This window comes from Grus americana, chromosome 1, assembly GCF_028858705.1.
Source record: "Grus americana isolate bGruAme1 chromosome 1, bGruAme1.mat, whole genome shotgun sequence".
Classification (NCBI taxonomy): domain Eukaryota; kingdom Metazoa; phylum Chordata; class Aves; order Gruiformes; family Gruidae; genus Grus; species Grus americana.
Genome location: NC_072852.1, coordinates 30,019,309 through 30,091,397, shown reverse-complemented (window position 1 = coordinate 30,091,397; position 72,089 = coordinate 30,019,309). Strand labels below are relative to the sequence as shown.

At 39.6% G+C, this 72,089-nt stretch overlaps 2 protein-coding genes across 3 annotated transcripts; one reads left to right on the top strand and one right to left on the bottom strand.

Annotated features, from left to right (window-relative positions):
* Positions 1–28,289: 28,289 nt before the first annotated feature.
* On the bottom strand, positions 28,290–58,827 carry PPP1R3A (protein phosphatase 1 regulatory subunit 3A). Its single transcript, XM_054813604.1, has 4 exons — positions 58,034–58,827; positions 36,225–36,283; positions 35,976–36,112; positions 28,290–33,731 (listed from the first exon to the last, which is right to left on the bottom strand). The coding sequence occupies exons 1-4, from the start codon at positions 58,825–58,827 to the stop codon at positions 31,194–31,196; spliced, it is 3,528 nt and encodes a 1,175-aa protein (XP_054669579.1). The 3' UTR covers positions 28,290–31,193.
* Positions 58,828–66,205: 7,378 nt separating this feature from the next.
* Positions 66,206–70,022, top strand: LOC129201823 (forkhead box protein D3-like). Of its 2 annotated transcripts, XM_054813606.1 has the most exons (3): positions 66,206–66,447; positions 66,594–67,150; positions 69,911–70,022. In XM_054813606.1, the coding sequence occupies exons 1-3, from the start codon at positions 66,437–66,439 to the stop codon at positions 69,994–69,996; spliced, it is 654 nt and encodes a 217-aa protein (XP_054669581.1). In that variant the 5' UTR covers positions 66,206–66,436; the 3' UTR covers positions 69,997–70,022. The 2 variants fall into 2 exon arrangements, with proteins under 2 accessions (XP_054669581.1, XP_054669580.1); XM_054813605.1 differs by having other exon boundaries at positions 66,206–67,150.
* The last annotated feature ends 2,067 nt before the right edge of the window (positions 70,023–72,089 follow it).

The following is a 72,089-nucleotide window of genomic DNA, read 5'->3' as shown; positions in this document are numbered from 1 at the left end:
TCCAACAGAACAGGAGAATAAGCTTCCAGCCAAATAGTCTGCACATAATTGTCTTATATGATAGTCTGTGCCTGTGCCTCTTAGACACATTAAAAGGAGGCAAAGTATCAGTACCTTTAATTTACAGCTGGGGAACTGAGGTTTACAAGGGCAATGCAACTTGCCCTTGTTCACAGCACAGAGACTCCGAGTCTCCTGAATTTGGATTTCCTAGTTCAAGCACCATTTTTCGGCCTGCAGGTCTGGGGCGGAGCCTGGGGCAGGTCCACAACAACGACTTCAGCCTCTGTAATTCTGCTGGCTAACCGACATGAGTGTGCCTGTAAAGACTCCAAGTACTACAACACAGGAAAAATACCATGGGAAAAAAGTTCTTTTTCTTGCTACATCCTGTGTAGGGTTTTCAACGGGAAAGCTCCTTCTGCTGATGCAAGTGTATCTTCCCTAGGGCGCTGGTGTTGGTATGTGGGAAGGGCTGGCCCGCAGATCCCCTGGCCATGTGGATACTTGGATCCAGCAATCCAGCTTTGTGGGATTCTGCCCCACGCACTGAAGTGAAGAGCTGTATCTGCTACATTTGTGTCTTCCCCAAACCACCTGCCTGCTCTTTTGCCAAAAGTTACCACCCCATACTAGTGAAGAAACAGATGTGCACTCTTAACCCCACCTGCTGCAATTCACAGTCCAGAATAATAGCATAGGCTTACCCTCATTTATGGTTTAAACTAATACACTGGACCACGTGCAGGACTGTCCGAAGTGCAAGCAAACATTCCCTTTTGACATCCCTTTTATGAGGACAGTAAATGCCCTAAGTTGGACAGAGCTGCAAGCTAGGGCAGTACTGCGTTTACTCCCACAATAGGTGAAGTTAGTGAATATGTGGATAAATTCAATATTTTCCAACCAGCTGAGCCAAATAAAATTCAGGCACTTGACAGAACCAGATGAAGCAAGAGCAGATCTGTTATTTCCAGAAACTTCTGGAGCCCAGGGGAAGTCCTGGAAGGCTACAAGAATACAGCTGTAGTCACCATCTCTACAAAGTGGGAGGCGGGGCGGGGGGGAGGGAAGAAGTTAGAAAATTAGTTGCAAACAGGCAATTTTCCTTCAGGGACCAAAATAACTGTTGGCACAAATAAGCAAGCAAATTATGAGCAAATAGCAAAAATTAATTAAGATCGGTAACAGCCAGTATGGATTTATCAAAAGCAAATCAAGTCAAACCATCCTAATCACTCTATACAACAGCATAAAATAACAGACTATAGCAGAGGACAGAGGATGTCATATACCTTGACTTTAGTACGGCTTTTTGAAACTTACTTCACATAATCTTAAAAGCGAGATAGGAAAACATAGCTTTCATGAAACTGCTATGTGATGAGTGAAAAACTATACTCAACGAGTACTTATTAGTGGTGCACTGTCAGGACGGGAAGGATGCATGGAGTGGGCTTGCACGGGGGTCTGCCTTGTTTTGTTGCTTGTCAGTATTTTGATTAATGACCTAGATGATGGAAAAGAGAGGTTGCTTATTGAACCTGCAGACCACACCACGCTGGAAGTGCTGTAAGGATGCTGGAGAATAGGAGCAGGAATTCAAGAGTATTTTGACAAATTGGAAAAATTATGGTAATGCCATGGTTTTTATGGAGTTCAGTGTCCACTTTCCCATCTGTTAAAGCTCATTTTTGTTATTAAAATCACAATTTTATTCTCATCCAGATCATTTATTGGAGTTGTGTGTGCTTCCAGCACACTTTCTGAGTGCATGCACTGTTCCTGCATCCTGAAATGACTGTGGAGTTGTAGACAAAAGTCATGAGTATTTTATGAATCGAGACTTCAGATAATTTCCTTAATCTTTGATAATTTCACATTCCAAGTCAAAATAAGACTCTGTAGACTATATCTGTAGGAGTACGTGAAGCTAAATGGCATAAATTCAGCCTCACGCCTCAGTGCCTCAGTGCATACCTTAGGTATAAATACTCTTTGATAAAGGCCTACTGTACAGCATCACTAAATTACATAAATTCGATTAATGTGGAATCAATGTGGGTTCAATTTAGCAACTTGACAAACCTTGGCACCATGCTACATACATTATTTGTACCACGCCGTTCTAAGAAATATGCTTTTTAAAAAATAATTTACCTAAGTAGCGTGAATCACTAGCCTGAAAATAAATACAGAGATCCTCAGTGGGTCCTTGATGCCTCCATTTTCATTAGGAACTTTAACATTTATCTCTTTGTTTTATGCCTGTTACATAGAATTATAGTCACCCTGGAGACATTAGATTAGGGATTATAAAATCAATGTGGTGTAAAACCATTGTTCCAGCACTTTCAAGCCATCCCCACAGAATGAGAAAAGGGCAGCTGGACCCTGACCCACCATGTGGGACAACATTGCCCAGCTGAATGATCTCTTCAGGAACTGCTAACTTGACAGCCTGTGTAAAGTTAGATAAGGGGTGATATTACTGTTCACTGAGATATAAATAATTATTCAGCTCACCAAGCAAGGTAGCACTGCACCCTGCAGGACCTAAATCAGACGACTCAGTATGAGATAAAACGCACTGGATTCACTGCCAGTTTATTCAGCTTAATTGAGACTCCAGACTTGGTTGAGTATGGTTGACTTTCCTTAAAACAAATAATTAGAACTGGCAGCATCTGGAATGATTACATTCTTACAAGGTCTCATATTCCTGTGTACACAAATACATTATTTTTCTGGGATATAAACATTCATTTTAAATCCAGTGACTATTTCTGATGTATTATGTTTAAGAGGTGACTGAAAAGACTGACTTAAAATAACTGCTTGCCCATGAGACAAGTGTAGGCTGAAATCTTGATTAGGGTAAATAACAGTGTTGCTTTTTAACCCACCAGATCACACAGCATGGTGTGTGATTCTACTCAGCTCTGAAAAGGGGCAAAAGTGGTAAAATACCCCGTGGAAAACCATACTTTTATAGTCTCTGTCCTAATATGCATAACAAAGAGGTTTGGATAATTCGGATGGTTTATATAAACATATGCTTATCCAAACCAGTAAAAAACCTCCAGTTGCTCTGAGAGCCATTCAATACTTCTGTGAATCTTCATTGACCTATATTTAAATATAATAAGCTGACTCAACTAACATGATTTATTTCTGTTACCAATAGCTAAAAACATCATGAGCAAAGTTAAGAGTCGTTTGATAGAATCATAGAATCATTTAGGTTGGAAAAGACCCTCAAGATCATCGAATCCAACCGTAAATCTACCACTGCCAACTCCACCACTAAACCATGTCCCTAAGCGACACGTCTACATGCCTTTTAAATACCTCCAGGGATGGTGATTTTCCAAAATCTCAACAGTTTCCAGATGTCATCAACCTCTGCCATACACACGGCATGGGAAGAAAACTAGTGTAATGCATGCCCTAACGTTGCCACCACGGCATGTTGTTGTAGTAAGAGTGAGAGACAAAAAATACTGCACGTACTGTTTCAATATCAGAATAATTATCTTGTAAAGATGGTTTGATATTGTTTACATAGTGAATTTGGTTTAATTACTGCAAATCAAAATGTTTTAAAACTTAATTTAAAACAGCCATCTGCATATTTAATTACATAGATGTCATTGTACTAACCAATACAGTGCTTAGGAAAACAGACATCAAAGTTATTGTTTAGGGTAACATTACATTTGAGAGGTGTTGCAGTGAAAGTCTAAACATTGCATGCATTTCTTGGTAACAATCTCTTCTTCAGTAGGAGCAACAAGAGAGTGGCGTCAGCGTGATACCTCTCCTACAACTAACTGCTCATTTTTCATACTCTCTAGTCTAGTTTAAAGTGAAAGGAAACTACTCCAAAGGTAACATGTTTTTCCTATTATTTTATGTTGGCAATTTTTTCTTCAAAAAGCTGTAGTTTCAGAACAGATGTAAAAAAGCACATTCTTTCTTAAAGCTTTGACTGCGCCAGGGAAGCTGAGCAGGACAGCAGACTGCCAACGCTCCTGTTAGTGACCAGCCAAAGCCTGGCCACTGCTTGTGATGGCTATCTCACACAGGCATTTTCACCTGAAAAATGTTTGTAATAAAAATAAAGAAGTTAGGCAGCTGGGATGAGAAGTGACTCACCTCGTGCTGGCTCTCCCATCCTCTGCCTAAACTCCAGGCATGTGGTCCCACCATGCTCATTAAAAGGGAGGGAGACCCAGTCCCTTGGCTGTTCTGCAGGCAACTGTTCGTCACGAGGGAAGGACTTTAAAGCCACAAGTAACAGCTAAATATCAAGCTTCTGACCATACCTTTGAAAATCCTCTGAACATCTTTATTTCACAAAATGGTAACTCATGAATTTTCTTGCTTCCCACAGCCCATTCTTCTTTACAGTGACTTTCAAGTCCAATGAAGTATATTCCTTTTGCTCAATATATTTTAAAATTTATGAATCAGAAATATGTTTTGTTTATGCAAAGAAATAATAAAATTTTTCTCTATTAACCAAATATACAGCTAAGTTTCCCTAAGACCTGAGTGTAATATATTAGAGTTATTTCAGCTTGTTATTACCATAAAAGAATATAGGTGTCCATTGTGGTGAATTCAAATTTTATACCCTAAGTTCAAACTTACATCCTCAAAACTCCAACTTCGTTATCCCTTAATTTTGTAGGCATGTAAGGGCCCTGGAGTAGATCCCTTGTACATTAGGGACCAGTCCAGGAAGGATGAAAGTCATAGATGAGGTATCATGTTTACAGATTGCAGGAAAACAGGATAGTTGCATATAAAAGTCATCATAAGATTTAGACCCGAAACCACGCAATTCTGTTAAAACAAACTCATGCCTAAGAAATACAAATAGTTGGGATGCAGGGGCTTGGATTATGTTTCAGAGGTATCATGGATATTCTTCACTTTCACCAGTGAGGTTCCTCAGGCCCCAAACATGCAGAGTTTCCCCAGTCAAGGAAGAAACTTGAACTCACATGTCCTACTTTCCAGGAGGATGCCTTAAGCACCAGGATCTAGGGTATTTTACAGTGAAATTTCAGTTTTTTGCCTGGAATGAGCCAACTCCAGAACATAAAACAGAACAAAAAAAGTATGCATGCCAGTTGTCCTGGTTTCAGCTGGCATAGAGTTAATTTTCTTCCTAGCAGCTGGTATAGTGCTGTGTTTTGGATTTAGGATGAGAATAAAGTTGATAACACACAGATATTTTAGTTGTTGCTGAGCAGTGCTTACACCAAGTCAAGGACTTTTCAGTTTCTCATACCGCCAACGAGAAGGCTGGGGGTGCACAAGAAGCTGGGAGGGGACACAGCCAGGACAGCTGACCCAGACTGGCTAAAGCGATATTCCATACCATGTGACATCATGCTGAACAATAAAACTTAGGAGAGTTGACAGAGGGAATGGCGTCCACTGTTGGGGGACTGGCTGGGCATTGGTCAGCAGGTGGTGAGCAATTGCACTGTGCATCACTTGTTTTGTATTTATTTATTATTATTATTACTATTATTTTCCCTTCCTTATCTGTCCTATTAAACTGTCTTTATCTCAACCCATGAGTTTTAACTTTTTCCCCGCCCCCCCCCCCTCCAAGTCTCTCCCCCATCCCACTGGGGGTGGGAGGAGTGGTGTTTAACTGCCTGCCAGGTTAAACCACAACACCAACATAACCTCTCTTTCAGCATATTAGCATGGAGACAGTGTCACCTCTGCCTGGCTGTACAGCTTCCAGCCCAAATCTGGCCCCATTCCAGCAGCTTGGAGCAGGGACAGGAGCTCAGTCCGGTCTCACCTTCCACACGGATGTGCCCTGTGTTCCACAAAGACCACTCTTTTTCTGAATTTCTTAGACTTTTAGTTTGAAAAATAACACTTCTACCTCATACCTATTTTACAACGTGAGCTGAAGGCGAGGTGGATAAGAACCAGAGTGAAGCTGTTGGTCCTCCTAAGCTGCTATCTATGGTTCAAGTTTCGCCTGTGAACCTGGTGGATGCTGAAATCCTTTGTTAAGTCCTTAATATTTTAGAGAAAGGAAAAAATTGTTAAAGGAGTTTTAGTTAAAAAAAAATCAATGGGTTTTGCATGGAGATTTTGTCTAATAAATTGACTTGCCATATGGACAGAGTCTTATAGAGCACCCAGTTTCCACATGCTCATATATGGCACTTAATTTGAATTTTCCCCCATTTTCATTTTCTTTTAATTTTTTATTCTCTTGTTTTGTTGTTCTGTGGTTTTTTCTGTTTTAACAGAAAACTAATAATTTTAAAAGGGAAAAGGTAAAGAAACATTAGAGATGAGGCATTAAGCACAAAGAAAAAAAACATTAAAATCTAAATGTCCCAGAAGTTAAGCTTGCTCTGAGTTAGATTATTTTTCTCCTACAATCCCCATTTCATTATAGTCTACACTGTTGAAGTTACTAATGCACAAGAAAAAAAGCATGTGCATCCTCTAATAATGGACTCACGTAAAGTCCATATAATGTGCCAACATATCCCCTTGCTGACACTGTAAATTAATTTTTATGTGCAATGGATAATGCGGATTTCCCATTTGTTCCATTTGTTACTGTATTTTTAAATAAGGGAACAAATAATACAGGGAATTCCTACTCACACAATATTTTATAGCTTTATTAATATTATCTACACAATGTGTTGAAAAATAATCTGAACAGTGGGTTCACAGTGAAAAATTCTTATCCAAAACACTCAGTTCTGAGGTTCCAAGAAAAACAAATATTTGGTAACACATTGAGTCTGTGATACAGTCTACCCTCTAAAAGGGAAGACAAACAGCTGCCGAGAAAGATAAAACAAAATGGTAATTAACAAACAGAGGGACATCAACATAAAATGCAGCTAGCAAAAATTATTCTTGGTTACTGAAAGTCACACACAGGCTGCATAATTGTCAAGATGTACATAATTTTGTTAAGACGTTCACCAGACAGTCATCATATTTGGTGCATAGCTAAGTTTTATAGAAAACGCCACATGAAAGTCAGAACTTCAGACTTCGAAATAGAAAATTTGTCGATGAAGGATGTATGGGGCTTCAGTCCCTGAAACTTCTTATCACTGCCAGGTAGAAATGAATGACAAGAATTTATCTCACATCCAACAAGTCAAATTTTAAAGAGGAAAAAGAGGAGCATAAACAAATTCATGAAACCTAGCAGAGCTGCACCAAGAGAACTATTTTAAACTGAATAGCCAGATGCACCCAAAAAACCACTGTTTCTTCGAAGCAAACAGAAACCTGTGACTCCCACCAGTGTCAGCTTTGTATTAGTGACACCAATCCTGCTCTTCACCAAAGGACTGCATTGGTATACAGTTGCTGAGAGCGTGGACACTGAAATAACCTTGGAGACCATTGGCCAGGAAGCTCCAGTGACCTGGAGATGGGTGAGAGCAGGGATGGGCACAGAGTCATGGTCTGGCCAGAAGCCCTGTCATATTTCTCAGACCCCAGCCCATGGCCGCCAGGCTGCCTTCTTGCCCCAGACCTTTGTTTTCCACTGATTCTGCTGCTGTGCATTGTAGTGGGGAGGGAAGTTTTTGACCTCTGGGAAGAAGAAGAGGGGAATGTAAATGTTCATCTCTCATTTCTGCAATAGACCAGGGAATTGTCGCAGAGAGTACTCCTTTCCATTTCACATCTTCTGGAAAAATAAAATGGTTCTGAAGCTCAGTGACAGTTGTGTGGGGCAACCAGCAGGCATTCACTAACATCATGAGAAGATTTTCCCTAGGGCAATCAATCTGGACATCAGACATGCTGATGGGCACGCGGCAGCCCATCCCATGGAAAGGTCAAACTATGCCATTCCCCTCCTGTGGGAGCCTCTGCAGTGCCTTCAACTGCATCCTGCGTACAGAAATCCCATCTGATGGGGTGAAAACCTCAACAAATGGAAATGCTTCCATTCTTGGTGTCTTGGTGATCAAGGAATGGGTCAGGGAGGCCATACCTTTGTCTGAGAGGGAAGGGCAAAGGAGGCCTTACCAGTCTACCTTTTTGAATGGTAGGTGGAAGGATGAACACATACCTACACTTAAAGATTATTTTTACCAGTAATATGATTATTCCCAGCAGGGGACAGTATGTGCTAAAATACAGCAGTATGTGCCTAATTATACAATTACACCCACACATCCTCGTCACCCTCTCTTTGCAATTTCCATCTGAGAAGACAAGCAGAGCTTGAATACAGCATGTTTTGGTGCTGGGTGCAAAAACTCTCGCACAGTCCATCTCCTCACAATCTGAGTTTTTCCTTGTGCAAATGCAGCCTAAAACCTCAGCTGAACCCTAATATACACTACAATTTTAAATGCATACATTTTTAAAAAGTGTATCTTTTACTGCATCAATAGGACATGCAGTGATTGTGTGAATCTTTGACACTGAACAAAGATTCAAGAGCTGAACTATCAAAGGCAAAACTGTATCAAGTTTTGTTAGTGGAGGATACACCATTCATAAGTGGATCAAGGGAAGAGGTGAGCTGTAGAAGTAGCCTGAAAGAAGTAAGTGCTAGAATGTAATTGTAATACATCAGAAAAAGGAAATACAAAGGAAAAAAAGAATGTACAACTAATACAAGATGTAAATATGTATAAGTGGCAAGATAAAATTAGAATTGTTTTATATTCACTATTCCACTATGGAAATATTTATTATTAATTTGAGTAGAACTAAATATTTTATTAAAATGGGAAGATTATTTATATATACTTGCATCGCTTCAGTTATATCAATATACTAACTTCTTAGCTTGTATCTGTGTACTAGGATATATTTTTGATTTTAATATAATCTGCATATTCTGGAGAGTCAGATGTCATGCTCTCCAGGGCCTATTTGGATCATGCATGTTCCTGAATTAATGTGAACCACAGCTCCGCTGAACTTGTTGAAAATATTTAGTTATGCAAAGCTACACAGTGAAGTTACATACTGGTAAACTTATCAGGTTTAGACCCAAGACTGGATCCAAGACCATCTCAACTGTAAAAATATGAAAATATAATTTATTGACTATGTAAAACTAGCATTCTAAGCGTCGTGGAAGATGTAGTTAGTGAAGCAATCATGGGATAGATGGTGCTTTTCCTTATGGGGCAGACGTAGGGGTTGCTGGTGCTGCCTCTACACAAGTAAAGCTTCTCTACTTCTTCCTTTTTGGGCCCAAGACTGCCAGATTGTGAAAGGGCAGTCAGGCTATTCCATTTTTCTCCCGCGGGTAGTTTTAATAGCGAATACTTGTAACTCTCACTTCATGGGTGAGAAAGTGTGCTAGTGAATGTTAACAATATTTGGTTTATCTGTGCTTCTGAACCCAGATTGCTCTGCATGGAAAAAGATCAGTCTACCAAAGTGACTATTTCAAGGACATTCAATATAGATTGTCTACTTCACAGGTAAAGCAGCAAAAGCATTTTGACATTAGGCTCAAATGCCAACAACAGCACGCTTCAGATTTCAAATTTGTGTTATGATTTATACGGAGCGACAGATAGGATGAAACAGAATCCTCTCCAATGAAAACTAAAAATGAAGAGACTTCCATATCCCAGTCCACAAGCTGAATCCCTCGCTCTCTCTCTGATCCAATGTATGCTACTTATTTCTTCACAGTTGAACAGAATAACAGTAATTGGGTCCTTGCACCCACCAGAATGTAAGATCCAAGATCAGGATCCTGCAATACATAAAAAGAAAGATAAAAATAGTCCCGTATACTTCCATAGTTGCTAAGTGTGATACTCTCCTTTGAAATGCAGTGGCTTGTTTGAAATGTGGTAGCTGACTCCATATGTGGGTTCCTAGAGGTCTGCAAAGTAAAATGAATTTCCTTAAAACTTATTTACTTAAACCTGTATGAAAGGGTTACTCTGAAGAATAAATGCTTTTGTCACCAGGGAAATTCAGCAGGCCTGTTCCTAGGGCCTCGGCTGCCAGTATATTTGGGGTTTATTTTGAAGATGATGTACCTTGTAGACACTCTAGGCTTAGATATAAGCCAGAGGCCAAGGAAAAGGACAATCCTGTAATGCTGCCCTGAGCAAATGGACCTAAAAAGTGTTGAAATGAATACATGGATTCAAACTTGGAAGTCCAATAAATGCTTAATGGGGGAACTAAACAAAGTTTAAAAGATTCAAGTTGAATACAGAAAAATCATGGATTTTCTAGTATTTCTAGATGCAAATATAGCTTGGAATTCTAGAAAAGTCACAGGCTGTAGACACCATAATCTAACCACACTTTTCCCAAACACCATAAATTTGTCATAAGTATCCTGATTCTGTACAGTTAAAATCAGTGAGAACTTTCGCACAAACTCAGACAAGTGGTGGATCATCCTACTGCCAACATGACTTAGAACCACCTTTGCATTTTATATCTGAAAGGTGATAACCAAAATAAGGATTTCAGGAATATTAATTTGACATTCTACATCAGAGTTAGCCGCAAATCTTTTTGAGGCTGAAGTAATGTAAAAGAGCCCAGTAAATACAAGCCTCCTTTCTTCCTACGCCCCCGCCACATGCACGCAGTTGCTTGGGGATGAAACTCCAGCAAATAATCTGACAACACAAACATGAACCATTTAAATGTTTAAAATATCCCGATTACAACAGTATTAAATGTGCCCCTTTACTTGGGAACTCTGGTCTTGACAGGGACTAAAATGACTCTAAACCTCATCTCTTTTTCCAGACAGAATTTCCTAGCTCCTGCTGTGTGGCATCCACCACTAATCTGACATGCCTGAACAGTGGCAGAACAAAGAGGAAACCATTGTAAATGTATTTATTTTCTAAATCTGCATAAAATGAGTATTTCAGGGATACACTATTCAACTTCTGACTGCTAAGTTTTGTCACTCTTAACCAGTCTTCAGTGTAGAATTTTATCAGTAAATGCAGGAAGAAATGGTAGCCTTTCATAACTCCATCTGGAGGTAATAAAGTACGGGTCTGTCTGTGTGGGGAAGTTACCACAAAATATGTCAGGGCATGAATTTCAAGCACAATAACTGCTGTGCTCTAAGTCTCTATGTAGATGCTCTTCAACACTAAGACTTTGGGGTTTTTTTCCAGTTTAACTTAATCCATTTTCACAGTGGACTCCTACAGAGGAATTAGTGTCCATATAGAGAACTATTTCTTAAAGGTATTCTGAGATATTTTCCAACTAGACAAGCACTAACTGTTAATATATTTTAAAATATATATTTCCCCATAGTAATAAAATAACAAACCTGAGTACTTTTTCAGAGGAAATTAGAGTTCCTCAGAGACTAAATCACCCCCATCTGCTGTTTTGCAACCCATGTTGTATGGCAGCCTCTCCTACTTAGACATGCTAAAACAGTGCATGAACAAAGAGCAACTCTGGCACATGCATACATTTCCCAAATTTACATAAAATTAGAATTTCCAGAATGCATAATGTGCCAGCCATCTCAAAGTATTGTTAGTCTGACTTGTCTTTGAACCGAGTTGGTACAGTATCGATTATATATGAAAAAGGCTGTTACTTTCCCTGTAGTACATGCTGTATTGCAGAAAATGTCACTAAAATTTAAAAAATGTGCCAGACTGTTCATATAAAGTGGCATGCAGAAAGCAGGCATGTTCTTTTTCTTTCTTTCTTTTTTTTTTTTTTTTTCCACTTAGGAATTAATTTCTTCATCAAGTTTTTGGCTTTCCATGCCTGGAAAATGTGAAATGTAAGCAGCCAGCCACATTCTCTGAAGCAAGTAGCTGAGTTCCCTGTTTCACTGACCAGAAAGGCTTATGTGTTGTCCATCAGGATGGGGATCAACCGGTGAATCACATCACTTCTTCTAGTTGGGTCATTTCAGATACAAATATTATGATGCTACTGTGGGTGTTACTTAGCGTCAGAATTTTAGATTAATTTTCAATATCTAGACATTTAATCCACAGTATGAATTCCTCCAGGTCTGGCCTAATGAGTATTACTGGCACATCACATCTTTACTGCTGTTATTTTTAAGACAGATATGTGAGAAGAGGGACTACACAGAAAAAGCATTTCCCTCCATTAGGAGTAGAGCAAGCTAGCCCAAACTGTATCCTGTCTGCTGAGGGTATAATTTGAAATTTATTATGTGAAGTTTCTCTGTTTTTCATGTTTAAACAACATTATCAAAACACCGTACCTTTTGTTAGAACTCACACTGAGGGAAAACAAAATAATAATGCAGTGAAAATTGTTTGAAAATATTCATTTAACTTATATTATTAGTAAAAGGAAAACTACACACGAAGAAAAATTGCCCCAGCATATATATTATAAAGGTACACTGACATTTTTTAGAAATCCTTAGAACAACGAAACATGGAACATCAGCAATGTTCAAACCTATGTGTTTCCAAAAAGAATCTCACTGTTTCTTGCATAGTCTCTTGCTCTAAATTTTACCAAAAATGCTAATTCAGCTCTTGATATTCCATTTTTAGTCTATTAAAAGAGTGCAAGTTTCCACATTTGACTAGTTTCATTTAACACTTTTCATGGCACAAAAATGCCATGGAATGGAAATATAAAGGAAAAAAAAAATCAAGATTCCCCTTTTTGTTGTAAATTTTCCCACTAAACCTAAGGGTCAGAAAATCAACTTCAGATGCTAGGTGTTAATCTGATGAGAGGAGGTTAATGCAATATCACAGCATCTTGTGATTTGTAAACTCAACGTTTGTGGTGTTGATACTCAGCAGCCCTTACTCAGCAGAGTTTGAGGACAGCTGGGAGACGTTTTCCAACTCTTCCTAGGAATTTTGGTACCTTTGTCTTGTTCTTCAGTTTCAAAGTAATAATAGATCTAATTATTATTTAATTTTACTGATTGGAAAATATTTCTTAGTATATATAAAATAGAGGGGTTTTTTCAGTTTTGCCTATGTAATGATACTGTAGATTCATACCCTGGTCTTACTGCCATAGATGTCTATCTTTGAAGTTGAAACCTTGATGCTGAAAAAGCTTGCAGAGACATTATGCAGACATGTTGCTTTTGTCCTTACCAAATAACTTCTAAAATCAGCATGCTTTTGGTCTATTTATCTGTTAAACATGACAAGAGTTTGGTGTTCAGGGATTTTTGTTGTTTTCTTACTTTTGCATTGACAAACTTTAATTTTAGTGAAAAGAACTCATATAATCAAAGAAACTGAAGTTCTGGGGAATCTTCTGTTTGTCTTTTTTTATTATTATTATTTAATAGTCCCAACCTAATTGGGAACAAAACTTTTTTTAAAGATGCCCTATGAATAAATAGGGTTTGTAACGAGCAACCACTGTACATGATTTCCTCACTCGTGGAAACCCTCATGACTCACTAATGAAATCACCACTTGTGAGTCTTTCCTTGGAACTGGATTAATCATATTTTATGGCGAATTTTATGTCCTCTCTATTCATATATGTTACTGTTTCATCTGTACATACTGTATTTATATTTTATGGTCCAGTTTCTTATTTTGTTACACTATGACTTTAAATATTCGGAAGGCCTTTTGAATACAGAAAATATGTCATGATAAAGCTTCTACTAGCCTAATTAAGACAAAGATCCTTAAAGATTACTGACAAATAAAAATAATTTTGGGGCTTTTTCACCTTTATTTCCAAGTGCTTCAATCAGCTAAGGTGAAGAAGCCTATCAAGTAGAAAAAAAAACCAAGCACACCCATATATCTACTTTTATTTGCCTTTTCTAAACTCCCTTAGAGACATAATGCAAACTCCAGCTTGGTTTATGTTTTTTTTTAAAATGTGTCACTCTGACATGGCAACTATGCAAACTCTCCTGGAATAATACACTTTATAGTAGCAAACTGGTTTCAGACAAGCAATTTTTTGTAGCATACAATTCTATTTTATTTTTTGGTACTCCATTCTTCAGCAGATGCTAGTTACAGTGAGCAAGAAATTCAATAAGGGATATTTTCAGAATTTTTGTTCAGTATAACGCAGCACAATTTTAATGCGAAACTACTACAGTAATGTAACATTATACCATGAACTTTAGGTGGTGTTTCTGCACAGAAGATAACAATCACAAGGGAACTGTGACTTATCCACTTCTAGTGATTTTATCTGTCTTTTGACCCACTGCAGAAAATAAGTCTGAGTACAAATATTGCACGTGAAACTGTACTTCTCCTTATCTTGGGAACACTGATATACTTTTCCACCATATCTGAATTTGTTTTACACAGTGCTGTATTAGGTTTCCCTTACAGAGTGCAATACAGTGCTAAACTAAACATCTGACTTGATAAAAACTGGAATTACCTTCAAAGCCACACCCCATGAGTTGTATTTCCAATTTAAAGCAGACATCTGAAGTACGTGGATGCCTGGGTGAAATGTTCCTGAATACGTGTGAAACCTGTGTTACAGAATCCAAGACTACTTAAACACACACTACGAGTACAGCATTATAAACGTACCTTTAGAGCCTCGCAAATTCTAACACTGCTGTCTGAGTGGCCACAACCAGGAGCACTTACTGCAGTATCTAAAGGAAGCAGGAGGTAAATAAAGGCAAATCTCCAGCAGCCAAAGATGGACGATAGCGGGCGTTTTTAAAGGTCACAGAAACTCACCTTCCTGAAGAGGAAGCACCTACATTTACCAAGGTGAAGGCCCAAGCAGACATTCAGTTACATTCTGCCCCACAGATACGCTGCATGAAAACTAGCAAACACTGGACTGAAACAGGCCATCCCGTCACACTTTCAACATATCAGAACATGAAAGATAAAAGACAACTTAGCAAATTGTGTTTCTGTATAAATGGTTTTGAGAGAATTGTATCCATGATGATACAATTTTGTCTGTGGGTTGTCCATGCCCTAGATGCAGATGACAGTTTAGGTCAGGCAGGTGTGTGAGAGCATCCCTTCCCAGCCCTGGCTTGCAGGGAAGGGTTTGACTCCTTTCCATATGGCTCGGAGATGGAGTGAACAAACCCAGCTGGCTCCATAGAGAATGAGCTCATTGCAAACCTGCAAGGCACTTTCAGAGCTGGAAGCACTTAGAAACGTCACAGCAACACCCAGCCAATCCCTCTGGAATCAAGCTGGCTCCTACCACGCTTATTTGCTCTGGCCAGGTAGGACCTGAACTGATTCCATGTTGCTCCACTAACTTCTCTCATGCTCCACAGTACTTTCTACTTACCCTGCAAGGACACTTTTAATTTGGGTCCAGTACTATTAGGACACAGGAACCATCTCAGGACCAGCAGTTTGCCCAACCTGGAGAGTTTTGCTGAATGCACAATGACAGCACAGAGCTCCTTCCTAGCTCTGTGGGAACCAGAGAAGGTCCAGAAACATGAAGAAAACCAGTAAGCTCAGCTGGACCCAACTGCCTTCTTGAATAGACAGCAGGGTCCCTGTAGTCTCTTCAGCTATTTTATCTGAGTTTTAATACAACCTCGAGCACTGGCTGCCCATGAATTCAGATATGGAAAGCTGTTACTTCTCTGATATGCCTTTGTGTTGAATTAATGCTACTGTGCTTTTAAAAGGCTGGCAGGTGACTGAACTGCCCTGTAATGGCTTCAAGGAGAGAAGGATTCGAGTGCAGAAATACATTCTGGCTTGCCGAGGTGACTGCAGTGAATTGCTGCCAGAAGTATTGGCCTGGAAGAGAAGAATTTATGGGGTTCCACAAAATCAAAAGGCCAGTTGAAGCCTGAGGTGCAAATAAACGAGGCACTGTGGTCGTGACTGAACCTGCATGCGTGTGTGGTTTCCAAAGAAAATGCTGGACTCTCTGAGTAGGGGGAGAACTGTGGAATCAGACATCAGACACGTTCTCAGCCAGCAGCCACCATCTGCCTGGAGCAGCAGTGCTGGATCATAGTTACCCTGTGATATTTTGTGACTGCAAAATTCATGGGTTTGCAAAGAGCTGAAGGTATAAGTAGAATCCATGTCAAAGAAAAGAACTCCCAGAATAACTCTCAGGATGTCAAAACCATCAAAGTACCTGAGACCTGCCCCTCTCAACCACCACAAATGACCCTTCCTTGCTATTTTAGTCCCCATAGGACTTCAGCTTTAAAAGACCAATGTTTTCTGGTTAAAACCATAATGCTGGCTTGTGTAGCGCTCCCTAGCTCTCCAGTCTGGGTGAAAATCCCTTCTTTTGTCTCAGCTGGGATAAGAGCTGGGTGCATGGCATCTGTCTTGGTCTCCTGTGTGTGTAGGGAAGCTGGGCACCTCCTAGGGTACAGGCGGGTCACATCCCAGATGGGGGCAGTTGGGGCAGAGAGGCCCCAGGCATGGCATTTAAGGTTGATTTTTAGACATGAATGGAGTCATTCTTTCAAAACACACTGGATTAAACCAGCTCATTGCTATTACTGTGTGTAAACATTCTTTACTCTTACTCTACAATATATGTTGGAAGGATGGTTGTAACATTGACTTGAAATAAGGAATCATCATCCTGAAAAGACTGAGGAACACTGGCCTAGAACACAAAGAGGTTATTAATGCTTTTGAAAAATATGCCACCTGAGCTTGAGTCAATAGCCAGTAAAGCAATTAATAAAGAGCAAGACTAACAATATATTTGTATTCTCTTTGTGTACAAAATGTAACTGAATAGACATAAAATCCATGCTGCCATTGTCTTTCTCTTCCTGTGGTTGTGATGGAGAGGAGATGGATGGATTTAAGAGTGGTTTCCTATACAGTGGTAGTCTTGTACAGTATCCCATTAACATTACAGAATAGGATTGGTACTGCAATGAATTATCTAGACAAAAAGCTCTATACATACCTCTCTATCACTCATGCAGGGTATGTGACTAGACTTCCATACAAATTCACCAACTTTTCACAGAAATAAAACGTGGCTACTCCTGTAAATTCTTTCTCTAGGAAAGCTAGAATCCTGAACATTTTAACAATACCCATTTTCAAAAAAGTAAAATAATTTCTCATTAAGACTTTTATGCATTTATTTTGAAATGTTTGATTTATAATATTACATTGCACTAAACCTCTCACTTTTTATTAGCTTGTTGGGATGCATGCTGACAGCTTACTTTAGAGCAAACTGCTGCTGGAAAAGCTGGTTGCCTTCTCCCCGCAGCCCCAGCTGCATGCTTCCTTCCTCACTTCACACTGGAGCATGTTTTTACGCAGTGAGGCAGGTTCAGTTAGCAACTTATTTATGTTTCTGCCATTCCAGGTGGACCCCGATCTGAGTAACAATCTATGTCACATCTAAGTAGATGGGTGCAAACCATATCAAGTTTGCTTTATTCATATTCCAAGGTAGGTGATTAGCTCAGGCATATGTTGTTACCCTGTTTCCAAGCCAGAATTATATTCCAGCACAGACATATATGTTTGTACATACCTTGAATGGTTCACTCCCAAGCAAGTTTTAAAGTTGTTTTAGAGTAACAAACATTAACTCTAGGGGTTTTGCCAAAATAAACACAAAATCAAACAGAAGTAAACCTTCCTGATAGCCACTCTGTACAGTACTGTTCAAACAGCTGGAGCACCTGCTCTGCACTGAAGGTCCGGGTGGGAAAGCATAAATGGATTGCAATACACATCGCAAGGTAAAGCATTTTGGTTACAGGTGACAAAAGAGTTGCAACAATCCTTCTGTGCCCTGGCATTTCAAGGACCTTAGAGCCTAATGTGAGTGGCAGGGATGCCCTCTTTACTGAAAAGACAGCTGAAAGAAGATAAAAATTATAGACTGAAAAAATATTAGCATGAAAAAGATAAGCAAAGTCATTCTGAGCTGTCCCACAGTTCTGAGTGGCTTTTAATTGAATTTGATCTGATGCATTGACAATTCCTTTGTTTATATTCCAAGTTTATTATTTAAAAAATGTTGTCAAATGCTGTTTATATTCAAAACCACACTTCTTTCTCTGTTAAGCAACACAAATCTTTTTGGGGGAAAAAAATCCAAAACCCTAAGCACAGAGAGAAATCAGGTCCTGGGCAAAAAAACTGCAAAGAAAAAATGTGCTGCAAGTGGCCCAACCACAGATTACAAGAGAACTTGTTCAATGAACACTGAGTTTTCCCCATACAAATACTTGCTTAATCTTCCATCAAGTTCTTTTCTATATTATTCCCACTTTCCATAAACTGCCTTTTGCATGCTTTAAAGGTGATGAGAAAGAAAAGAAAATCATATTTTAGAATCTCTGGGAGGCAGGATTAATGAGTGGCTTAACCTCAGTTCCTCTGAATGGGCATTTATTGATCCTCACAATAACATAAAGAAGTGAATGATGGAGAATTCACTTAGTCACTTTGTCTAGCTCACTTCTCTGGTGTGCTGGACTAAAAAGGATTGAGGCTAATGGTAGTGAGATTGTGAAAGTAATATATGAGACCAAAGAAACTTGTGTCATTTAACATACCAGGCATTTTTAGCGTGCCCTTGCATACTTATTTTTACACTTTGCAACTATAGATGCACATGTGCTATTTTAAAATGCAGAATTTGAATAAATTCACATAAGAAAATTATGTCCTCACTTTACCAGGTCAAAAGCTTATTTTTTTCACTGACAACTCAGCTTGACCGTGTTGGACATTTAAAATTCAATTTGTGTTCTTTCTGCCAAATCTAGTACATAAGCATCAGCAATAATGATTTGGAAGCCACATATCTGTACAATTTTAGCTGTTATTCCTAATGTGACCATAACTATAGCATCTAGGTGAAGTACTGATAGCCTTGTTAAAGATTCATGCAGTACCTGGGCCACAGTTCTGCTCTACAGCTACCTCAGTGCTGCCGGGCTGACTAATATAGCATTGTTTTTCTCACTGCAGTGTGACTCACAAGCACATCTCACAGTAACAAGATAATACTTTTATAAAAAAAGTTTCTGAGCACTGCAGGATGCAATGAAAATTTGTGAAATAAAAATAACAATAAATGAAGAAGAAATTAAAAATATTAACTATCTGTAAATCTCGTTCTCATTTAGCTTGGCTTACTGTGGAATTGGCGGCAATTACAATATCTAGGATCAAACTGTTTCGAAAACAGTGATGCGAACTTCAATTTATGCTCGCTATGTCTTAGTGTAAACTGTAATAATTCAAGAATTTTAGAATTGCTATTCAGTACATGATCTTATTTGTCCTAATTTTATACAAGTCAACATCCCAACTCTTGAAAAGGATCTTGACTTACACAGGTGTGAGAACAGCAGCAGGCCCTTCTGTGTGAACACTACAGGTGCAAATTCTGTGCTATGTCATGACCCACAGTGTCCTGTTGACTACGGCGTGACTACATCATGTGTGAGACATAACAGCTAATATTTCCAAAAGCAGCTCCTGTGCCCATCGAAGATGCCTGGCCCATATTCTATTTCAGCCAAGCACCCAAAATCACAAGGCACCTTCACAAACGTGCCAAATGCTATGCCTCTTTCCTGACATTTCACTTGCAAGTTCCCCTACCGTTTTTGTCCCGCTGGCCAGCTTAAAGTTGCATCTTGACCTGGCAGCTTACTGGAACACGCTGCACCGTGTCTAAGCGGCCATGCAAACTTAAGAAACTAAAGAAATACATCCATCCAAGTAGATTTTTACTTCCCATTCTGCTGGTTGTTTCTCTGCTACCTCTTGAGCAACTGCAAGGAAAGAGGTGAGCAGTACAAACTATATTTGGACCAAACTATGTGTCCTATATGCCCAGAACTGGTTTTAATCCAGAGGGTAAGATCATGCTACATTCACAGAGTTCTGCTCTGCTCTGAGGTGGTGGAAGCTCTCATTGCTAATAATGCGTGTGGAGAGCAAAGGAAATACACAGACCTTTCAGACAAGATATGCTAGCACATTACTTGAGGTCATAAGGCTGGGCTTTGGTGAGAGAAGCCATAATAATCAACAGACACCAAACAGCACATCAAACCAACATCTCCTCAGCCACAACCTGCAGAAGGCAGAGGCCGATGCTGTGCCATGTGTTTCCCATCACGTGGGCTCACGTTACTCCAGCTTTGTGCAGGCTCTAGTTTGAACCACCACCATCACCACTCTGCATAGCTGATTTCCACACCTTCTTCTGACCCTTAAGTAGTGTCCCTAAGAACTGCTGTGTTTCCTAGGGCAGGATGCAGCCGCACGTGGTGCCATGGGCTGCGTGTGCCATGCGCTGGCAGGCAGCAGTGTCACTGCCAAGAGCTCACAGAGCACACTCTCAGATGGCCAGAGATGTGCTGTAGGATCATGGATGTGGGGAAAGGGTATCGTGGGCTATAAAGAGGTGGGTCGGGCATGTACTATGACTCTGTACTTGGTGCAGCAACAGCACATGGGTCTTAACCTGTTGTAACTTCATTTTTTCCCCATTTGATTCTTTGAGAAGTGAGGCTCTGAGACTAGCTTTATTCTGGGGCTGACTCAGAATGATTTATCTCACACTTAGTGCAGTCCCATTTTGAATGGCAAAAGCTGTGGCTTACAATTAAGCTGGTAATAAACTACTAACTTAAAGTGTTTTTCCCAATTAAAATAAAATCTACATTTGTTTTATAGAAATAAAAATGTCTTACATCTTTACTTCCTAATTATAGCTTTAAAGTGCCAAATTCTTTCAAAAATCCTTACAAGCCAGCTAAAGGGAGAGGTAAAAAACAGTTTTATCATAATTATATAATTGTGAAGTTTTATAATAAAGAAGTATTTCAGAATTTCCATTTGTCTAAAGTGCCTTGTAGATTTCTCCAGTTTTTTAATTGCACAATCAAAACCAAAAACCTGTTTGAAATTAGCATACATCCAAACAAGAAAAAAAGACATGTATTTTTGACAGTGAGAATAATTAATCACTGGAACAGACTATCAAAGGATACAATACATTCTCATTCACCCTCTTTAAATCAAGAGTAGGTCCGTTTTTAAAAGACACTGTCTCTTATCCTGCGATTGTTATTTGAAGTTCCATGATCTGTGCTATGCAGGAGATCATAATAATGATGGTCATTTTTCACCAGAGATGTCAAAGAACATTTTGGCTCCTGGGACACTCACATACCACATCCCTGAGCTCTGGCTCCTGTCAGCTGCCATCAGCCTGCAATCCCTCTTTCCCTCAGATGAAACAGCCAGCAAGTTTTAGAGATATTTGTCTCCACTTGGTCTGCACCTCTCACGTTGCCCTTATTACACCTCTCCACCTGGCCTTGAAATCTCTTTACTGGTTAGAATAAAAATAATATAGTAATTGCTCTGAAAATGTTTTACAAAAGAAAAAGTTATCCCACACCTTTTATTAAGATGTGAGAGCCCAATTAAGAGGTGTTTTAGTCATCTTTCATTGATTTCACTACCCTAATACCCTTAAAAACACAGCTGTTACTTCTTAGACTTAAATATTTGGACCTTGTTGCGCCAAGAGGTGTTCGAACACTGAATTAAATGCTGTCCCAGGCGTGAATGGCTTACATACCTGCTGCAAAGCAGTCAGCCAAATTCCACTCCAACACAGACTTTTTCCCATTTCTACTCTCAGTATTTCCCACCCCAGCTGCTCTAATACTGCTTTCCACTAATACTTTGAGTGAATTAATTCTAAGTATCAACGTGAAATTTCCATCAGTTTCTTGAAATTGCAATTGTGTCATTGCAAAATGACACAATGAAGCTTATAATTTATACTTTTTATTTATTTATATGATATCAGCAAGATTTTATGAGCAAAACTAGGTGAAGAATTTGTCTAAAGTTCATATATTTCAGATCCCCAGTAGAATAGTTTCCTTGGGATGACTTTAAGCTTTTCCAGCCATATTCATTTCCTCAGCAACTTTGACATTGCTCAGTCGATATGTGAGCTATTTCTTCCTTTCCTCCAAGCAGATGTGGGCTCATTGTGCCACACTTAGCACCAAACAAAGACCATTTCCCTATCTCAGGAGTTCAGAGTAGTTCATCCCAGGGAGAGCTCACCAGTCACACTTGGCAGTGTGCTTAACCATTTTTGCCCAGGAGAAGAGCAGCCCCATGCTGACCCAGAGTATGAGCTGACCGAGCCTCTGCCTGCCCGCAACGCACCATTTAGAGATATCTACAGTCACAGCACAGCATCTGCAGGAGCCTTCAAGCCAGGAGGGGGAATTATAAGATAATTAACAAACAGCTTTGCCATCGATGCCAAAAAGGAGGGAAAATATTGTGAAGATGGTAAGGTGGGTATTTGAAGGGGGATTGCAGCTTTTAACAATGCAGTTAGAGAGGTTCTCCCTGAAATTTTCAGCATCTGTAGTACTAGAAGAGCTCCTGTCCTTTTAGAAGAGAAGCCATTCAATAGACATTGCAGGATCAGGAGTTTTATTTCTTTGCTTTTGCAGTCACTTCTCTCTAGACTTGCCACAGCAGAGCTCTGTCTGCTTAACTGTCAGCCTATCTGGCATCAGTCTCTTTTGGGCCGTGATTTGCTATCACTCATGTAATGGTAATAAATTAAATAGTCCTATGGTTTTTATTTGCATATGAGTAAAATACCTGCTATATCTTTGCATAAATATGCCTTTGTGCTAAGCACAAGTATGAAAAGCCAACTGCAGTCTCTGTAATGTTGAATTGAATGGAAGTACTTGAAGAATATGAACATTTTAAAGGACATAAGTATTAAAGAACTGGGCACCTGAAAAGGAAGTTCTCTTAATTATAGCTATGATGCCAGACAGGAGGCAAAATATTTTCAAGAAAGAAACAAGGTAGGTATTGAAGGGTAACTGCAAGTTTTTATTACTAGTTTAATTAAGAGTAACATTAAATTCTATTCCAAAATACTGTCTCTTCTCATGCAGCGAAGAGGCTGGATAACATTAGCCTATATTCAATAAAGGTCTCAGGTGCTTAAAACAAGAATTAGGTGGAGATTAATTATATAAAGCCAAAACCGTAATCCAGCGACTTTTCATTGTACGGCAGGATCCACAGCGTGGCTCAACTTATGGTCTCCAGGTCATCCTCATCAGGATACCTGACATATACCTGATGTCCTTCCTCTCAGTGACCCCAGAGAAGGAAACGCAGATGTGCAGAGGAGCGGTGGGACAGCCCAGTCTTCCCCAACCTGGAGTTTGGAGCAGGAGCTCTCTGACAGTAAGACTCTCCAGACTATTGGCACCTCTTCCTCACTGCGTACACTCAGCTGTGACTTCTAACTAATTCTGGATTTGTTTAGCCTCACCAGGTGCCTTTCTGTTCAAAAGAGAGATGAGACCATATTCAGTGGGTTTCTGAGATATCATTCCGAAATAGCTAATTTTCCATTGCATTGGATAGCGAGCACAGGGACCTTACTCAGGGCTCTGGGTTGCACTCCCAGCTGGTGGGCACCTGAGCCCTCCACTGGGACAAGCCCTGTGGACTGTGAAGAAAACTCACCCACAACAGTACAACGGGCTTAAATATCCCACAAATCAAATAAACATGAAAATTGTGATGCCTAGTGCACAGTGAAAAATGTAGCTTTGTATCCACACAGTAGACATGGTTTAGCACTAGTTTATTAAAAATACAATTAATGAGATCACAGTTGTCATTAATCTAATTTATAATCAAGGTTTATTGAGTTTGTAAGTTCTTGAATTTTGTAGAATTAAACGGAAAGTACATGGCAAGTCATGCTATTGCCTTATGCAGTATCAGACAACACACTTTTGAAAACTCATGTTTGCTTCTCACTTGGTATGTCTACACTAAAAGATGATGTACAGCTACAGGTGTAAGTCTGTCCAGATCAGCTAGTCTAAAAGGTCGCAGCCGCAGTTGCTAGTGTTGAGTTTCTTGCGCTTTATGTCTTGCAATGTTTGATAATTTTAAGATAATGAACAGCATGTTTAAATATTTCTTTATACCAAATTATATATCATGTAATGAATAAAACAGTGGATTACTGTATGTGCAGTTTACCATACATGTTAGCATAAGACTGAAGGCAAGTGTCCATGCTCCAGGACAAAGGTGGCTTAAATGATTGATAATGGTCACATGAGTGGGTGTACGTGAGTGAAACATGGAAGCAGAGTCCCAGCAAAGTGGGCTGCTAGCACGTCCCAGCCACATCAGCCAACAGTCTGCATTTACAGCAGCCTGCCCACCTTGCCTGCAAGGCTACCAGAGGCATTGCTTTTGCCCCCAGGAACACAACCTTCATCAATCAGCTTGCTATCACTGATGCTGTTGTCATTACTAACATACAACGGGGCCGGGGCCGGGGGTGGGGGGGGCATTGAAAAGGCTTGTCTGGGTTTGCACCCTTTTCTGGAGAGCAGCATGTCTTAGAGAACAGTGATGTGTTGACCACAAGCTCAACCTGAACGTAGAAGAATAAAATTATCCTATTTCTGAATCTCTTGCCTGCTATGGAACAATGCAGACACATGCTTGCTTGCTTTTTCTCTCTCTTTTCCAGCTCTCTCTCTCTTCCCTCTGGCTTTTAAAGGTTTATTAATAATTCTGCCACAATTCTACAAAAATACTGCATTATATAAAAGGATTATACAGTAAAATGACATCACAAAATTGTGTAAAAGAACTCTAGTTAGTACTTAAAAGGTCCTTTTATCAGGCAAATACTTTGCTATATATAAACCAGTAGTTTATCAACCAGTATTTCTCTTTCACACATAATCTCTTATAAAAGCCTGACTTCTGTCCCCCATAACATGAAATTACGATGGGTACAAGCCAAATGCCCCCGTGACTGATGGCTCATTTCCCATAGGTTTCACTGGTTCCGAGGATGGTCAAAGTATTGTTCAGTGTTTCTAACTGTCTCAAGGCATTCAACAGCCTAGACCATTCAAGAAGGTAAGAAACCTACACAAGAGAGGCCTCCTACCCTTGCCATCTGTCAGTCATGGATCTCAGCTCATCCATAACACAGAGGAACAGACAGGCATGCAGCTTGTATGAAGAAATAAGGAGTTTCTGAGGAGCTTTGTCAGGACTTTCCCCCAAACAGGTCACTGTTGTTGTATTTAAAGAGTTCAGGCTGTTCCTAATTGTCCCTGGTTGCCCTGGGAGTAGAAGGCATTCCTCCCTAGTAAAGGGGCCTTAACTAGTAAGCTGGCTCTTTCACTGTCTATCCCTTGGCAGTTCTCATTCCCCCTTCAGAGACACCAGGGAAGTATGGCAGTATGGAGCTGTCTTCTGTCTTCCCCTGGAGAAGGCAGTGCCAGGAGCACAAGCAGATGGCACACTCAGCCCCAGAAAGATCCCCTGGTGGAGAGGAGAAGAAATTTCCATATAAATACAACCAGTATTGTGGCTCATATGAGTCTATGTTTCCTATGATCTCCCTGCCATCACACGTATATGAAGCATGCTCAAGCCCTGTAGTCCCTGGGAATCTGAATGTCCTCCTGTAGCCATGTATACCGAAAAAAAAAAACAAACCAAGAAGCTTCTAGGTGGCTCTGAACTGTACTAGACAACACAGAGACTGCAGGAGCTTTTATATTTTTTTTACAGATAGTTTTATAATTCCTGCACTAATAACCACAGGCTGACATGTACTCTTGTTTTCTCCTGATGCACATAGCTCCATGTCATTGGGGACTGACCTGAGTAAATGGCCATAAGCCGGGTTCGTGGCTCCAGCTGGAGGCTGTCCCTCCCTGGAGGGCTATAGCATCCTGAGAAGGAGCTTGTGTTTCTGGTCCTCAGAGCTATGCTCTAATATTGAGTCATTAACTATTAAGGTCAAGTGCAAGATATTCTCCACTATAATTCCACCAAGTGGTAATTGATAAGTTACAAAAAGAAGTTAGCATATACTTTAATTTTTACTACTTTATATAGCTAATAGCATATTTGTGTTATCTGTCCAACCTACTCAGAACTTATTAAACTTTCATGTCTCTAGAGAAACTTTCCAGTTAGCCATTCTGTTTATTATTTCTTCTCCATTCATCCATGAAATCTAGTTCTCACCTTTCCACCTACTTGTCCTAGTGCCACCCACACACATATGCACACACACCTCTCATATGTACCAAGTCATACATACCTCACACGTTAAATGAATCAGCTCACCTAGTTCATGCCTGCTCAGAACGCAGAAATTATCAATCATCTCCATCAACCTACCCACCCTGTTTCACAAATATTGTCCTCACTCAGGCATATGTGGGTTTGGTCAAAAAATCTCCCCTGACACCCAGAGAATACCAGAGCTCTGGATTACCACCTCAACTCTGAATCTTCAGTAGCATTAAGACCTCCTAGATCAGCAAAGCATCCTGAGTCTCATCATTCTCCATATACCTCTATGGTCTCCTTTGCAGACTATGCTCTCGGAAGAGCTGCAAGTCTCGGAAAGCTCAGCTGAGACTCACAAAAGGACATAGTTGCCTGAAGTGGGACTGTGTTGGGATTTAAGCACAACTGTAGTTCTAAGAGAGAAATCCAGAAATTCCAGCTATCTTTAGACATTTACACATTTTACCAGTTCAGTTCTTTGGTTCAGTCTATGTAACTGAGCGGAGCAATCCTGACTGTGCTTGATCAGGAGGAGCTTGATCTTAAGGTACAGTTATAAGATCAAGCTCTTCAAAAAGCACAGAGGGCTCGGCCATTGGAAATCTTACCCCTTTTCCTATGATACCTTCATGACTACAACAATTCTCCAGTCCTGGTTAGTAAGGCACTGGTGTAGGCCTGGAAGAGTGACTTTGTAGGCTAAGGAAGAAGTTGACCTCACTGAGGAGGCATGAAGGTCTTGGTGTCAGTTTTGTATTTCATGTAACTACAATTTCACATAAAGTGCACAAATTGTTCTTGGAACAGGGATTAGATCCAAATATGCCCTCTTAGATGAATGTCCCAATTCATGCTTTAAGGGGTTAAATTTTTCCTTTTGCCAGTCCCAAAACTCTGGGATTGTTTTCTGCAAAGTGTTCTGTTTCTGAAAGCAGCAGCTTAGGTACCTCAGTGTACAAGAGGGCTGCAGGATATGATCTGATCTGATGATATGATCTGATCTGGTAGAAATGTGTCCCTGCAACCCAGCATTAAGTATCTAATCCCTCTGACAGCATAAGAGTATAAGACCCAACTCTGCCATCAGTTTCCTATTAGATAACTTTGGCACCTCCCTATTCAACACATACTGTCTATTTTGATTCTCATTCATACGTTTGATGACTAGAGAGCTTAGGTGTTTTATTCAGGGGTGCAGATACCACTAGGCACCTACATTTTAGTGTATTCCAAACGACTAGAAATGTAAGTATTAGCTAGAAATATGTTACTGAGGCCTAGTAGGCAAGCTAAATATGAATCATTGCAAAAATGCAACACATCACTTATTCCCTGAAATAAGTAAAAGCCGAATATTTTGTTAATGTTATAAAGGTGTTGTTTTCTTACTACAAACAAAAATAAGAGGATTTGGAAAAGATAGCTTATCAAATGATAAATAAAAAAGATAAAATTACTTGCTTTGTTGTTTTAAGTACATAAGTACTTAAAAGTTTGGGCACCTGTGTTCACAGATCAGTCTAGAGTCCTGTTTTGCAATCATAAGGTACAATACGCTGACTAAATATCTTAAATATAGAACATAAACCCCCATTCCAAATCTGAGAAATGCTAACAGTATTCCACTTGCATGTAGATGAAATATGCTTATTTTAACATTCAAATATTTACTCTAAATTTCAACTCTGAATGATTGTACATGTTAAAATGGCAGACCCAGATGTTTAACCTGTTAGACACAGGAATACAGCTGTTTGAAGCTAGCTTTCTGTAGAGATTGAAGTAATTTAGCTAAATTTTAGCTGATATTTAGCAACTGGTTTAAATATATTATGACATATACTAAAAGCCCACTAACTTTTAATGAATGTCTGTATTAATAGATCCTCTCTATTTATCCCCTGCATTCTTTTTGGAGGTCACATTGACTTTCCTGGACTCTCCGTAACACTTTTCTGCCGTTCTACAGAGACTGAGTCCAACGACTTTCTTCCACCCATAGTCCTGGGCCCATCAATTATCCCTGACCCCTTTTCTTGCTGTCCAATCAGCTGAGCTGGATCTTTGACAACTGACTAAGTATTTTAGGTTGAAATAAATGAGAGAAACCACTTTCAACTTGCACATTACAGACAAGACCACCACACAGAGGTTCCCATGGCTCCAGGAGGTCATGTCCCCCAGGTAAAAGACCAAATGATTTCCCAAAGTGCACTCTCCTTGCAGTCCCAAAGATTCAATCAAAAAACACAGCCAGGCTTTCCCACTTGCATAGTGGCTGAACTGCTCAACTTTGATTGCAATAAGGTCCCTCTCCAAGATATATAAAGTTATTTAGCTATCATCTCAGATGCTTAAGCGTTTGGACTACATCTGATTTAGGTTTCTCTAGGAAATAGACATTATATGTCTCTTCTAGGACCAAATCTCTGGGAGAAGAAAACTCCCCTGGGATGTGAGCTGCAAATGAAAGTCTCCGCCTTCAAATGGAAAAGAAAAGTAGCTATTATTTTGAGCAGAGAATCACTTTCAGCTTCACCCAGTTGACAAAGTAGGAACCCATCTATGCACAGAGGTACTTCCAAACCCTGGGGACCAGAATCCCCCTGACAATAGTAATCCAGTGGTTAAAGTACATCCTGCTGGATGGAAGGCCCAGGTTTGGTAAAGCTGGAGATATGCAAACATGGGTTTGAATCCTGTGGTTTAGTAAATAGAACATTTACCTAACAGGACAGGAACCTGGGTTTTGGTCTTTTATGAATTTTGCTTTAAAGTGTTAGAGGGTAAATTAGATTGAAGATGACTTTGAATTGGGAACTGAATCTAAAGATTCTTCTTTCTGGCATGGTGGTTTTAACAATTAGACTAAAATGTGTCTTATGTGCTTGTTCTCTCTGGCCCCAGGGCTCTGGTACTTGACTGCACAGCGACAGTTTCAGCAGGACAGATGCAGGGTGCTTCCTCCACCTTTTTAGCCCTCTAACTGAGGACCTTGATCCTGTCAGAATATATCACGCTACTCAATAGCTCCCACTGTATTGGGAAGGGAAGCCATACTTGACGTGTCTATCCCAGTGAGGCTGAAATTCTGAACCATTTAGACCAGGGACTTTTCATACTGCAGAGAGCGAACCACCAAAAGTAAGGGAGTGTCATTTTTTAAAAAGTGCCTATAAACATCACAAAAAGGCTATGTTCTTTCAGCATTTGTAGTCTGCGGGGTAAAGAAGGGTTTGTGATCATTATTTTGGACTTACACAGATTCAACCCCAATCCTACTTTAAGTCTAAGCCTAAGCTTTTTATTGGATCGAGCTCCTAATGCCTGTCGAATTAATTTCTTTATCTCAATGAGCATTAACTCCTATATATCTTTGAACATCTGGACCAGTATCACAGACTTACGTGTTGCTCCTCAATGTGTCTAGCCCATCACTATAACTCATTCATGAATTGCTGTCAAAAGTTGTCAAGGTATCCAGCCGTCAACACGCACATCAGCAATAGATCACCCACACATTTGCTCACCCCACTGAATGCACCGCTCCCACAATGCTCGAAAGTTTTGTCCCCTGTAGAACAGGAATGCCAAGGTGCCTCCTGTAGCAGAGTCTCCTAATATCCTGAAACATGTGAATAAGTTTTAAATGGACTTTAAAAGACTTATTTCAGAGCTAAGCTAACAACTACATAACTTCACTGTTATGTAGCTTCAGCCATATATTGCATCCAAGCCTTTCACAGTTGATGCAGTATTTCACAGTGGCAGTGAGAAGAGGGAAACAAACACAGCTTAAAACCAACTCTTTTTCCTCCTTAAATTCTAGGGTTCCAGTAACATTACATAGTGTTAGTGCTTCTTTTAACCTATGATGGCATTTGTGACCATCATCTGGAAAATGGCTGAAGCGCAACATAATCTATCCATCCTTTTCTTTCCAGGCAAACTTTGGGCATGACCCTACGTGGGAGACCCACGATGCTGGAGCAGCAGAGCCACCAGTGTGCCTGCCCTGTGGGGCTCCTGCTGCGTGGGATCAATCTGGGCTCTTCTCAGGGCAGATACCAGGTTTTTCTGCCTCACCCAAACCACTCAAAGCAGCCTCACTGAATGCCAGGGCTATGCCCTGTGTTTTTTCTTGATGTTTGATAAGTTTTAGGTAGCAAGCCATAGAAAAAAGCAGTAAACCTAATTCAGACATGCTCCACACAGTCATAGCACTCCTTTGTAAAATTTATTTAATGCTTTGTAGATATGCTCAAGCAACGCTGATGAAAAATGTTATTCAAAGGCTTTGTCTGGAATAATACTTAATTCAGTGAAATTCTCAATCATGTTACACAGTCCTCATTTACAAAAACCAAAAACATTCGTGCATGTGAGTGAATGGTAAGAGGCCTGTGGCTGTGGCCTGCAATCTCTTCAGGGTGGAAACAGCACATCTATTCTGCTACGCAGTTACATCCTGAAAGTTACGTGATGTTACTGAAGTCAAAGCCTTACATTTTTCAAACAGGGGTAGCACTGGAGCTCTAAGTCAAAACAATTAAATAAAAATTTGGAAAAAAAATATTAACCTACCAATGGATGTCATATTTCTTAGAGCATTGGCTAATTAGACTAGCAGATTATCAACTGCAATGTCAGTACCAAAATACTGAGTTAGTTTTTATACCGTTCCTTGTGTTAAGAACTACACAAAAACTTAGAAAAAACTCCCAGAAAAATATCAAGCTTTACTGCAAAAGAAATTAATGCAAGAAAATGGTGGGTTTAAGTACTAAAGTGATATGAAGCATTGCTTCTTCATATCCTGCTAAGGAGCAACAGCTGTACTTCATTTCAACTTGACGTGCTTCAGAACTCATATTCATATAGGTATTTAATGATCCAAACATAATGGTCCTATATAGTATAATTACTTATATGAAGGCTCAACTTCATATGTAATCTTTTAAAAAAGATGCTTCAGTGGAAAACTTGCTTTGGTTCTAACAATGAATAAGCTCTTTAACAGTGAAAATGCTGTGGAGGGGTTGGAGACTATTGACCATGGATCTTGAGCACAGTGGACAATCAATGTTATTCTTTCTTGACAGACTCCTTGTTTCTTCCTCCTTCACAGTATAGCCAGTACAAGGAGAACAGGTAGAGTGCAAGACAAACCATCAAATCATAGTGGTAGAGTGTTGCAGCAAATAAAAGAAAGAAGAAGAAATAAAAGATTTTGCAGGCAATATGTTTTAAAGCTGGAGACTCACTAGGTAACTTAAGTGCTTCACTCTTCTCGTTAGAAATATCTGCAAAATCAGAAATGTGCTGGCTTTCCTTCTGTGCGTCATCAAGCCAGTTTAGCGTTTTCCCCTCAGTTACTAAACGGTCAGATTGAGAGCGTGTCCCTCCAACTTCTTCAGTAGGCTTACTAATTAAAACCTCTGGCCTTGATGGCTTCTCTTGTTTGAACTCTGCCTGATGGAAACATTGACCTACATTCCTTCCTCTTCCTTCTCTAGAAATCACTGTGTCTGAAGTGGAAGGTACTTCTTTTTTTTCAGCTTCAGGAGAGAGGCTTTTATTAATACATGTCATTTCATCTGGTAGACTTAAATCGCACCCTGACTCAGCAGCAACCTTGTCAATGGCTTTGAATTCAAAGTGTCCATACAGATGTTCCATATCTCCTGCCACAGAAGATGCCACTAAAGAGCTTTTAGAATGGTAACTGGACATAGCATTTGTACCAGAAGGTGGCATTTTTGTTTCAGCTTCAGCACGTAAATAGGAGAGTGTACCGACATGGCTTTCTTCCCTACAGAGTGCTTCTGCTTCCTCACTGGATAGGTGCTTCTGGGCGCTCGGGGGACATTTAGATACTTCTGAATATAAACCCTGCTGCAAATCTTCTTTCTTTCCTGCAGCAGAAGCGTTTACTGCTTCTCCTACAGGTAGAATATCACCGATGTCTGGTTGTGCTTTGGCACGTTTTTCCCTGCTATTGCACACAGACATCGTTTCTCCTTGCAGTGTTTCATGTATGCGTGCATTATAAATATCTAAAACTGATTCCTTTTCAAATTCAGTGTCATATAATACACCCACTGTGTTGAGTTGACAAAGAGCATAATGTGAACCATCATTTCTCCCTTCATGTGTATCAAACGCTGTTTCCTTTTCCTCTGTGGGCCTGTCACTTAGTGCAGTCTCTTGAGGTAGCTTAGCAATTACTGCTTTTTCACTGGCAGACATTTTTTCTGGAGCAGTTTCTGATGTTGTTTTAATTATATAAGCTGTACCTGCCTCTGCTTCCTCTGTTATACTCTGCTCGGAGATAGAAGACTTTTCACAACTCTCTGCCTCCTGGCAGGTAAACAACTCCTCAGTGGAAGCCGTACTCCCAGGCCCCGTGTTCCCCCTCGCTCCCCACCGCACCTCGCTACCCAATTCCTGCCACCCCAGCTCCACGGGGCTTGCTCTGCTTTCCTTTCCTATCAGTCTTCCTTTATTTGTGTTGCCTGACTTTCCTCTGTCTTTTAACCTTGTGAATCCTCTGTGTTCCCGAGTGTCTTCGTCTCTCCTTTCATCCCCCGGAGAGGATGCTGGAGGATCTGCCTGTGCAGGCCTGGGCACCTGTTTGTGGTCGTCGGCTGACAGAGGCGTTGTGTTCAACGTTTTGGTGGTGTGTTTTCGATGGGACTCGAAAGGCTTGGGTGCTTCCTCCTCGCCGATTAGCGCTAAGTCTGCTACCTCGATGACTTTCTTCTCCTTCCCTGCATCAGGGTTATGGTCCTTTCCTGACATTTCACCAACTCCTTTTTTTTGCGTATATTGGCTCTTTGTGGAATCTATTGAGACATCAGAATGTGCAAAAGTGTCGGCGTATAAATCTCCTCTTAAATGTACCTGAACTTTGCTTTCAATCATCTTGATTTTTCCTTCATTTTTGTCAGCATCTGACAACAATGAATCCAGAGTTTGGTGAGATATTTGCGGCACCTGGTGCTCCGGAGCTGGATTAGCATTGCCATCCAGCGTTCCTGCTATGTGTGCATTTAATTGCATGGATTCATCATGCTCTGGAGGAATGGTTTCTGGTCTCGTTTCACAGGCCCCTTTCGAGGTATCAGCAGCATCCTCACTGATGAATAACCTCTCCATCATCCTACTTCCCGAGGCACTATCTGTTTCTCCTTTTGAAATATCTGTGTGGCTCTCTCTTTGTTGGCTTGAGACAGTAGCCGTAATATCGATAGCCTCATTCTGCTTTGTCCCAGGAAAATATTTTGCCGATAAAAGACTTTCACTGGCACCAGTATGTTCCAAAGACCGCTCACAGCTGTTTACTGAGCTGGCAGCACCTTCCTTCCCTGATGGCTGACTATTATAATCTCTTAGAGAATACTTAACTTTATCTTTTAATTCTCCTCCTATCTCTTGTGAAGTGTTTTCAGATGAGGAACTGATAGGCACAGGGTGCCTTAGCAAGTCACTGCTGCGTTCTATACAGGTTAGCTTTTTCTCCAATCTTTCAGTTTCACTTGGAAAATTAACTGGTTCTGTTGTGTATAAATTCCTTTCATCTCTGGAAGAGGTACCTCTAGCTCCTGTGAAGTGCTGATTTAGCTGAAACAATAGAATAGAAAAGAATGATCAAAAAGCACTTTGCAAAAAATATGCCAAATAAAGGAGGCAGGATTTCGTTATGGAAAGTTTTGTTTTCAGTAACAAAGCTTTTATGGAAACGTGTTCCAAACCATTTGCAAAATTTGCATTGTATGTATTTTTTAACATAGGTAATGAGCTTTATGGTGGTGCTGAAAGGAGCAGGAAATAAAATAGCATTCAGAACCCTCTCTCTTTATTCATGAGTTCAGTAAGCCGCTAGTGCATTTTATACAAATTAAATCTGAAGAGAATATTCCCTTAAAGGAAGGCTAATTCATTCTCTATACATTTGGTTCTAGGTTTGGAGAGAAGCAGGCGTGGGGCGAGGGGGGAGGATTGGCGCTTAAACGAGGGCGTTGATACAGTACATCAAAGCCTGGTAATGTACAGTATTGTCCAGTAAAACAAAGACACTTTTCACACTGACAAATACTGTAAGGATTATCTGTGCTTCATTTCTCTCAGGGACCATTTTACAGGCTTCAGACCAGACTGTTTTTAGACAATCTGGTAAGACATGAGTTGGAAATGAGATTAGTGAAGTAAAAGGCCAGAAACTAATCACTCTCCCTCCTAGCTCCCAAATATCATATTGTATTATTCAGCTATGCCTGCTTGTCATTGCACTCTCTTCTCGCTTTAGCATAGTCACAGTGATAGCACCAGCTAATCAATTAGAGGCTAGCTTCTTGGGCACCCCTTTATGCATTTGCACTTGCTGTAGATACCCCCATTACAGTTTCTCTTATTAATATGTTTTCTGCAAAGCCTCTGCAAACTATTAATAGTAAAACGTCACTCAAAGAAAAGTGAGGGAGCTAATGTCTCTGCAAATTCTGTTTTAATGACCCTCTGCCAACCAGTGCTCAAGTGTATTTGAGTTCTTCGGTGATGCCAACTGTCAGGATTTAACAGTGAGATGCCTGTGTTTTTTTCCCCTCCTCATAACTGACATTTGCATGATCTCAATAATTATATGCAAATCTTACGATTTCCCCTTCTTCTCACATAAGGCTCATGTTACTTGTCAACTGCACAGCTGTCTTGTGAGCCAATGCCTGTGCGTTTCAAAGATTTGGTTGTATTTCCATCTATTATAAGCCTTCATTGTTTAATTCATTAAAGAGCGCATAGTGCAAATTAACATCTAAATTATAGCTCCCCTTTCATTTATTGTACGGACAATCCTGGCAATTGATAAACAAACGGTTATATTTGATCCTGCTTTTTGTAACAGGGTGGACTGAGAAACGACAAGGGATTTGAGAGGTCCTCCTTTTTTATGTTTCACAATTAAAAAAAAAAAGAAAAAGAAAAAGGAGATGACTTTCAGGCAGTGAAAGGTCCCACAATAGGCAACAATTTTCAACTTTTTTTAAGTAGAAGACAAGAAAAATTTATATTCAAATAAGAGGAATTTATTCTCTCTCTATCAATAAGGGAAAAAAAAAAGAATGGTTCTCATCTTCCTCTCCTGTCTGATTCAGCATTCACATTTTCACAGGTAATAGCTATTATAATCTATGATTATGAATCTATGCACCCAAATGATATGAGCTGAGAACAGACACTGAGAATAATAGATTGTTGTACGTGTCTCATTTATTGCCATTTTTTCCTTCATATTGAAAAATGCAAGCCAAACCACACACACACATGCACACACACAAATCCAAATAGATTGAATGTTCACTGAGTGTGAAATTTATTATAACAAATCTAATGTCAAATACTGATATAGAAAAATCTGCTAATATAAATATATATATATTTATTTTGTTCATAGAGCATGTTACATAGCTATCCTTTGAAAAAGTCTGAAAGCAAACAGTACCATAAATATAAGAATTTTACCAAATATAAAGCATTTATTTAAGAATATTGCCATCCTAGAGACTAGGAGGAGAGATTTTTGAAATGCCACTCTTCTAATTCCTTCAAACTATCATTTAGAGCCTCTGGTAAAGAAGTAAAAGGGAGAAGTCATTAATTTAAGACCAGAAAAAGTTGATGCACTATACTGAAATCAAAGCACCTTCTATTGTTGAATCAGTTAGAGATTCAATGAAAGTACAGACCAGGGCTTTACATTTGTAAATTAGTACATCAGTCAGCTCTGTTAAAAGGGGGCATTTCACCAGCTTTGAAGCGTAAATGGATTCATATCATTTAATACTGTAGATATAATTGTATAACACTTACCAGCAATTCTAATTCTTTTTCATCATCTTCGTGATCACCCTGGTTGTATTCTGCATTTTTATCTTTTATATTTTCATTAGCTGGTTTGGTGTCTTTGTCTTCTGCTTGTGAATAAACAATCTCTGGGATGTTTGTGTCTGAAGAGTTAACAAAAACATACTTGAATAATTTCCATGAGGTTGTTTGTTACACTATCTTTTTTAATTAACATGTGCAGTAAGGAAGAACTAATTAAACCGGGTGTTGTACCTGAAGTCCTTGAATTATTCCACGTATCATCGTCAGACGTTGCCAATATTTCTTCTTTGCTGTTAAACAAAAAGAAACTTCCTGTTTTATTCTGCAAAAATTATTGTTCTAATTCCTCTTAGACTCAGCTCTAAAGACTGCTAATTAATTACACAAAATTTTGAATGCTGTTTGAAATTCTGAAAATAACAGCTTTATAAAATGTAGCTTTTTTTGAGTGACCTGATATTAAGTCTTGATCAAAGAAAGAATTGGCCAAGAAAATGAAAATGTGTTGACCTTCAGATTACATTGCAAAGCTGATGGGTTTTCCCAGGCCTTTTCTGAGAAAGCAGCACAAAGGTGATTAGATGGGTCAGTGACAGGAGAGCGTAACTTTGGGGTCAGGCAAGGGTCTGGAAGGATATATGTGTTCAGGAGACTGGGCCTCTCTGTTGCTAATATTTTTCAAATTTTTGTATGTATACAGAGATTGTTGGAAAAACACATCTTTGTTACCTGAAATAAATCAAAAGATTCTCCCTGCATGTATACAGTATAAATCCTGTTGCTAAGCTATGCCTGGTCGGCAGGAATGAATTCTGCTTCCCTGCAGCCGGTGCAATTTTTTCTGTTGCTTTGCTGGCTGTGAAAACAAAGGCCAGGTCCAACACGACAAACACCTACAGAGAGATGCTGAGTGCCTGCCATCCTCATCAATATCAATGCAAAGTGATAGCAGTTTGAATTGTGTGCTTATAGGGATGTAACCTTTAGTGGAAAAGGGAAAAAAAAAATTCTAAAAAGAATGTCACTTATGTAAAATGTAAATTATTATATCACTCCTAATGACTTCTCTATGAGGAGCAATTTTTTTTCTGTAGGTCTTAATTTATGCGTTTTTCAACCAGCCGTCCACCTCTGTTACTGAAAATTACTTTCTAATTTTTAAATATTAATCTTTTCCCCTTCTATTTTCTCCTAGCGTCCTTCATTTGAATTGATATAACATTAACTCTGCCACCTAAATGCTTAATTCAGAAGGAGGATGCTAAATTTATACTCTGTTAAAAGAACCTAGACGTCGACTGTCACCAACTTCTTAAAATCCAGCCTTTATAGGGATTGCCAGACTAAAGCAGACAGAAGATCCTGCCAGTCTAGCATCTGATCTCTGACACTGGCCACCATCAGATACTTCAGGGGAAGATGTAAAGTTCTTCTAGGAAAATACTTGGAGTAATTTGCACTGCCCTAATAAATTTCCTTTTGGCCTTTTGTTGTTAGAAGCTGTCCTTGAAGCACAAGATTTAACTGTCTCTCAACAGTTCTTTTTCACCGTTAATTGCAGTAATGCTGAATATTCTTGCTATCTATATGAATGTCATGTCACTCTTGAATTCTGGTACATGCATAGCCTCCATATGTTTCTCACTCTCCTACTCACAACGAGGTGTACTTTCCCCTGCCAGCACTTGCTATAATCTGCATTTCATCCTGAAAAGGCCGGCAGAGCCAGGCCTTGATTTTTCAGTAGATCTGTAGGGTTTTTAAGGTAAATCATTACTGCTTATTATTTATATATCATTATTCTTTTTCACTTTACTGTTCAAATGCTGGTCTTAGTGTTACATCTAGTTCCCAGTATTCTTCTGTCCTTTTGTATCTTTTTCACCCACCTGCTTCCACTGTGTACACTGGGGCTTAACCATGAGGCATTAAAGCATTTAGGTGCTAAAAGGGCGTCTGCAAAAACCCCGAATTAGGAGCCAAGACATATATTACGCATGAACTGAGTCAGTCACCCCAAAATAATGATCCCAAAACCACATGGGCACAGCAGGGAACCTTCTACTGCTATCCAGGGCGGGGAGGAAAGAGTGCCTCAAAGCATTTCTTTGAACGTAGCTGGCTACCTGCAGCGTTCAGCCATGCGGATGCAACTCTAGGGAAGCAAGGGTGGCATCCTTTGCTGCTAGAGGCAGCCCTCATCTACTTGTTAAAGGAATGGAGCCTGACACATTTTTTTCTTTCAAGAAGCATTCCCAGAAGAAGGAGAGATGTTCATACCCGCGTCTAACATAATACTCTACTGGCAGCCAGAGCTCGCATCCAAGATGCAGTGGTACTTTCAGCTTCTGTCACACCCTGATGAGATTAAAATTCCCACTGCACACACATCCAAAAATACCCAAATTATCAGGATGCAGAACATTTAGGGAGAAACTGGAGGGCAGATTTGCCTACTGCTCTTCAAGTTGGATATACAAGCAGGATCCTTACTCTTTAGCTTACTCTTCATTCCTTGGAGAAAAGAGAAACTGGATTCTGCCTCCTGTTCCCAGTGTTCTCTATCCAGTGACTACTTTTGGCTTTAACAACTTTTCAGTATAAAATACAGACACAGTCTGAATAAGGATGCTAAGGAGGAGTACCTATTTTCTGTATCTTTAAATGAACAAGTATAAATCTGCTTCAAGGTGGATGCTTATGGGCATGTGGCAGGATGGGGTTTACCTTACCTAGCCTTAGTTTTCTAAGCACCTACGCTCAGGCAGTCGTGTACATCATCCCTATCATCAGCAGTGAGAGATTAACCCTTCCAAAGGGGGATTCGTTCCCTCTGTCACGGACATCACAAGTGAGGAGTGACATATCCTTTGAAGTAGCTTCTCTGCCTCTGGAAGAGACCGACCATAAAGGGAACCATAAGTTTTAGGTAAGTGAAATTAGGTGAGGGAATCTCACCTTGCAACTCCAAATTTGAACTGGAACGTAGCTATTGAGTTTTAGTGTCTGGTGCTGTAACACACAGTGTGTGACCTGAGCCCCTCAGTTTTACTTTTGTTGTGATTAGAGCTGAATTTGTCCTTAACTCTTGTTCTAGTAGCATCTGCAGCCCTGGTTCACAAGTTTCTTTTCACAACCACAACATAGAAAATAAATAGCAATAATAAAACAGCCTCACAGCCTGGATCCACATTGCAGAGCTTGTAACATAACTTCTTGCATGTTGCACTGAACGTTATAAAGATTACTGGTTTATAGCCTGTTATTTGTGTACACTTGTCCTGCAAATACCTGAGTACTGGGAAAGTCAGTGTAACAGTTATTTTCCATATGTTACTTCTGCATCAGAAATATCTGTCCTCATATAATTATTCTAGTGGGAAATCTAAATTTAACCTAAATTGAGGATATTGATACTGCAGTCTTTGAGGATTACAAGGAGCATAAAACAATAGTCATTTAACAGCACTCCTTCAATCTAAGAAGTGATATGAAGATGCTGAGACTACGGGTGCATACAACCACAGAACAATCTCAAACGTATATGTACACCCTAAAGACTGAAATACTTCCCAAAAGCCAATAAAAATTAGGCCCTTCATCAAACGATGGCAATTAGAAGGTGTTTGTCTAGTTAGTATGGGTTTTGACCGATTGTTTTTTCTCCATATTTCTCTGAAATTTCCTAGCTCACTATCAGAATTCCATGAGCAGATTTTTAATTATAATATTAATTAAGCTTTTGTTTTATAAATTAATTATCTCACTGTGTCATGGAGGGTAGTCTAAATGTGCCTACACTGTGTAGTGAGAGATAGAAAATTTGTGTTCTGTTTAAAAATGTTTACTTTTATTTTTAAGTGATCCAGGCATTCTGACAACAATGAGAGCTAGAAAAAATCCATGATATCAGCTGATGCAGTTCCCCTCCAGCATAAGTACCTGTATACCTGCAGAAGCTCAGTTGCTTTTTCTCCTTCAGCTGAATGGGGCACATCTTCATAAAGTACATCAGGAACTTAAGAATTTCTACCAGCTTCAAAAAAAATACTTATGTTCATATGATTCATTCTTGATGGAATTATCATTCACTTGGACTGAGTGATAAAAAGAAAGCAGGAATGAAAACAGGTTATCACTATAATTTTTCATTTAGAAGGAACAAATGGGAAGTTCAGGGACTAGTTAGTAGGACTGAGAGGACTGAAAATTTGATGGACATTATGCGAAGGAGTTCAGAAGTCTCTAAGTTATGTGGAATTGGCACCCCAAGCAGAGAAAAAATGTTAAACTTGAACCCTAAAGATGTGAGGAGTAGATAGACAACGTATAAGTGATGAGAAAAAAGAATTAATTAGCCAATAAACAATATTTCTTCGACTTCAGAAGGGACTGGGATAAAGTAAGACATGTCAAGGCTTTGGAATTAGTCTTTTTAAGTTAAATAGGAATTTGGTTTAGAAGTGAGATTTGATCAAGATTTCAGATAATCTGTGTATAATCCCACAATCAAAGGACTTCTAAACTTTTCTACCACAGTGCTAGTAATGGGGCAGAATCTTATAGGAACAGAGATCTTACAGGGTATAACTGATAGGAACAGAGATTTAGAAAATGATATTATTTCATCCAGTCTGGGAACAGAACTTGGTATTTAAACATGTTCCAATTAAGAGCAGCAGATAATCTCCAACCCAAAATACTGAGAGACCTGACGAAGGAAATCACAAAATTGTTTAAAATCTGTGCTATTCACATCTATCAAATTGGTCATGATACTACTGTAACATTATCAGAAGAGTAGGAAAAGTAATAGCTATATTTAGGAAACAGAAGAGAAGTAGTGTCAGGGCAACTACAGACCCAGGTGTCTTCAAAAATTTCTCACAACAGATTTAGAACAAAACTTAAATGAAAGAAGAAATACAGATAAATGGAAAATGGCATAGAAATGCCAGAGTCACCTGATAATATCTGTCTTTGATAAGATTACTGTATTTCCCTTGTCTAAAAATCAGTTATCATCTAATCTATCTGGACTTCATTAAAGCATTTGTTGTGCAGCCACATGGGAAATTTATTAATTAAACTGGAGAGGAGGGAGATGAGTACAAGAGCTGGGCGGTGGGAGAGGGGCTCGGTGCCAAGCGGGGCCCCGCGAGCTGGGCTGCACGGAGCTGGCAGACGTCGCCGGGGAATTAGAGAGGACCGGTCGTGTGATCAGACTTAGTCATGTTATTACAGACCAAGGCACAAAAAGTCAAAGTTAAATTAAATCCGTGGCAGATAGGAAGTTGGGAGACATCACCAACACAGAGGAGGATTGAAAGAAATGGGTGGCCTGGAGGATCGGAATAATAGATAAGGGATGAGATTCAAAATGATAAAGTGCCAGGTTATACATTTAGGGACTAGAAAGAGTTTCTGCTACAAAATGAGGGCTCAGAAATTGGAAGAAATAGGCAAACAAGAAAAATCTGAGTTTGTTTTTGGCAGAAAAACATTTCCAAGCCACCAGTGTGAAATGGCTGTGACAAGAAGGCAAACAGAGTTCTGCAGTAATGTGTCGGAGAAGGTATTCCCAGTAATGAAAGATTTCCAAGAAATATTCATGTCACATCATAAGGCACTAGTAAGAACTCCTCTGGAACATTTGTATACAATGTTCAAGAAAGATTAATTCAAACTGGAACAGGTGCAGAAGAGAACTACAAGAAGACTGGCAGGATGAAAAATCTATATTAACCAAGGAGATAAACTGAGTATTTCTATTTTCAGCCTAGCAAAATAAAGTCTGAGAGGAGAAATAAATATCCTCTTTTAAAATAGCAGAGAGGTAAATACTGAGAAGACAGAAAAGATATTAAGGTGCAAGACTCTGTTAATGTATTAATAGAAAGAGTTCACAAAAACATTTGGTTTTTTTAAAGTTGTGGAAACTTAAAAGAAGATCTGTAAGCACTAGAAAAATATATCCTGCAATATTTCAGTGCAAGTACCAGGGGCAAGAAACTGAGAAGGTCTCAGTATGGAAACATGGATATATTTTTGTGAACAGGATTATGCAACACATTTCCCAAGGGATAAGACTTCATGGTCCCATAGTCCCAGTTCAGCCCTATTTCAAATGCTCCTAAGCAGATATATGCCCTGAGAGTTATGCTTTCAGGAGCACACATTTCACTGTGGAACAGCAGGTGCTTTGGTCTGGTCTGAAATAGGTTTGGGACTATAGCCAGGAGTCACTAATCTCTTCATAATGGTTCTTATAGCTTGTCGTGGTTTTAATTCACACACCAATATTTGGCAGAAGTTGTGTCTCTATGTTTGTATAACCCAAAGCACCGTTCACATTGTTCTGTGTTATATCCACTTATGGTAGATCTTAACACCTAAATCACAAGATATTTATTTTACAGAAAGTGGGAAAAGGTTAAAATTGTTGTAGTGCAGAGTACAGAAAGATTAAAATGTACCTGTAAAACTCTTGAAATTAATGCAACTTGAACAATTTTATACTATCTCATATTTAAAAGAGAATGTAGGAATGTATTATTTAGTCTGAAATGTAAAGAGGTATGGGGACGTTAAACTATTTAAAGAATATATTTCTCAAATATTTAGTTAAAAATATGTAAGAGGGGAAAAAAGTTTTCCATACAATTTTATTTAAAAATCCAGATAGGCTTAGGCTCTCACAAAATCTTCCATGCTTCTAGTTTTTACTTCAAGGTAGATTGAAAATCAAAACAATCCTGTTCTACCCTGAAGGTGAGATGAAGCTAAAATGTCCTCATGAAAGGAGCTGGCAAGATTGAAGTTGCTAACCAAACAGTAACTCTATTTTAATTTCAGGTCAGATTTCTAAACCTAAAAGGAGCCTAATACAGACTGCAACCTTCAATACAACTAGTGCTTTTGGATCTAGTGCCGAAAATAGCCAGCCTTACTGAAGAATGATGCCACTGGGATGTAAATAACATATGAGATCCTTGAAAAGAAGTAGTTAAATGTGTCAGCAATGTTTTAATGAGAAGCAGAAGAGCAAAAAGTAAATTAGTGCAGGTAAGTGCTCAGGTTTGAGATGTTACTGGAGCCAACAGGCATCCTGCACAGACCTGTAACCCCATGCAGCTAGGGAGAGGAGGGGCATGTGGGAAGGGCTGGTAGTTTGTTTTAGTTATTTTTGTATCATTAGCAGCAGATGTCATGTCAAAAGGAAGTAGAAAAGAAAATAACTACATGCATTTTTTTAAAATAGCAACAACAAAAATTCTTTTAAAAAATTTACAGGCACTTTGGAAGCAGAAAGCCTGCAAAAGGTTTGGAGGAGTTGGGTTAGAAGAACATTTATGAGAAACTAAATAAAGGATTTTCCACATGTAATTCTGAACTTCAGTAGTATTGTATGTGATGTCATTCAAAACTCATGAACACACAACAAAAACAAATTTCTAAGGAAGAAGGAATTTTGGAAATCAATGGGAAAGGTTGTGTATGTGTAAAATTCTAAACAGAGCTTTAAAGTCCTATTAAATTCTTTGTAAGACACAGTAGAGTAAGAATTCAACCGATTTCTTTACTAACATAACCCCCCCATAAACAGTTGGCTTACTGGAAAATTACATTTAAAATATTGCTCTATTTGTACTGGTCTTAAAATACCAGTGGGACAGGGGAAAAAATATTAGCAAAACCAGTTCATGGAGAGAAGAAAATGCAAGAAGGGAAAAAAAGCTAGTACTATAAAAAAAATGTTAAAAACATGAGCTTGATTCTGGTCTCATTATCATGGTGAGAATACAACTGAAAATACACCCCACCTACCCTCTGGGGTCTAGATCCAAATCATGTCCTGGCCTCTTTCTCTTTGTACGACACCTCACAAAAGGGGTTCAGGAGCCTCCAAGGATCCTGGTGTGGATCTCCAAAGTGCAGACTTTGACTTGCTTGTGATTAGTTGTCCATAGTTAATCTCTCTCGCTGAATATATGAACTAAATATTTAACAAGTAAAGATAAACTCATTCCTTGCCTCCATAAGGCTCATTCCAAAACTTACTATAGGGACAAGTCTCCTACTGATTTAAATTGATGCCCATGTTATCAACTGCCGAGGTTATAGTCTTGTAATACAACCACTCCACAATTTCTTATCGCACGTGGTTCCAGCACGCTATAAATATTAGTCTCAAGCCCTGGTGCTGCCAGAGAATTCACAGCCTAACTCAAGAACAGGAGGTACAACCTTGGTCTGAAGCCAGCCTTGTGCTTCCTGGGGCCTTGCTTCACTGTGCCTCAGCACAAGCCAGGGCTGTCGGGTGGCGTGGAGATGACAAGGAGGCTGAAGATGACTTGCTTGTGCACCAGCATAACCGTAGAGTCATAGAATGGTTTGGGTTGGAAGGGACCTCAAAGATCATCTAGTTCCAACCCCCCTGCCACCGGCAGGGACACCCTCCACTAGACCAGGTTGCTCAAAGCCTCATCCAACCTGGCCTTCAACACTTCCAAGGAGGGGACATCCACAACCTCTCTGGACAACCTGTTCCAGTGCCTCACCACCATCACAGTAAAGAATTTCTTCCTAATATTTAATCTAAATCTACCCTCCTTCAGTTTAAAACCGTTACCCCTTGTCTTATCACTACACTTCCTGATAAACAGTCCCTCTCCAGCTTTCTTGTAGGCCCCCTTCAGGTACTGGAAGGCTTGCAATAAGGTCTCCCCAGAGCATTCTCTTCTCCAGGCTGAACAACCCCAACTCTCTCAGCCTGTCTTCACAGGAGAGGTGCTCCAGCCCTCTGATCCTCTTCGTGGCCCTCCTCTGCCCTTGCTCCAACAGCTCCATGTCCTGCTTATGTTGGGGACCCCAGAGCTGAACACAGTACTCCAGGTGGGGTCTCATAAGAGCAGAGTAGAGGGGCAGGATCACCTCCCTCGACCTGCTGGTCACATTTCTTTTGATGCAGCCCAGGATATGGTTGGCTTTCTGGGCTTCAAGTGCACACTGCTGGGTCGTGTTGAGTTTCTCATCCACCAACACCCCTAAGTCCTTCTCCTCAAGGCTGCTCTCAATCCATTTTCCTCCCAGCCTGTAGTTGTGCTCAGGACCACCTCAAAGCACATGCAGGACCTTGCACTTGGCCTTGTTGGACTTCATGTGGTTTACACAGGTCCACCTCTCAAGCCTGTCAAGGTCCTTCTGGGTCCCTCCCTCCAGCGTTTCAACCACACCACACAGCTTGGTGTGGTCAGCAAACTTGCTAGGGGTGCACTCAATCCCACTGTCCATGTCACCAACAAATATGTTAAACAGTGCCTGTCCCAATAACAACCCCTGAGGAACACCACTCATCACTGATCTCCACTTGGACATAGAGTCATTGACCACATTGAGTGTGGCCATGCAGCCAATTCCTTATCCACCGAGTGGTTCATCAATCAAATCCATGTCTCTCCAATTTAGAGACAAGGATGTTGTGCGGGACAGTGTCAAATGCTTTGCACAACTCCAAGTAGATGATATCAGTTGCTCAGAGACCATATACCTAAGAGGGTATATACCTTTTTGTCCTCTGGAGAATTTCTAACTCTGGACATTGTGCCTGCTGGAGGCATGTCAAATAGCCTCCCCACCAAGCTTGACCTGTTATTTCTGCGCACTTAAAGATTGAGAAGCCACAAAATGTCTTCAGCAGAGCCACATGTGGTGGGGTCATCTTTATGCGCAGCCACCTATGGCTTGTGTAGAGAAGCCATTATGTAAGTGCTCAGCTTCCCAGCAGCAGACCAGTACCATGCACAGAGGCTCCAGTACCCAGTAGCCTGGCAGTGCTGGGCACACTGGAGCCAGCCAGGCTGGTGGACAACAGGATCTGACCTCGTCCAGAGGTCTACCTGCAAATCGTACCAACCCAGAATTTGAGCTCCCTCCAGCTAAAGAAGAGAAAGAGCCTTGATAAAGCTAAGGAGCGAAATCATCGTTATTGCAAGAACTGGTGCTTATTTCTGATTTGTTTACCTGCCCATTTTGTCTAAACGAAGGCAGAATATTATTTTTATGAACGGTATGCTCTCATTTGGAATTGACACTAATGAATGCAAGGCCCTTTCCCCCTCTTGTTTGTACCATCAAATTAATTAGCTCTATTGTGACATCAGTGTTTTTCTCAAGCAGTTCAAGGCTTGAGCATTTTCCTTTCTTTTTCTAAAGGGCATCTTCAGTGCCCTTTATCTACCATAAGAATCATGCATCACTTGTATTTTTCACAACTAATGCTGTTTATTATAAAAACTGATTGTGATGTGAAGATTGTTATACTGTGTGGCAAATTGCCCAAACAATTACTGTAAATGCATGAGCCATAAACTGTACTGCCAAGGACACTGGTAGGTTAGCTCCTATAAAAGAAACAATTAGAGTCTGAGGTGAAAATAATAGAGATGAGATGACAGTTATTGAAAAGGCAGAACATCCAGTTTAATGTTGTAAATATAGGTTTGTGGATTACACTGATGGTTTTAAAGTGTTCATGGCTTATTGAATGGAATAGAATATTACATACTTTAGAATGGGGCCATAATTATTATTCCTTTTTAATTGTGATGTCTGATGCATTTGTGAGCAGTCGTTGAGAACATCCTCACATTATACTGATTCTAGTTCTAAATTATCATCCTGCTCCAAGGGGTTTTTTTTTATTATTATTTTACTTTTTTGGCATTTTGTTGTTCAGGGTCTGTTCTGAACAAAGTATTTTCTCTTGAGGAACTTAGAGTGCTTAGAGGGTTACAGCAATAATTATTTCAGTTTCAGCCTACACACTTCACTGCTTTAAATCATCATTAGAAGTTTCATCCCTCAGCAACTCCTGCTGAGACAGTCTTAAACTCCTAGAAACCATTAGATAAGAATAGCTTATCTTTATAACAATTTGTATATAAAGGTATTGATAAGAATTTGCTAGAAATTAAGGGAATACATTTTTTTTTTCCTTAGGAATCATCTAAATACAGAATAAGGTATTTTATGATTGCTAAAGAATTTCAATCATTCAAACTAGATTTCCAGCATATGAAGATTAGTCTGCAGCCTTACTAGAAGACATGTTGAGATAGACTATGGTAGATAGGAAGAAAATACAAGAAAAGTGACATTACTGCATGAGAAAATTAAACAGTCCTTTTAAGATAGGACAGAGGGATAAAACCCAATGAAATAAAATGCAAATATTAGACTCTAGGGAGAGCACTAAACAACTGAACACAGAATTATGATTGCCCGAGAAGGTAGAGGTGCTGGGCACGTAAAATCAGAACTGGGGAGAGCCTGCCCAGGGTTTGTGAGGAGAGGACAAAGTAAACAGCAGAGCAAAGATGGCAATCAGCAAAAGGCAGTCAGTGTCAATGCTGCAGCATGTGTGAGCTCTGAAGTACCAAATCCATTAGTAGGGGAGGGGGGGGGGAAGCAGTAAAGTGGCTTTGAAAGAAAGTTGCAAGGAAACTAAGTACTCAGCTGTGCCACCTTTCAGGGAAATGCTCTGAGTCGTTTTCAGGCTTTTACATACTGTTAAGAGAAGCTGATCTTAACGCTAGGTAGGGGCGTCACAGCTGTGTTGGAAACCGATGGCGCCGGACCGAAGTTCAGGGAGGTGTTACGGATCAGAGCTCGGGAGGCAGCTGGGGTGAGGGCCTGGGCAGCTGGCTGCGTCCTCAGGCTGAAATAACTGCCTCCTACACAAGCTCGAGTCCAGGGAGCTAGACCTTAGCTAGAGCAGAAACCAACGGCTGCACAAATTACAGACAAAGACTGGGGAGAGCGGTGTGAGCACGGTGTGGAGCACTGCCGTCCGCGCAAACAACAAAGCAGAGGGCGACTGAAGCTCAGCCAGCACCGTTGCTCAGTTCTGGGCTCCTAACGCACACACCCAAATTTCTACTTGTCAGATGGCTTTACCTGAAAATATGGCCAATTCCTATCTAAAAGAGCATTTCAGCTTCAAATGATCCCTCCTTGGGAGACGTCATGTTATGTGTGCCTGAATGGCGACATTGCTATTCCATGTCACGTGTGTCAGTATCATTGCCTTCTGTTTATACATTTAATTTTTTCAGAGGTATTTAAAAAATAGAAGCACAACAGAAAAATAATTTAAACAATGCAGAAAACAATAATTTAAATTACATTGTTAGGTTCCAAATCAATTGAGACCACACAGGAAAAGATTCAGAAATTAAAGCAAAGAAAATCAACAGCCATAAATGAATAGCTGTGTGAATATTAAGTAGAAATTACTAGATAATATCTTAAAATATTGTGTCATTACAAGTGATCCTATTAGAATGAACCTGTACATAAAATCAGAGCCCTTATTACAAATCTAGGCAAGATTGATTTTCTTATATGACCTTCAACTACCAGTAGTGTTAGAGAAGGCTCAATCTAGTCCTTAGTAAATAGGTGTCACCAAACAAACAGGACTGACACTAATTAGCTCCCTTGTTGATAGTCAGGACACAGAGGATAGAGACACGGAGACGGAGCGACCCACTCATCATTAGAGCGGTAGGTGAGGATATTTGCACGCTGGCATGGCAATGGAGGTTTGCACTGCAGCTACCATTTTGAGACTATGATGTGAACAGAAGACTCTATTATCAGGAGAGACAGTCCAGCAACCTTGACAAGCATTGTGCAGAAAAACAGAGCCACAAAGAACCTCTACTTAAATATTTGAAATCTGAGGAAGAGAATATTAATCTGTGGTATTTCCCCACCTTGAGGAAATACCCCTTAGTTTTGGTCATCTCATCTAAGAAAGGGGCTGACACCAGAAAAGGGCCTGCAAAAGGACAATGAAGGACCATCAGTAGCTTCTAAGCAAGGAGAAATGGGAAAAGAAGTTTGGAAAGCAAAGTGGAAAAAGATGCTCAGAATAAGAGGTATATAGTATGATGATTAATAGTATCGAGGGGCACAATTGATCAAGAGAGTAGCTGTAAGGGAATTTAAGTGTTTTTTTCTGAAAAGATAATTCCCAGTAGGGTTCAGGCAATGTTTGTAATAAACCTATTTTTATTAAGATTATTGGATTGGTGGTATCCAGGGGATTATATTTTCCAATTACTAATATTTTCATTCTTCAGTCTTAGTTTATGATTGAAGCAGGGACATAGGTGGCACAGAACAAAATGCATTGGCCTGGTTTGGGATGAGAATAATCATAGCCTCAAAGCAAACAGAGTCCCAAGAAATTAGTCTTTATTTTCTAGCTCATTAAAAAAGACCTTGACTTTTAATGGCAAAACATTCAAACAATTTTTTTGAAAATATAGATGTATATCTGTCCATTTGAAGATTTTAGTTCCATACAGTCTGAACCAGGAGCCCATCACCAATTTGGTGCCAGGCCTGAATTTTTAATATAGCCCTGTCTATCCCCAATTCTCATGACTATACGTATGAAAACTGCAGAAAAACCCATGCATAATAAGTCAGTTATATCTCAAATTAAGCTACACAAACTATGAGCAGGAAGATTGCAACTTTTATCAGACCCTTTTATAGCTCTGTCATGATTGTCGTACCTTATTATGATATGCTCATAACAATGTTGAAAAGAAACCAGTTCAGAAGTCTTTTTACATAGCTGTTTTGTATGCAGATTGGTCAGAATATTGCATAAATCCCTCAACAGAATGGGCTATTTGAGAAACAAGGAAATTCTTTAGGAAAGACTTCCCTGGACAAGGTCAGAAGATCTATTGCCAGCTCCATTGTGAATTAGTAATACAGCACCTTACTATTGGGATGCCTATCTCCAGGGCCAGGCTACTGAAAAAGAGGAAAAGATGAGTTAGGAGCCAAGTTTCCTAAGGGCTAAGCCTGGCCTGAGGTCAGACGAGACACTTCTGAGGTTGCTATTTAGTCTGGAAGGCCCATGACCAAATATCAAAATGGTGTAGAAAGGAGTTGGGGTTAGACCCCCTCTGTTCTTCTTTTGCTTCTTTCTCCCACTGTTTTAAAAGATTGAAGGAGAGTAAACCAAGTACCATCAACAGGTCTTGCAGTTTTTTCAGGTTGTATCTATTTTGGATATATCTGAGAGGAAAAAGACCTTAGCTTACGTGGCACCTGGTATTTACCTGGATCTCACATGGAAAAAAATAGTCTTGTCCCCTACTGGCATGTCAGAAGGGAGTCATTTCCTAGAGGCTGATTGCAGTATGCTGAGGCACATATGCAAGAAGGTGACAGATGCCTTAGAGAGACTGTAGACAGACAGATGGCAGTCAGGTGAGACAAAGATACCACCCTTGGGGAGGAGAACAGAATGGGTGACCACAAAAAGCCTTAGCCAGTCATTCTTGAGAGAGGACAACTATGATATAAATCTTGGAAAGCAATTGTAAATTCAATAAGTTTCTCAAGAGGATAAAATTCCCAGGTTTTGTCATGACAAGAAAAGACTTTTATAACTTTTTTTTTTTCTACATGCTGTCTTACTACCACACAGCAAGAAGGCAGCTGTGCGATACGTATCAGTATTTCTACTAAGAAGGCCTGGAATACAACCTAGGAGACACTGGTGCAGATTTACTAGGGTAGCTGGGGAAAGAGAAAGACTGACTAACTCCCCAACCCTCTCCCACAACATGAGGTCTTCCAGGCTTGAACATCTTATGCTTATTGTCCAGCAGCCATAAACAGTATTGCAGGGACAATTATTATGCATCAAAGCAAAATGTAAATTCAATTCTACTTGGTGCACCTAAGTGCAAGGTAAGAAAAACCTGCCAGCTTTACCTAGTTCACATTCAGTTGTGTAGCTCAGTGCTCTTCTGTGTTCTTTAGGACCAGTATTAGTGACCAGCGGTAATAAATCTTTGGGTTTAGTGTCAGAGTATCAGCTGGTTCCACAGATCAGGAGTAGAGTGGAGGGACAGTCAGAAAACCAAGCCCCCCATTATGCTTTGGCATATCAACTAATATTTTCTTGTGTGTCACTGAAGGCCTAGGGATCAAATAGCCACTTCTAACATGCTCCCAAGGTGTTTAAAAGTTCTTACGCCTTCCTTTCCACTAAGGCAGGGACTGCATTTAGCTTGCAAAGTATTTGTTTGGACCATTTTCTCTACCTTTTGTAAATGAGAAGATAATACATATTTTATCTTAAAAATATGATGGGCGGTTGGTTCTCTGGACTCACACTGTAGCTGAATCAATTGCTTCAATTTCAGAGCCGCAGTGCTGTGGCTGGATCACGGCTTAAAGTTCATAATCAGAATAAACAGCTCAAATGACAGTGGTAGTGAATGCATTGATTAAATATGACTCCAGTGCTCTCAGTTAATGTTTCACTGACTTTAAACATCTTTTCAGGACTAACATTTAGCCAAGTCAAGGTGAATGTAATGGAACAATTTTTTTCCAGCTGAACATTTATGAACTGTGATACCTGAACAGTGGACAGGAGACAGAGTATTGAAATGGTCATTACCAGCCTGGTTCAATTTGCAAAACAGATATCTCACTAAAAGAAAGAGTCATTGAACAATGGAATACAGGGGTTTCTTGAACAATATATTTCTATTTGTCCAAAGGTCCTTAATCAATGATCTGAAAGAGTGTAGAAATAAGTTCTGGTCCTGTAAATATTAACATTCAAGGATAGTTTTACACATGTAGAGTTCTACAAAGTTCAGTGAGAATCCTGATGTTCATTAAATTATTTATTGTGCCTATTGCAGGATCAAGCCAGTTGCTGCATTAAAGAGCTCCGAGTCAGTTGTAATAGTGTTACAGTATTGGCATATTTAAATAAACTGATGAAATTGTAGCAACTGCAAAAAAAAATCTTGCAAGTGTAAAGCCAAGCAATGCATGTGTAATTACAAGTACTTACTTATCATATGGTTGAGAAATGATACTCAGATTACAAAGCATTAGTTTTATATGGTTTTATGCAAACAAGAAAAAAGCTTTATAGTAACCAATATTTCCCATACATTAGCGCACAATTTTCTTTTCCGTAATGTTAGTGAGAGCAGTTTCTACAGTAGATTATGGAAGTGAGTGAGAAACCACTGATACTAATTAGATCCAGAGTAAATACTACACTAAGATTGCCAGCAAAGCAACATGTTATTTTCATATGCTGTTACTTAAAAGTTTAGAAGCTTATTTTAATATTTCCAGTGCAATAAATGGATGGCACATGGGTAGCAAAGTTCACGATCACCAAAAGCAAAAATGAGACAGTTTTTTAGTCTGCAGGTACTCTCCAGTTAGGAGACCACAGGTACTGTTAGCAAGTGTCTATTTGCTCTGTGCATGCCATTCTCATCCGTAACTTCCACCTGTTTCTTCTGCTTTTCTGTGACAGCATTCAAAGCCTTATGCCATTAACTTAGATATCTATCTTTAGGGTCTTTAATGTATTTCATAATTCAAATAGTAAGTATGCCAGGATTTTGAAATATTATGATTAGACAGATAGAAAAAAGACCATTGAGCGTAGTTCCTGGCCAAGTAGGAATGTTCCCTGTAGAACATTTTTCAAGTGGATTATCTTAACTTACTTTAAATTACTTTGGAGGGTAAGGCTGCAGCAATTTCCTTAAAAGATAACTCGAGTCACTATTGAGAAGCATGTCCTAATACTCAGCCTCAGTTCCACAGCTTGCTTTTACCCTACTTGTCTCAACAATATATTTTAGACCACCTTAAATAATTAACCCGTGCCCCTGATAATCACGGTCTTCAAGTACCTGGAGAAGTCTTCCTTTGGTGCCAGTGCCTACTTCTACAACTGGCAGAGACTGGCAATGACCAGGAGGCAAGAGAAGGGCTGGGAATACTAGGTCAGATTGAACAGCAGAGGAACGCTGCTTTTAGCTGGCTCCCTGTGAATGGATAGCTTCTCTAGCAGCTGCTCTCCTGGTAAAAACGGTGACTGCAGTCACTTCCTAATAATAGTAAGAAACTTTAGTCAAATCCCATATCTGTGTGCTGATCAAGGTGTAACTTGTGACTTGAGATGCCAGAAACAACCTTGAGATTAAATAGCAGTACACAAAGAAGATGCATGTTATAACACCTTTTCTGCTCTCCTTTTCCCTTTCCGATTATGATGTGCAATAATCAAAAGAACAAGGATTAAAAGGGAACATAATTTAAATGCCATATTTTAAGTGGACCAGCTGGGAATAATACAGTTGTTCCTCATAGCAAAGTATATGTGAAGCTATTTCCAAACATCTTCCTCAGAAGTCTTTGATTTTTTAATCACATCGTTGGTTTGTGGGAAAGGCCGAGAGGAGCTGATGCAGAACTGCATTTCTCAAGGCAACCTAGGCACTGGTCTGCCATCTGCCCGGGGAACACTGACCGAGCACAGTGCCGTCCTGCCAGCCAGGATCTTCAGCAGCTTACTTCCTTTGCCTTCCATCAGAAGGGATGAGACTGCAGCTGAAGATGGGATAGTACTCATGCACGGAAGAAATTTTCTCACCGGCAATTGCTTTAAGACCATTCAGTATTTATGCTGCTGAAGCTGGCATTGGCAGCCCACAGACACGGGGGTTCTAATCTCTTCATTCGCACTGCGCATTGTACATAGAGCAGCTCTTGTACGAGACATCACCCTATTTTGTGTTCTGGTTTAAGGTGGCACGGAGGGAAGCGAATTGATGTACTACCTTTCAAAGAAAGGTACAGTTTGGAGATTATGAAAAAAAGCGCAGGACCAACATCGGTTCAGAGTGATACACTTGTGGGCTCAGAGAGCTGAGAGGGCAGTAACACTAACAGTTATGACAAAAATACTAGCCTCCCCTTTCCTTGTCAGAGGACAGGAGTCAAAACCACATGTTTTACTCTTCAGTAAAACAATTCCCATGCTTATCAGCCATTTTCCTTGTGCTCTTGCTCCCACTGCTCTCTCGACAGATGGCAAACCAGGACCAAGCACAGAAATGGGGCACAGCCTCACCAGTGACAGGGAAAATGGTTTGCAGATGGTTATCACTGCGCTGTGCAGCATGATCTACAGGAGTTTGTCTCATGCAACACACAACTGGTCCCTGTCTGATCAGACGGAGGTAGGAGCCTAGGGTCCACAACAAAATCATGTGGTCCAAACCTGAGGACCAGGAGAAATTTGTGTTCAGAATCATTATCCACGTCCCAAAAGCACGAAAATCAAACAAAAAGACAAAAGAGCGTAGCTGATACAATTAATTTACATTTTTCTGAATGTTTAGATGTATATATATAATAGAAATCAGGGTTGTTTACTGACAGAAGCTGTCTCTTTTCAAGTGACAGCCTTCAAATTCTAGGAGTTAATCTTTTTCCCCAAAGTATATTTATGAGTTAAGTGCATACTTCCAGACAAACTAAAACATAAACAAATTCATTCTAATGCTATTTTTTCAAACCACATTTTGTACCTGTGAAACCTTTCAAGATTTTTGAAAAACACAAAAGTTGTTAAAATTTATGTTGGAAAGAATTTTAGCTTGGAAAAATACAGTTAAAAGCAAATACTTTAAGAAACATTAAGAGGAGACTGTTCATGCCTAGACACAGAAGCAAAAGCAAATGAAACATGTAATGAACAGGCAGGATTTTAAGACATGTGGTTCTGAACATCCAAATCTTGACAGTTTTCAGCATTAATTACTCCATGCAGTTTTGCTTTTCACAAACATTTTTTTCAGGTGCAACTTTAGAGGGTTAAGTCCATTTTTATTTTATTTCTTAATAATGGTGTCAGAAGCCACCTCGTTGCCCTCCTTCACACAACTTTGTCCTGGCTCGTATTCTTACAGGAAACATGATAAAGTCTTATTGCGTTTCCTCAGTAACTTCCTCTGAAAGTGCATATTATTCCTTTCACTTAACTAACGCAACTAATCCTCACTAATGACATTTAATGAGCCACACGAGTATGCCCTAGAGTGGATCAGACTCTCTGCTTAAAAAACATAATTCTTTAACAGTCCTATTTTTTAACTGAAGAGGTAAATTGCACATTTTAAGAGAAAGTATAAATATCTCAGAGCCAAGATTTTTTTTTTTAAAAAAAAAAAGGTATAACAGGTTTCTAAATTTGAAATAGGGGCCTAAATAAGTGTCCTGTTAAAATATCCTTCTATTCAGATCACTATAAAGAAATCTTTAATTTAAGATGTCCAGCTTGTGGGCATGGATAGTAATATTCCTTACCTGCATATTTATTGTGTGAACCATAGGTAAAACTGTCATTACTTCTGTGTGTATCTGTTTGCATTGCTGCAGCTCCTAAGAAAAGTTAGTTATGGTCCAGGACCCCCACTTTGCTGTATGTTCTATATACATCCAGCACAGCATATATAAATGCTGCAGAGTTTATCATGTGAATATAAAACAAGAAGTGAGAGAGAGAGAGACGGGCTGGTGCAGGAGAGCAGGGAAACAGGCAGCGCTGTTCAACGTGATATGAAGGAGTCATAGCACATCAGCAGCCTCACTTTGCCAATTTTGGGGGGTTTGTTTTTCTTGTGCTTTTTTCTAGACATCAAAGCAAAGGAGTTTTAATGAGGGTCTGAAGGAGAATAATGAGGTACTTTTGCAGATGTCTGCAGGGTGTTCCTCCTCACTCAAAGGGGCAACATGTACAAAGACACTTTGAAAAACAAGTGAGCAACGGAGGTTGGCATCTTCATTCTTTTGAAACGCAAGGCCCTGATGCTGACCTCATTTACACTGGTGAAAGCTGTAACTCCTGTGAAGTCAATGAAGTCCCTGTAGCATAAAATTGGTCCTGGATTACAATCTGCCAGAACTGTCTTTCAGAAGCCTTCACGACCACTGAAACTGTATTCCAAACATACTTTCAGCTCTTTTTCGCATTGACTGTAATGTCTCTTTACCTCCTTCTGCCACTAAAGAGGGTCTCAGAAGTGCATTAGTTAACTGTTTGCCAAAAATGTGTAACAGATCTTAATGCAAACAAGAATCTGACCACTTTGGTTTTAATATCACAAACATACATATGTGTATAAATGAACAAACATGCACATATATGTATATACACATATATATATGTATACACACACACACACATATACATATATACATTCTGCTGCAGCCTGATATGGAGGGACACAACTTTACACTCTAATTAGAGACAAGTTAATTTTATGTTAAGGAGTAGACATCTCCTTTCCAATTTTTTAAAATGCCTCTCTGTCTGACGTATAATATATTTAGCATATACATGTAAAAGAGGATCCTCCAGAAGAAACGCTTCTACAACTTATGCTAGCACTAGGTATGTCACAGGAGACTTCAGGGAATTAAACTCTTAGGAGTCATTCGACCTCAGATGCTTAATTGTATCTAAATTTGCAGGTCAGTCCTGGAAGCCCAGGGCTCACTGTGTCCCTCATCTGCTCCACGTGGGCTACCTGAACTCAGGCTGAAGTCACACTGCCTGCATATGCCTGTGGTATTTGATATCACGGCCCTTCTGCAGAGGACCTCAGGCTATCTTATTTACCCAGAATGGGTCGTGTGACACTTCTTGAAGGACAGATACAATGTACAGAACTAGCAACAAATGTCAGGATCTGACCACACAGTAGGTAAAGGCATCGTTCCCTCTGCTCTGACGTACCCAGATGTTCCCCCATGGAAGCATCACCGTGGTTCCCAGACCTGTCCCAAGGGACACTTATGAGCAGAGCTTTGGGGACTGGCTATGAATCGGGCCTCGGGTTAGCCCTGGGGCTGCTCTTACACCATGGTATTGATGCAGGCACCAAGCCATATTGCACACTTCTCCTCACAGGACTGCCGTGCGATTAGGGCTGGCAGAAGCTCTCAGTACACAAGTTTTGGGAAGGGAGGTTCTGCACAGGGGAAGCCCTGGTTGCCTCCCTTCTCCTTAAGCTCCCACCACTGCTGCACTTTTGTTCCCCTTTCCCCTTCCGTTCAGTCCAGTGGAAGAGCACCAGGGAAATCAAATGGTGCTGCCTTACTTGGAAAGAGTATAGGAACTAAAATCTCAACACGAATTCAGTTCCGGGATCTAAGCTTTGCAAAAGACACTGCAGATAAAATACAGGTTCGGTTACAAATTTGGTGAGCAAAAAATTGAGAATCACATTTTCATGGGCAACATTGTTTTGCTTACAGAAAGAAGTTAAAAACAGAGCAAGAAGCCAAAAGTTACTACTCCTGAGTGTCTCTCTTTATGTGGGGTTAAGTTATAAGTTAACCACTGCTACTTTATAATTAACATAGTTCTTGCCTACATATAATTAGAATAATATATATGAGATAAATTCTATGTATCTTTTTTCTTTAATATATTATCACTTCTGCCTTATAAATCATTATTCATTTCACCATTTGTGAAATGAAAACATCAACCAGTGGCAGGAAAAAGGAGTTGTTACCCTAATACACAACTTGCAGAATAACCAAACCACTTGCAGAAAAGTTTGTACCAGCTAGTCTAAGCGCTATAGAATCCTTCCCTGAGTTATCAGCTTCCTGAACCACCAGTGGCATTTCTGTTTTAATAATTGCATCTAGAGAATGAACCATGAAATAAATCATGTGAAAACCCAGGATTTGTTTTGCTTTAAAATTTTTGTTGACTTACCAAGGAAGCGGATGTAAAGTGTTTTAACTGTACAGCTACCTCAGTCTGGAGCAAAGCTCTCACTGATATCAGATCAATTTATATCCTACAGAGATCAAAATCGGTACACAGCCCATAATTTGCAGACGCTCACACTACTTTTCCAATGAGTGGCATGTATGCCATATATTAAAACTATGATCCAAACCAATCTGTCTGCAGAAAACTACTGGCTGATATATACAAGAGCTTTACTGAAAACAATCTTGGTCTAATTGATGGTTTAAAAAAAAAAACAATAGAAGAAAACAGTATGGACAGTGTTAGCTCCAGTAAGCACACATAGAAAGTTAGAATCAGCCAGCTATACTGTAAATTACCAAAAGTTAAGGTGTAATCATACCTGCTTTGTGTCATCTTTAAGCAGCCTTTAAGATGTCTATCAGTAACCTCTTTGTGTGGTTTATTATCCACCCTGGGCACAGTTTCTTTCTTGTGACAAATCAGTGTGTAATTTTTGTCGTCGTTGTTTGCCCAGAAGGTACCAACCGATGTCTCATAGCGTATACAGAAGTCCACCTTAGCTCCATCTCTCTGATAAGGAGGCACCAAAGAAATCTTAAAGCAGAACTGATCGGTTTCACTACCACAAGAATTAGGCATGAACTCTGCAAGGATGTCATAATAACTGACCCAGTCATTCAGTGTCATTCGAACATACACCAGTTTTTCAAAGGATACATTGAGGACTCGTATAATACCGTTCATACAGGTAATCCCAGGCAGGAACACGATTGACTCCAACAGTACTTTCTGTTCTCGCACTTTTTGCAAAAGTTCTTCTTGCGAAGCAGGTAGCGTAAACAGTTGAGAGAAAAAATATTCCTCCTGAGGGAAAACTTCGTCTTCTATGTCATCGTTTTGTCCTGTGTTTGGAACTTCCCAGGTATCGAACTCTTTAACGGACACAAGATCAAACCCAAATGCATCAGCAAATGAAACTTTTCTTGCAATGGTGGTGGGGATATCTGCCTCCTCTTCGTCTGAAGAAGCAGAATTCCGCCTTCGGGGAAGTGGAGAGAAACGATGTTTAATGTCAGGTTTAACATCTTCGTCCTCTGAAGAGAAATCAATTACAGTGGGGACTTCTAATAAGTTAGCCGTGCTAACCCGACTAGGTCTTTCAAAAGACTCCATTGGGCTCTCTGATACAAACTGAAAGAGAACTGTACGACTAGTAGCAGCTGATATTTGAGACACTGTGATTTAAAACAAGGATTAATGTTACAGCTGACATTGCAAAAGGGAGTCAGGCCTATTAATAGATGCTATGGTGTGTGAGCTATGTTGGCCTGTTGTCCATCTGACAGTATTAGGTGTTATAATTTCAATGATACATTTCAAATATTGCATTCCTATTTTTATGTGGCTCTATGTGCTAAGAAGAAAAATAGTATTTAAAACCTAACTTCTTTGCATTGCTAAACTGCACAAATGGGTCTATTTTTAGATGATCAACTTACGTTGCACAACAAATTCATTACGTTGCACAAATGAGGAGGAGCTATTCATCTCTGATTAGGATGTACACTTCATCAGGTAAATAGTTGTAAACCACTCCTCCATATATTTTCAAGGCCATTTTTTTACAATGTTTTCATATGTAAAAGTACAATGTCACATTCTGCCCTGGCTTTATACCATGTTAACTCAGTGGGCCAGATCCTAGGACTATGCCAGCTTTTTCTAGGTAAGGATTAGCCATCACAACTTAAATGAACCAGGTATGCTATAAAACATTGAAGTGAGTACACTGGAGATGAGCTTGTAATGCACCATTGTAAATATGACTGAATTCACCACTAATTAGATTATGAAATCATCTAGTGCTAGACTGCATTTAGCGTCATCCAGCCAAATGGAGAGAAATGGAGAGAAAAGCAACTTGCAGAATTAACTTGTGCAGCCAACCCTGAAACACAAACCCTGTGCCACACAGCTATAAACAGGAGGAAGATACACTGTTTAAAGGGTTTTCAACCTTGCAAGACATCTTCCCATGATATGAAATGAAACAATGGCTTCTCAATCAACTTAGCATTTGGCTTTCAATTTTATGGCGTTCCACGCGTGAAAAGATGCAGCCTTTATGGGACAAAGATCATGAACTCAAAATGTCACCTTCAGGTTATTTAACCTCTCTTATTTGTCATGTGTCTGTCTCAAAGGGTAAGCCTACACTATAATCTAATGGTGCAGTATGAGCTAAGAAACATAACAGGACTTACTTGGAATTAGCCACGTCAGAGACTGACAGCAATAGTGGCATCATCACAGATCTCAGCACAAGCTAGAAACCTAATTATTCATTCACATTTTCAAATGGCTCAGGTCTTGCAGGCCACTTTGAATTCTTCTCCCTCTTGTTACAGTGTCACTGGTAATTTAAAGCTGACTTGGGTATGTCCGTTACCAGACAACAAGATAAATCACACATTACCATGCATCCCCTTTTCTGATGAGGCATCCTCCCACTCCATGAGAGCATCTCCAGGTCTTTCCAATGCTTTTCCATCTTAACTTCTCAATAGCCATCCCACCTGCTATCGCACAAATATTCATACTTCCCTAGCACTATCATACTTTGAGGCAATGGCATATAAAGAGAGATTTTAAAAATAGCTTTCTACCATAAAATACATAACCCCTATCACAGCCTATAAACTTCTGGGATATTACTGATTTTGAACCAGTGCTGTACAATGCTGTATTTTTCAACAAGGGCCAACAGTAAAAGCACTCAAGATTTCTTCTTTAAAGCTAGAAGGTAGTGCTACCCAGTCGTGTATTCATGAGTGTCTAAGAAAGGAGTGAGATCTCCAGAGCTCCACCAACAGAAGAGTCCAGAGTTTTTCTCAGTGGGATCCCAGAAGCATCACTTCTGCCCACTCCCACTTGCTGCTCTGCATTACACAGCTGCAGAACTGATTTGATGCATGCACGTTTTGGCTTTGTATCAAGCGAATTAGGTACAGTCTGGGAAATGAGGCTTCTTGCTCTAATGGCAACTAAATTTCTTCTGTCAACACAATATAAGAAAATATTGCTGTGGTAGTTATGCAAACAAGGAGAACTTATTTATGACACTGTTACTGTAATGGTTACACCTATTTCTGTGAAAAGCCAATTCCCCTTTTTCATTCTGTATGTTTCTTTACAAAAAGCTGTGCAGACAAATGCAAAAGGGAAGGTAACTTCCCTGGTGGACTCTGGTAGGTCATGGAGGTGCAGGGAGGAGGAGGGATGCCCACTGACTGTGCTCAGGAGAAGGAAGGATGTATCTCAGACCAAGGCATGCTTTGAGAATGGGTTAATTTCTGGTTGAAAATGGAAGGAGAAAAGCAGAAAAAGAAAAACCATGGAACCTACTATTTCTGCTAGACTGTATGAAAATAAAGTTCAGTTGAAGAGGGTTTTGATCTGTTGATTATTTTTGTTGAAATTTTAGTTTTCTTAATGATTGCTGAAACCAAATAGTGTTTTGTCTTGGCCCAGTCCAGCACCAGTTCCGTCAAGGAGACCCTTTCCATTGGCTTCAGGAGGTACTAGGATACACATTCTGCCCAAGCCATAAATAAATCACTACATGCCATGACCAGGGCTGCACGAAGTTCTGAAAACAAGGATGTATTCAAATATTTATTATTTTAAACCAAGTAATATCAGTGACTTTAATTGACTCAGATTATTCTGTGCACCTGTAACCATCTCGCCATTCACTGAGTTAAAATCCTTTGCTTCTGTACTGGATGTAAAGAAACATGGGAGCTGGGAACCAAAGGGTTATTTAGCTGTTTAGCCTAAGTGCTACCACTGAGTGACAAAGTCTTCAGTCTCGTGCCATTGTCTAGAGAGAAGCAGCATGTACTTAGTAAGGTCATTTAAAATAAGAAACAGAAAAATGCTATGTAAGAAATAAACCATATAAAAGAGGGAAAAGCTTCTGCCTTCGCATAAGAAAGAAATACCAATTGTTATGAGTGGAGACCAACAAGAACAAAGGCTACACTCTTGTGGATAGCAATTTCCTACCCATAAACTTCGTCTTCTTCAGTGGTGAGGAGTAGAGGTTTATGTCTGTTCTCCACCTGATTTAGGACTTGCCTGGACAGTTTGTACTGGTTTAAACTTTTCATGACAGTGCAAGTATTTTATCAAAAGTGCACATAAAGTTACACCTCAGCAAGCACAGCTATACATATAAGAATTTCATTAACACTGTGAAAATATTGTAATGAAAAATATCGTTTGTTCTCTGCATCTTGCAAAACAGTGCCCAGAAATACCTAAATGAGATGACAGAGTAACTATTTCCTTTCAGACTGTAAAAGCGACAGGTAATACTAGAATATTTTAATGGGACAACTTCTCCAACCGCTTCTTTTCTAAAGCCTTACTGTTTTTGAACACACCAAATTCAAATGTTGAGTCAAGACAAATGGTTTCCAGGTGTTCTTAAACACTGTTTAAGTGACAGTGGAAACAACAGGTGGAATGGAGGAAGACTGTGTAGAAAATAAGACAGCTCTATATGGGATAGCTTCTCTATTGAACAGCACAGTAAACATCACAGGGAAGAATGACACAGAGTTAGCAAGCTTGGGACTTAATTAAACAGACAGCAGAGCAACAAAAGCAATAGTCAAATAGACCTTTAATTAAAAAATACTTGCACCTGCCTATGTTTTCGGCATATCTATTATTGGCACTGACCAGCTGATCTTTCTTGGCCTTAACTGGAAGGAGAGAGAATATACCTTTCTGTGTCAACCGAAAAACAATTATGTCTTAAGCATGAACTAAAGATGAACAGTATAAAATCTGGTTCCACCTGGCTTCCTAACAGTGTATTCCCTAGGGCCCTAGAAAACTGTACTTCTTCAGCTGAGAGTATGAGATGTATTACTGACTTCACTGCTATTAAATAAATCTATTAGGATAAGGCATAAAAACATTTTCTCCTTGCAGAGAACACTATTCTAGCTGACTGTTGAATGGTCAAAAGTGCTGAACAAGAGGTAGAAGAAAGATTTTAAAGGTTATATCCTTCAGGAAAAAACACTGTTGGCATATTGCAAGAGGTATTTTGAAACATCAATTTATTCTTAAAGTATGTAGAGCTAAGGAAGAAAGCACAGCATTTCACTAAAGGAAGATATTCTTTCTAAATTACACATGATTGAAGTTAAATATCACTAATAAAGACTGAGTGAGGACAAAAGCTGCCCTCACTTGTTTTCTGCTTTTAGTTACGGATTGTATGCACTGTCAGATTATTTTTTTTACAAAATTTTGTCCTATGACTGCAACTGGTCTATTCTGTGACCCAGAGTAGAAACCAGCTCATTCTTTAAAATTTGGGCTGTTTTCACAGTGTCAAGTGGAAAAATTGCAGTCTGTAAATATAAAAAAATTGAAACATTGGTATTATTGCAAGGGGATAGCCCGCATTCATACAATTACAGCTAAGTCACTGACAAAACTCTCTTTAACCTAAACTGATGACAGAGCGCCAAACACTGACACAGGAAAAGACAATCTGCACAGTGAAAATTCAGAACAGATTATATTACTGTAACAGATTTTCCAAACACTCTGGTTTCCCCATTCAGCTTTTCAAGAACATTTCATTTATTGACAAATCAAAATGAAAACCAGTTTAACTAGTCTGGCTGATAAAGCTAGCCCCTTCTTTGTTGTGGTGTTTTGTGGGAAATCTCAGATTTCTAACCATTCAATGTTTTAGCAGCACTGTAGAAAATGCAGTAACAAAAATCTGCTTTAATAAGGTATGTGTGGATATTTGAAGAAGAATCTTCTTCCCCGGGTTTGAAAAAGTCTGTACAGTAAGAGTAGAGAGTATGCTTTCCCTGCCTCTGATTCTTCTTTTCAGATAAAACTGGACATTGAGCCAGCAAAAGTGGTTCTCCCTCTAATGCCAAAGCTTTGCAGACTTTTCATGCAGTGACAAGAAGATTCCCACAAAGAATAAGGTTCAAACAGAGAATTTCCCTTATATGTTTTAGAAGGAACCTTGATTTGGGGAAAGAGAGAGATTTTCACCCTTTCACTTTTAAAGATAGGACTCAGATGAAAACAAAGGTAATTCCAGAAATAATGTGGAGAAAGGAGGAACAAGCAAGATACCCAGAAGCATGGGATGAATATTTTCCTTGAGGGCATATCTGAAAAAAAAAAAAAAATCTTTATCTCAGAGATCAGGGCTTTCAGTCCTTCCAAATGCAGCTCTTTTGCTCACCCTTTTATCTTTTATTCCCTGTAGAAACCTCCTTTACCGAAAGGATTGTTCATCTGTTCAAGTATGGAGCCCTTTCCTACACATTTTTTTCTTCTTGCATCAAGTTTTATGCTTTCGACTTTTGGGCCTTTACTACATTTAAATTTCTAAACTCTTCAGTCTGGTTCCCTTTAAAAACCTCAGTTGCCTCAGTTTCTGAAAACCTGCCCTTAAAACTGAAAGCCTTAATCTTAATAAGATAGTTTTGCTTATTCTTAATTTAACTTGGGTATTTGTAGGCATTCAAAGTCTAGTCTGTGTGCCTAGTCCTTCTTTAAATTCCTCTCCATTTACAAAGTCGGTACTAAAATAGCAGAATATATGGTTGGTTCTGTGTTACTTTGTTGGAGACATGGGGGAAGGAGTATATAGTCCTTGTCACAGTAAGTGACATTTGTTCTCCAGTCTGCAACTGCATTGTTCCATAAAACCACAAATATCAGTAGAAATAACCTAATAATCTATAGCGAATCCATTTTTTTGCATTGAAATCAAACTTTTGATGTTAATATTGTAGGAACCCCTTTAGGCATGACCTGCTTACAGTTGCAGCAACAGAAATGGGATGATTTGTAATAAATAGTCTAAAGTGCCAGATCACACACTTCAGAGCTAATCTCAACAATTTCTGCTATGATTTGGCAACTGTTCAGCTGCAAATAAGAGAGGAGGAGAACAAACTGGGTAAATTAGTCACCAGAAGGTTATGAAAAGCCACCAGTGCTTGAAAGATGATGGTAACTTTGGGATGTGCCAGGCAGAGAATTTCTGGTAGGGATAGAGCAGGTCAAATGAATGCCTGCAAAAGATGTCCTTGCTGAGACTTTAGACCCAGGAAAAACTAGTAGTAGCTCATCATGTAATCACTAGAATTTTTGAACAGACATGGCTGATACAATACCAGGTACATCCCATTCACAATGGTTAGTGGAAAAGTCCTCTTAAATCTTGCAAGCAAGTAGATGGCAATTCTGCTCTGACACAGAAATGCTGGGTAACTAACAACCTACCCAGGTGAACAATAGCTTTAATTATGAGTCTTGTTTCTTGATCTAAAAACATTGTGGCTACCAGCTGAAATGTAGGCTGGTGGACTTGAAAGCCTGAGAAAAGGCTTGCAAGTGCTGAATCAAGATGATCACCTGGAACGTGAACTTCAAGCTCAGAGGAAAAGGGATCAGTTTAATGGGTGCCCTAGTCCCTCCCTCTCTCTCTCTTTGCCAGAATTAGCATCTGGAGGAAGCAACCAAGGGTTATTTTCAGAATCCATCAGAGCCTGAACAACAACATCAACTTCAGCCTCATAAGACTGAATCCTCAAGGCTGTTGTTGATACCTTGAAATACAGATGTCATTTTGGAATACATATGTTGAACATCAAAAGTGACTCAAAAAGCTTCAAAGCTTCTACCATATTGTTTTGGTTTGCTTTAGAACATATTTAAACATATTTAATTACTTTCCTTGACTAACCACATGAGATGAGTATCTTGCCCTCAACACTGCCAGACCTCAGGAGGCCGAGGGCAATGTCAAAGCCCAAGCGACAGTTCATGCTTTGAGGGTCCCAGTGCACAGCACTCCCCCACTCTGAGTGGTACTTGCTCCCTCAAGTGGTTTCCTGGGTCAGCAGGACCGGTCACATGCATACTCGGCATGAAAACTAGTTGCACAGTCGGGATCAGAGAGTTAGTAAGACAAAAGGGGAGCAATTTGAGGGGGTTTTGTGCTTTAATCGAATTTCACCAAGAACAGATACCCTGCAGCTACAAAATTTGATAGCAAGCTTCATTTCACACAGTACTTTCTTTTAGCGTGTAAAATAAATGTTTATTGTACTAAATACAACATGTTTGATTAAGTGTAGGACACAGGAACCAACATGTTGGTTTCAATTTGTTCTGCATATCACTGGAGTGTCTAATCCTTTCACAATTCTATCTAGCCACCATCAATTTTTCATTAATCATTATGTTTCAACGGGGAACACTGAAGGGTGTTTTCTCAGATTGTAATGAAGTGAGAGGCTAACGTCACGGACTGTTTATCTTCATACTTAACATAGTATAATTATTTTGTATTTTTTTTCATTCAGCTAGGACTCGCACCTTGACTTTTGTAAACATAGGCAGTTCAGTTTTCATTGTTAAGGATGTTGACTTAACAGAGTATAAAATAGGAATCTAGGTACGTGAGAGCAGCACACTTAAAGTCCAACTTTCATTCCTCCTGCTGGTTATATTCAGCGAACCAATTATTCAACTGACTACTTGCAGTAAAATATCAGGACGCTTAAAATAAATGCTAGACTTCATGCTGCTATAATGAGTGAAGACTTCTCTGAAAACAATGAAGGAAGTCCAGACATCCGCGCTGTAAGAGGAGAAGAAGGAAATCTGCTTCAAAGGATTCCACCCCAAATTCCCAGCTCTCACATACACACCAAAAATGGTCTTTCTGTGAGTGTGGATGAAGCAAGATTTCTGGAGAAACCACCCCTATCTTACATAGCCTTAATTGCAAAGGCAATTCTTTCTTCCCCTACAAATAAACTGAATTTAGCTGCTATCTACAAATATATTGAAGATAATTTTCCTTTCTACAGGAACAAAGGTCGAGGCTGGAGAAACAGTGTGAGGCACAACCTTTCACTAAATGATTGTTTCATCAAGGTGGGGAGATGTGAGGATGGCAAAGGAAACTACTGGAGTATCCACCCATCAAACTTAAATGACTTTGTTCATGGGGACTTCAGGCAACACCGAAGGTCACGAAAGCGAGGGCGTCAAAAGGAGCTAGAGCATTGCCTTGCTGTGAATTATTTCATGCCATGGGGATGCTATCCTTCCTACCCAGCACCAAACTGGCTTTACCAAACACACTATTTTCTGGATCCTCTGTGGAAAATGCTGTATGCTGACAGACTGCAGTTTGCGCATGAATCTCAAAAATGGAATGTAAACAGTGATTTAATCATGGGGAAGTTTTCACCTTCACTGCAGACTGATAAACCACACAGCATTTCTGTGGACTGCTTTTATGGACCTCCTGCTACTTCAGTTATGCAGCAGAATATTTTCCTAAATATTCAACAGGCATTCCCTAATTCCCTTTCTTCCTCTTCTCCGAAACAGCAGCAAAGTGAAGCATTCAGACACATCTGTAAGTACTAGAAAGTACCTGAAGCGTAGTAACTTCGCAGGCAGCTCTGTTTGGGACTCTGTCAAGACAGAAAATATTAATATATATTGCACAGTTTTGGTTTTATATGTCTAAAGACAGCAAGCAAGCTTGCTTACTTATGTAAGCCAGTAATTCCCAATGATTATTACCTAAGTGTATTAGCTTTGAAATGATAACAATGAATACTGGTTTTAATAATGCTACTGGTCAATGGCAGTGCATAGATTATTTAGTATAAGAGTAAATCCATTAGCACTAACTGCCCAGTAAAATTATTTTTAAATTTTCCTGTATTAATCATATCACTGTATATTACTGCTGTATTAGATTCAAATTAATACACATGTATGTGTATTTATAACTATATATTCAAACACGTACACCCATATATTTACTTCTATATGATATGGAGTAGGAAGCAATAATACATTTTTCCTTTGTCAGTTGTGAATGTCTTGGAAATGCATCTTTTCACCTCCCATACCGTTGGAAACACTAAGTGACTTATTCTTCTAATCATTTACTTTTATACATTGGTTAGGGCTCAGTTGGCACTATTAATTTTGATGCATTGTATTGATCCAACAATCACTGTATATTTATGTGTCTTTAGCAGTTAAGTGGATACTTGCTTCTGTTTGAATAAATGTTAAGTTGAATAAATATTTCAAGTGAAATAGATTGCAATATTATCTTTAATATGTTTTTAAATTTCAAATCTGGTTCTTAAATGCACGGACACATATTATTTAACCTACTTAAATTATTAGTTAATGACAGCATGACTGATTACAAGTTTACCCATTAGTTGCATATAATCCATTTAAGAAATTTTCATTTTTCAGATAATGTCACCTGCGCAAAATTGCTTAAGCTTATATCTATACTTTTAGTTTACATGGTCATATGTATGTACATGGTTGCTTACATAGTTAAAAGAGTATACAGTGATATAAAATACACACAATGATATAAAGTACTCAAATATACTTGTTAAATGTATGTATCTATTCAGCAACCTCATCGTAACAGGAACTTTTAATCAGGAAATGTGTAGCAAGCATTCCAGTGAAAACATCCAGCTTTTGCTAAGTTACAAACTTTCAGAAAAGCTTGCTTGGAAATATTTGCTCACTGAAAATATAGATTTGAGTAGCAAAGCCTTAAAGCCTCTGCAGTGCCTTAGTCTCGAAGAGCCCAAGTGTGTGGACAAAACTTGAGACTTGGGCAAAGATGGGGCAAGGTGGGGTTCTGGATGGGGAGAACAGGCTGAGGAAACGACAGAGGTAACTGGGGTTGGGACACGGGGCCCAGACGTGCTGAGCAAGGAGCTTGAGAAGCCTGCGGAATACAAATTGTGAATGCTAGGCAATTGTAATCAGATGAGAATGAAAGCTAGGGATAAGAAGAGTCAGGGCAGGTTTAACGAGTAGCAGGTGGGAAAAGTCTCCACCTGCTATAGTTTTGTACTAGAATGCCTGGGATGTAATTTAATACTCACTGTCCTTTAGCTGTGTCATGGTTTAGCCCCAGCCGGCAGCCGAGCACCACGCAGCCACTCACTCACTCCCCGCCCCCCCCCCCCCCCTCAGTGGGATGGGGAAGAGAATGGGAAGGAAAAGGCAAGACCTGGTGGGTTGGTATAAGGACAGTTTACTGGGATAGCAAAGGGAGAAGGGAAGACAAAACAGAACAAAACAAAACAGTACTTAACAGAGTATACGAAACTGGTAATACACAATGCAGTTTCTCACCCAAGGACCGTACAACTCAGACCGCATGCTCAGACCTGTCCCGAAACCGGACTGTCCCCAAGCCACGCGTCCTGGAGCTGCTACTCCCCTCCCCGGCTAGCCCCCCTTTTATGCTGAGCATGATGTCATATGGTATGGAATACCCTCTTTGGCTAGTTTGGGTCACCTGTCCTGTCTATGTCCCCTCCCAACTCCTTGTGCACCCCCAGCCGTGCCATTGGCAAGGCGGTGTGAGAAGCAGAAAAGGCCTTGGCTCTGTGTAAGCACTGCTCAACAACAGGTCCACATAACAAAAACATCTCTATATTATCAACGCTGTTTCCAGCACAAATCCAAAACATAGCCCCATACTAGCTACTGTGAAGAAAATGAACCCTCTCAGCTGAAACCAGGACAAGCTGTCAGCAAATTACTTTAAAATTACACAAGACAAGTTACCTGTGTTCTCACTGGCTCCATTAGCTTACTTGGCAAAAGCTTGTGAAGTGCACCTGAGGATATTCCTAGAAGGACACAATGCCATTTGACTTAATCTTCCATGTTAAATAAGAATTGGAGGAGGGGAGTAAGTGTGTAACATGGCACTTTGTTTGAGGTAATGTGACCTATCACTTAACAGGACATCCTTTAAGCCTGGAGTAACCATTTATTTTGCTCTGGAAAAAGAATTGCATTTTACCAGATTAGTGATGGCGGTGGAAATGTGGCGTGTACCAAGCCACATGCATTCTTCCAGATCTTCGTCCAGTTTCCTGTGGGAATGCGGTAAGAGGAACTCACACGCCAGAGGAGACATTCTTCTGCTCAGATGCTCAGATTTTATTTGAAAACCACTTTGAAATAGTTTTCATACCACTAGTGGTACACATACCATAGCCTGAGAACTCCCATCTTAGATATTTCCAGTCTGATTATGTAGCTGTCAGTATGCTTTCTTATGGTTTTTCTTTTTCAATGTGTTTTAACTTTTTGTTTGTTTGTACAGCACCTGCATGCCACAGTGGAGGAGGATTCTTTTCATGTCATGAGCAACTATTTATTTTGTCCTCATCATTCAGTGGGTATCTGTAGTTCAAACACTGCTCTGAAGACAAAATTACCCAACCACTATTTTATTATTTATCTTATTGAAAACGATAAGATAATTTACTTTCAAAATATCCTGAGAGATGAGGAACATCTTGAAACATAGGCTTAAACAGACTGAGGTCAAATGTACACGCTCACTTTGGACATCACGTTTGCGAAATCATTGTGTAGCATTTTATGTGCTCCCATTGCCCCGGCTTTCAGCTCTGAGTGTTTAGAACATTTGCAATGATCCTGAGCAACAAGGAAACCAGTGACCGTCTGTGAAAAATTTGATTTCAATAACTTGTCCAGAAATACTGCAGCAGGTGAAAGAAAGGAATCCATCTCTTTAAGGCGAACTTCAACCGACATAATATAGACAAACCTTTTCTTCCTGTAATCCCCAACTGAGTTCGCTAAATACCTTCCAACTTCTGCAACAAACCCCAGCATTTCTTCATTATGCAATTCTAATTAACCTACAAAACAGGTCTACTTTGGATATTAAATAAGGCAAGGGAAAAATAGACCTTCTCGTATAATTGGAGGCAATATTGTAATGCCTTCAACTGAAGTAAGGGCCAAGTTAGGAATGCACAATTTAGACAAGATGCCATTTCTTTTCCCCCTAGCTTCTGAAAGCTTGACATTGCAATCTTAATAATGTTTTTCATCACAGCTGAAGGGGTAGGGTTAGTATGTCATTTTGTGATGAAAATGTCAAAGTACTAATTTGCAAACAACCTGAAGTAAAAATTTAAAAGCAATAAGGAAAAAATCAAGTTATGTATTTTACCTGAATTCCAACCCCCCCAAATCCACTTAGTATATTTAAAAAAAAAAAAAAATCTGATCTTGAAATATCATCCTACAATTAGAGAGGACATTAAATTTCTGATACAGGAAATTACCATTTAATGAGAAGACAGAAAGGTTCTTGAAAATTAAACAGATGAATTACATGCTTGTACAGGAATGTCTGAGGCAGTACATGTGATGTAAGACACTCCCTTAGAAGTAAAAACAACAGTTACAAATGCTGCATTACAGAAAATCTGACATGAAAACAATATCCAAAAACTGCATCTTGACAACTTCAGCATTTTCCAGCTGAAATGCATTACGAGGGTTGATAAAAACATCAGGAAGTCAGAATCTCAGCATTTTGACCATTGTCACCTCTGTTCTGCCCATAAATAAGACAGAGGTCATCTTTTTACAGCAGATCTACTTTGGGAGTACACAGATGAAATGCCAGTGTATGACATAAATAGCTGGAACGGAGGTCACATATGGTCTCATAAATAAATGCTGCCAATTGCTCTCCTCTTTATTTTTGCAGTAAAGAAAATGACTTCTGCATAATGAAATTATGTTTAAACCATACATTTGCTAACACTTTCAATAAACTGTATCTTAATGATGAGCAGTAAGAGAACCAGGCCTGAACATGAGAACCTTTTATTAGCAACATTTTGCAGGTAATCATTTTAAGCCAGATAATAACATTGCCTTTACAGCTGACCTTCACCAGTTTATACAAATATTTATTCTAAAAGTTCAATTAAATGTCTCAGCCTATAAAGCCCAGAAAGTTAGTATACAGTTTAATTTCTGATACATTTGCTGCCCAGCACAACTGTTGACTTTGAGACTTGACTTCTTTCGTATTGAAAATAACCACTGTTGATGGGCACAAATGAAAACTTTGTAGAAAAAGAAGCCTCCAAGCTGTATAACCACTCAAATCTATGCATACTAAGCCTTTGCAGTTTTAACTAGGATCTTCCCAATGGGACTGAGGACAGTGGGATCGAGTGCACCCTCAGCAAGTTTGTCAACGACACCAAGCTGTGTGGTGGGGTTGACACGCTGGAGGGAAGGGATGCCATCCAGAGGGACCTTGACAGACTGGAGTGGTGGGCCCATGCAAACAATGCGAAGTTCAGCAAGATCAAGTGCAAGGTCCTGCATGTGGGTTGAGGTGGTCCCGAGCACAACTACAGGCTGGGAGGAGAAAGGATTGAGAGAAGCCCTGAGGAGAAGGACTTGGAGGTGTTGGTGGATGAGAAACTCAACACGACCCAGCAGTG

Coding starts and splice junctions, on each gene's coding strand:
- PPP1R3A (XM_054813604.1), bottom strand. CDS start 58,827: ATGGAGTCTTTTGAAAGACCTAGTCGGGTTAGCACGGCTAACTTATTA. Junction 36,113..36,224: donor GAATAATTCAAGGACTTCAG/GTACAACACCCG, acceptor TTAACTCTTCAG/ACACAAACATCCCAGAGATT. Junction 33,732..35,975: donor AAAAAGAATTAGAATTGCTG/GTAAGTGTTATA, acceptor CTATTGTTTCAG/CTAAATCAGCACTTCACAGG.
- LOC129201823 (XM_054813605.1), top strand. CDS start 66,313: ATGAGTGAAGACTTCTCTGAAAACAATGAAGGAAGTCCAGACATCCGC. Junction 67,151..69,910: donor TGAAGCATTCAGACACATCT/GTAAGTACTAGA, acceptor TTGTTTGTACAG/CACCTGCATGCCACAGTGGA.